This window comes from Argiope bruennichi, chromosome X2, assembly GCF_947563725.1.
Source record: "Argiope bruennichi chromosome X2, qqArgBrue1.1, whole genome shotgun sequence".
In the NCBI taxonomy this organism is placed as follows: domain Eukaryota; kingdom Metazoa; phylum Arthropoda; class Arachnida; order Araneae; family Araneidae; genus Argiope; species Argiope bruennichi.
The window spans coordinates 99,143,224-99,195,094 of record NC_079163.1 but is presented as its reverse complement, the minus strand read 5'-3'; the positions used below and the strand labels follow the sequence as shown (position 1 = coordinate 99,195,094).

At 28.0% G+C, this 51,871-nt stretch overlaps 1 protein-coding gene across 2 annotated transcripts; it reads left to right on the top strand.

Moving 5' to 3' along the window:
• Nucleotides 1-11,072: 11,072 nt before the first annotated feature.
• Nucleotides 11,073-47,561, top strand: LOC129960782 (uncharacterized). Of its 2 annotated transcripts, XM_056074421.1 has the most exons (11): nucleotides 11,073-11,138; nucleotides 22,131-22,222; nucleotides 24,142-24,349; nucleotides 24,836-25,009; nucleotides 25,406-25,469; nucleotides 29,173-29,260; nucleotides 38,045-40,430; nucleotides 42,121-42,253; nucleotides 43,116-43,278; nucleotides 43,361-43,478; nucleotides 45,218-47,561. In XM_056074421.1, the coding sequence occupies exons 3-11, from the start codon at nucleotides 24,158-24,160 to the stop codon at nucleotides 45,290-45,292; spliced, it is 3,393 nt and encodes a 1,130-aa protein (XP_055930396.1). In that variant the 5' UTR covers nucleotides 11,073-11,138; nucleotides 22,131-22,222; nucleotides 24,142-24,157; the 3' UTR covers nucleotides 45,293-47,561. The 2 variants fall into 2 exon arrangements, with proteins under 2 accessions (XP_055930396.1, XP_055930397.1); XM_056074422.1 differs by lacking the exons at nucleotides 11,073-11,138; nucleotides 22,131-22,222; nucleotides 24,142-24,349; nucleotides 29,173-29,260 and having other exon boundaries at nucleotides 24,994-25,009.
• The last annotated feature ends 4,310 nt before the right edge of the window (nucleotides 47,562-51,871 follow it).

Below are 51,871 nucleotides of genomic sequence, written 5' to 3'. Positions count from 1 at the left end.
TTCCTGCTCGTTTCTGCAAATATTTTAGGTAGGGAGAACTAACTACGCTGAAAAATTGATTTTTGGTGAAAACATGGAATATTTTTTATTTATTATTTTAGATTTCTGAAAAAGTTTCTTTTATAAAACCTTTTCTTTGAACATTTATTTTATATAGCTTCTGATATAAAATAAGAGCACCTGTTTATTTAGCATGACACTTTATTCTGGCGCAATCTGTGTTTCTATCTATATACTACAATCTAGAAAGGAATATAACGTATTTTTTCTAATTTTAGATCTCAGAGAAATGAAATCTCAACAGTCTGATAAAGAAATAGACTCAAATATTGACAGTTTTTTATGGTCATTAAAAGAAACTGAGAACATTTTTTTTTTTTTTTTTTTACAAATTCCTTTTTAAAGTTTTAACAATGAAAGAAAGGATCAGCATCTGAATAAAAAAAGAAGTTAAATAATATGTGATTTTCTTTAATTAAATGAAAAATTAATTATTATGAGTTATTTTGAAGCCAAATGAGAGATACTGTGCTTGCCCCCCTATCGGCTTTGTCTTGCCTCCCCGTCGGCAAATCACTGCCACCGCCTCTTTTCTTATTCCTTTAACTTCGGGAAAATATTTACTTTTACCTTATAAAACCACACACAACTTTTAATTGTTATTCACTTGCAAACTTTTGCGAATAAGCTCACATACTTTTACAATAAAACGGATTACTATTTACATATAATGTTATATTGTAGTTGTACACTGTATAGTAATTGTTGATAGACTTCATCGCTGAATTGCATGGTTTCACTGAAATCTCACCGGAGATACTTCAGACACGGGGATGAGAAGTCTCGGTTTCAGTGATGGAATTTCGCTGCCCTGGTGTTTATGAAAATGATGAAGGATCGAGTTACTTCCATTCCAATGATGGAAAGTTTTTTCTATGAAAAGGATTACACTATATCCAAAGAATACGGTTGAAATTTCAGTCTAAGTTTCTGTCAATGATAGCGCGATGACAATTTACCTCGGACACTAAATAGGACGGGAATGATTGAAATGCGATTTTAAGATTGATCTAGGGTAGAGTACTAAAAACATTTTTTTCTTTCGAAAAGAAAGCAAATATTTATATTTGTCTCCTTCCTGGTCTTTGTTCCTTTGATGCACATAATTTATTGCATTTTAAACCATGAACTATTATTTTCTGTCACTAATGTGAAATAATCCTCTTACATTGCAAAATAGAGAGATGCATTATGAAAAGACAAGCAGATGTTCAGATGCATAATTAACTATTGAGTCTTTGAAGGACATATGGAACTCAGAAGCTCTTTTACAGCACAATTCATCCGTGTTATTTTCCTAATAATGATATAACTCTGACTTTAACACTTATATCCAAAGTTATCAGAAATGTTATGGTTCTACCATGTTATCTGCTAAGATAAAGACAAGCTAGTTTCTATTTTAAAACATGTTCACAAAATAGAAGATAATTCTTCCCTTTTCCCCCACAGTCTCCTGTCCCATATCTAAAAAACCGAATGCTTGATATGCATTCACCTATCAGTCTGATAGCAATGAACGTAAATAAAGAATAAAAAATGTTTGAGAATGTCAATACAACAAAAGTTTTATTATATTCGTAAAACTAAGAAAAGCTAAAAATTGCTGTCAAATTTTCTTATTCTGAAATTATATCAAATTATACTGTCATTTAATTTTTCAAATCTAAATACATTTATTAAAATTATTTACATTATAAATTTTTCACTACAGTTTGAAAAGCTATTTCAATGTCTTTTGCAATCGGCCATAAAAAGCGACTTTCGGTAATTTTAGACATTTTATTCTTGGAGATTGTTTTTTTTTTTTTGTTTGTTTGTTTGTTTTTTGTTTCATTCTACATGTAAGATATTTTGCTGAATTTCGTGCAAAATACTTCCCTCTTTAAAATACTAACTTTTAAATGCTGTAATTTAGAAATTCTGTATGTTATTAAAATTCTAAACTGTCGCCTCAAAAGTCAAAACTTCACTTTCCGGAAAGTATTTAAAACTTTCTCACGTTATGAGTTTCTGTGCTTCTGAAGTTTCGTATTTTATTCCCGCTGAGAAAAGTTAATCTCATTAAAGAAATCCTTTGGCATAATCTTTTCAAGCGTATTCTGAAAATCAATGAACTTTAAAATCCATTCCTTAGCGAAAATTGCTCAACAAATGCGAACTTACATACCTAAGAATAAAATTATTTTTCGTCTTTTCTTGATACAAATTAAAGCTGCGATTATGTTTCTCGTGGTGGTCGGACATAGTTTGTATTCCACAATAAAGTAGGGAACTAAAAGGAAATTTTAAATCTGCGGTAAATTGTATTTGTAGTTGCACCGCGGTAGGAAAGAATAATCGAAAACTTTAATAAACGAAAATTTCTCATATTGGTTAACATTAAAAAAATTTATATTTAAACCGGCGATTTGTTTGGAATTAAATCTAAAGGGGAATTTCAGATGTAGAGAGTTTTATTAATATCGCTAAAATACAACATGTATGAAGTTTTTTTAACTGAATGAATGAAATTAAACGAATGAACTGGAAACAATTTACTGTCTCTTTTTCTTCTTCTTTTTATCATCGGCTTATTTTTCATTGATTATTTTATAAAACAGGTTGGTACTTTTTTTTCATCTGAAATACAGCTGCGCCTGGTTAATATGATTCGGAAGTTTAAAGATTACAAACATGATAAATAGTAATTTCTCTCTCAACAGTTATTATAGGAGGGACAAAAAACACCTAACAGCTTTAAGGATAAACAGAAGAAGAAAACACAGAAGGACGACAATCATCAGCTATCAAGGCCAAACTCAAGGATTCTAGGAAGGGCAGCAAGAAAGCGTAAAACAAAAGAAAAACTAAACTATCCTACTAAACTTTTTCGATGAACTCCTTTATGAAGAATAATTCTGCTTACGTCTACTAATATCACCCTTTTTCTCTGCTAGAATACTCTGTCAAACAAAGCGAAATGAAAGCAATAGTTTATCTGAAAGTTTTATCTGAATATAAACACGGCAAAGATGTAACAAATGTTTATACTATTTTGATTTTATTTACATATTGCCTTTGAGATTCATCTGCCGTTAAATTTATACTCTTCTATCAAAACTGAATTCGACGTGTTTGAAGAAATAAGGGTGGTGTCGTCGGCAAAATTTTCTCCCTTGTGAAAAGAATGTGAATCCATTCCATCAATACAAAGCACAGAAAACAAATGCATCAAATTCAAACAAAAGCATTTCGATACAAAACATATGCTTCGGAACCTCGAAAGGAATTTATTAACTTGTTGAGATATATCACCTTGATTGGAGTTTTTTATTCCTTTAATTCTTGTCATCGTTCTTCGAAAGTTAAAAAAATCGATAAAATATTTTCACATTTTAAGCAAAGTAACAAGATTCTGTGTACGTATCAAAAAGAAAAGAAATCTTCAAGTTTTTTTCGCCCATTTTTCAATGTTATACTTTCAAATAAATTTACGTAACTTTATAAATATATTCGTTACTCACTATCTCCAGCTACATATTTATTATTATATTGTAAGCAGTAAGTTCTATTATTACTACTTAAATAAAAATATTCTAGCTGTTAGTTTGATTCAAGCAAATCTCTAAAAATGTATGCCATATTTGTTGAGCATATACTACATTTCAAATAAAATTTCAAACTGCAGCCTTCATCTCTACCAATTTATTTTCACCATATTCAATACTGTGTGGAAAATATGATGAAAAAAATTCCATTCTGATATTCCTTTTTTTTTTGTTTTTTTGTTACTTATATAGGTTTTTAAATTCAGATCATTAAATACGCTTGCATATTGATTTTTGACAAAGAAAAATGAGATAAATGTTTAAAAAATATTTTTTGTTTCGTTAAGGGTAAAAATAAATTAATATCCTTATAATATAAATAACATTTATTACTCAATAAATGAAACAACTGAATGGAATCAATTCCTGTGACATCACATTTAAATGTGTATGTCATATAATATCTTCCTGCCCATCATCTCTTACCATGCTGCGATATCACGTCCTTATTATTTTTTTTTCCTGCAAAAGATGCGATGAATTCGAAAAATGAATTGGCGCGACACTTTTGAGAACATTCCTTAAGCAGGAATTGACTCCAAAGAAAGATGACAGCCTATAACACATTAAACTTTCAATGTTGCATTTATTGCATTTATTTGGTCAAAATCCACACTCTTATACTGACGATTTTTTATGTGTGAAAAATTAATGAGTTTATAAAAAATTGTTAATCCTTTCATTCAAGTGAAGAAATAACCCTTTTAATTCTCTGATACGTCATTGACTTTTCTGATAAAGATTTTTTTTTGTATCCAACGCTCTTTAATTCTTTATTTTAGTGAAGTATTAAAATATATATAAGGTAATCATATTTATTAAATTTGCATTCGTCTCCCTGTGTAACAATTTTATTGAGTCCCTTAAACTATCTACATGGACTTAGCTCATATTAATGATTATTTTAAAAATGACGGTTGTTCTTATTTTCTGTTTTTAGAGAAGAGATGAAGTAATGCCAGTTGTATCAGGAGAGAGCCATTAATTCGCCCACTTTCGAAAATGGAAAAAAAAATCGTCTAAATTTCAGAACATTAGCCCCTGTAACAAGCTAAAATTGCAAATGCCATTTTATTAATATCGTGGAAGAAACTGGCTGAAATTCTTTAAAAACAAAGATAAAACAATGTTTAAGCTCAATTTTTTATAGAAAAATATTTCTAAGAAAAGAAATTCAATGAACTTTCTTCTAGGAATATTCAATAAAACATCTTTACTACTAGATACTATATTTAACTATCATCACCAAGCAATAAAAATATAATACTACATCAGAAAAAAGGAAATTCAACTCAAAATCATAATCATAATTTGGAAATCTCATCTAAGTAATGAAAAAATAGCAAAGAAAAACAGTATATATCGTTTAAACAGTAAATCCTTCACTGTTTAAACGAGATATTTGCAACAATATAACGAAATTTGCTTCTGTTTTAAGCCTGAAGTTTCATTACGATTAAAATGAAAAAGCCTCTGCACAGCAGTGTTTTATTAAAAGTTTTATCTGAAGAGATTTAATCGCATTTGCATAATGAGTTTGCTTACATTCTTCCATTACTCTATCCTAAGCATAAGTTCATCTCCAATATTTGTGCAAAAAATGAGTAACTTCTGTAATCACGAAAAAAAATTTAAAAAATTATTACATTTACAAAAATACACTATAATTAAAGGTATCAATAGACTTTAATGATCTTGAGGTTGTTCTATTCATAGCACTGTTATGCTACCAGTAAAAATTTGAAGTGCTTAAACTTCTGAAAATATCGCCCTTTCAAATGATTTAACTTCTCATTTTGTTATTATTCTTATTATTTTGCAATAATTTAATTTTTAATTTTAATTTTTTGCAAATAAAGTGCATTGGTTTTACATTAATTTGTAATTTCAGTTCCACTATTTCTGTTAAACAAAATATTTTTACAGTCAAATGGTAAACGATAGATCAAATTATAGAGTATTTCAAATGATGCTCTTTGATTTACTTTTTAAAAATAATTATTGATTTATTTTATTTTAATAATTAATTTCTATAACCTAATAATTTTAATAATAAAACAGTCTTTTATGTTTTCATTGATTACGAAATTTCAATACAGAAAAGTGCTGTTATTTAAAATTTTCAAATTTTATCAATGAAAAATGGCAAATGGCAAAAAATAATCTTTTTAAGAACCAGCATGAGGTTTAAATCCTTCCAGAGTTAATTAAACCTCGATTTAAAATTTTTAATAATTAATTGAAGGAAGGCACTTTAAAGTAGACTAAATTGAGTATATCTCTTTGATTTTTTTTTTTTTTTTCAGCTTTGCAATCCTTATTTATTTCTTATATATCAAGACGAAGATTAGATTGAATATAAGAAGAAAAATAACGTCTGAACCAGTGATATTTTTATTTCAATAAATTTTCAAATGAAATTTAATCCCAGAGAGTAAATATATAGGGAAATAAGTGAGCAATCTTCCTCAAATATTTTCGACATAGAACTGTCCTTTAATTATGTTTTGTTTGGTTGTACTGCAAAGTAACATACCAAATTTCAATGATTTAAGTCATTTCGTTTATGAGTTCATGTTTACATGCATGCTTAAGTACAGACAGACGGTCAACCGTTCTCCGGATTTTTTCAAAATTGTGTATGTATCTATATTTTAGATGCTGGACCGGCGTACTAAACTCTATATATCTGTCTCTTTCCATTTTATAGCTATTGAGTTCACTTGTGCTGGAACAGCCAGATAAACAGATTTCTTCTAAATTGATTTCGCTCAAAATTTAAAAGAAATCTACACATTTTGTCTTACCAAATTTCGTATGTCTAGCTCAAGCGTTTTGGAAATATCATGTTCGCAGACTGACAGACAATAATGCCAAAAATGTGTTCTTCGGACTCAGAGAAATTGGAAGCGTGGAGATTCATTAAAAACTTGAGTTCGAATTTTTTGATAATTACAATACTTTCTTTATACTTCTTATAAAAATATAAAAATTAATCTTTTCTGCAACTTTTCATTTTATTTCATGCAATTAAAAAATCATAATAAAAAAGTAGTTGCAACCTTCCCGTCTAAATTGCTCTGCGAAGTATAACTTCCATACTCTGTTTTGTTTGTTTTGAATGAATTTTTTGTTTGTTTTGAAGTTTGTCTGTTTCGAATGAATTTTAAAATACCAATTATTTTCCTAATGAATGAATTATAATTTTTCTTTTTAAAATATATCCTTCATGCAAAGACTTTTTTCATTCAATACAGTACTCAAAAATTCGTTCAAAAAATCGAATTTTTTCTATTGGCTCATATGATAAATGGGATCTTCCAAAATGCGCCTGTAAACTTTTTGAACTCTACTTGTATTTTTTGTTAAGTTATTTAAGAAATTTTGAGGCATCACAAGAGTAAACAATGTTGCTACAACCACTTTTCAGATATTCTGCTGGAACCGGAAAAAAAATGATTTTTTTTTCTACCACTCGCAAATGTATAATTAAACAGAAATGAAGTAAATCACTTATTTTTGTCTAGATGCGGAATTTCCTCATAAGAATGAAAGTTTTAAATTAGAGATTTGTTTTAGCTTTTTTTTTTTTTTTTTTTTTTTTTTTTTTTTTACAATTTTTAGCACACTAAGGTTTTTAAAATAATGAAAATAAAATTGCTTCGACTTTCATATATTTTTTATTTATGCTTGAAGCAGAAATATGTATTTAATTAAACTCCTCATATATTTATTTTTTTATTGCGATGATTAAAATTTGTGAAATATTCATCATTTGGAGGGTTTTTTTATATATATATATTTACTACACAGGCATATTACTTCAGTTCAATAAATTTTTACATTTTTTTTTATTTTTGAACAGTTTAGAATAAATTAATTAATATTTTGTAAAAGTTTCAGGTAAATTGGGTGAATTTTACATCATGGTATTGATGAAAGAAAACTTTAAATTAATTTTTCCTCATGCATTTTCGCATATGCACTATTTTTCTAAAACCTAAGATTTTTTAAAATTGAAGTAGAGGTGTGAAATATTTTGCTACTGTTATATGTTTCCTGAAACTTGATATGGAATTAGCTATAAGACGTGTGGTAATTTTTTAAAAGGCTCAAAATCAAGATGCATTTTTCGGAATTTTTTTAATGTTTTACAATAAAAAAATATGAAAAAAAGTCCTGAACAGGAGGAAAATCAGAGCAGTTTTATATGGTATGTTAGTAACTATCTGGAAAATAGTTTTGTAGAAAAATCTGCGTACTTAAAAAAGCCTTAGAAATTAAAAAAAAACTCAGAATTTTTTAAATTAAATTTTACAAAAAATTTGTAAATAATTCAAAATTTTTTGTAGGAAACAGTTATAGAAAACTATTCTACATATAATACTATTGAAATATATTTCTGGTTGTAATTTCTGGTTTTCAACAAAGAAAATATATACTTTACATTTATGAAAACTTTCTTTTTTTATTTTCTACTTTATTTGATTTCCTTTGCATAGGTTTTGTCTTAAATGCTGGTTTAAAATTAATACCCAAACCGAATAGAAAAGGGCATTACAAACTGATGTGATTTTAATTTAAAAAGTAGATGGTACTCATGTAAATGGTTTTAAAACGAGTGAGATGTCAAGGAGTAACAAAAAAAAAAAAGATTTTTATTATTTGAAAAAATATCATTAAAAAATGAGAACATCCTCAATATAAGTTATTTATTATACGACACTGAATAAGAGGTCGCAAATTACCTCTAAACTTAAAAATAAACATATTTGTGGCTCTCCGAAGCATCTCGACCAAAAAGAAAGTAAATGTAACTCATTGAATGGAAAAAAATAAGACAATACTTTCGATTAAAGTTGTGACAATGTTAAGCAACATTTGAAAAGAAATTCGAGAAGGGAATTTATAGAAGGAAAAAATGTATGCATATCAATTTTAATACATTAGATATTACTCAAAATAGAATCATCGATAGAACATCAAATTATTTCAAAAAGTTTATAATTTTTTTTATATGAAGAAAACATTTTGACTGAAATTTAGTAAGAGTTACTACACATTCATTTGTAATAAGCTAACTATTGAGACAAGTTAGCAAATGTATCATACAATTAGTATCTTTTCAATAATGTAAGGAAAGAAAGAGAGAGAAATATTAAAAATCAATTCTCAGAAAAATCCCATCCCCTCAACTGCTTTTATGCAACATCTGTTAATTTTCTAAAAGCACCTACGCTTAATAGCGTAATAAAGGTGGATGTTTTAGTGACATAACCGAGTCGTAAATCTATTTTTTGTCTCCTTACAAAATTGGCTTTAAAAATGAAATAGAGATAATTACATTATGCCTTCGTTCCGTGTTTGATTGTCGCCATCACCTTTCCCCTAAGATTGACAACCTGGACCTATATATTTCCTCTTTACCCCTCATTGCACTAGAATACATAAATAATATTTTTACATGCATAAATGATATTATATTATTGGGTAATAAGAGTTATTGCAGTTCGAGACAGTTAAACATCACTGCAATTATAACACAGTACCACAGTTTCATGGGAATTAAACCAAATAGCGTGCTGTTTCTAAATATGAATCCAAAGAGCAGTAATAAATCGATTAACTTATTATCGCTAGGAATTGATGGTACGAATATTTTCCATAAATGTTTACTAACATAAATCACTGCTATCGCATTCATGACAAGCAAACAGAACAAAATAATATTTTGAATTAAGAAACAATTTTGTAATTTGAAATTCAATTTTGAAAATGAATAATTTAACGAATGTATCAATACAGTACACTCCCGAGTATCCGGTTCGCAACTATCCGGTTTCCACACTATCCGGACAAGATTTTTTAATCGTAATTAAATGAGAAAAGCAAGGTGTTGTATTGGTGACATAGATAAAGCATTGGAAGCCGGCGTCTGCTACGATTCTCCTGCATGTCATGTGCAAAATACAAGATGTGACAGCAAAAGAGCAGCCCTCTGCTCGTTGTTCATTGTTTCGTTAGTGTGTAATGGACCTTAATTGTTGCCACTATTTCTGATTATTACTGCATATTGAAACGTGCAGTGAAGTATTTAAATATATATAAACTTCCAGTAGACAGCCTTCTATTTTAACTCATCAGGTTACCGGCAACTGCCACTGCCACGTTTACATTTTGCGTAGCTTGAAATAAATGCAGGGCTTAGTACTCAAAAAGAAGTGAGAAATTATGTATTATAACAGTGAATTTTCGTATAAAAACTTCTGCCCTCAGGTATTGGTGTTCAAAGAAATTAGTTTATAGAATTCCGGCCTGCCTTTCTACCACAGTAGGCCGGATATTCGGGAGTGTACTGTATTTCTTTTGGATAGCGGGTTCTAAGGTAAATTCACTACGTTTCATTCACTCTGAAATATGGCATAATAGCAACAGATATATCGGCAGGATGGAACAAAATCAAATAAAAATATAAAAAATTAGATATGTTGAACTTTATAGACAGTGAAAAATTATTGATGATGGGCACTAAACAATATATATAAATTATTATTATTATTTCGGATCAGAAAGTTCGCATACAAAAAAAAATAATTATTAAAAACTACGCAAGTAGTTCTGCACAGGATAGTAAAATTCTCTCCTAGGTAATGCGTAGCGTGTTTTACTGTGCCTCCTTAAGGTTTTCAAAGTAGATACTTTTCTCTCCCAATTCAAAAGACTATTAAAATTTCTAACCGCGAGAATTATTTATATACTTATATATATATATATATATATATATATATATATATATATATATATATATATATATATATATATATATATATATATATATATATTCAAAAAAGTCCTCTTGAATTGAACGTAACTAATTTGCTAAATAAGCAAGTATTACTAATGAAAATATTGGCTGTATGTTAAAGCAATTTGAATTATTTTAAAATTTTCATTCAGGCTTGAGGATTCTGTTCTAGTGTCGTTGACAGTTGAATCTTGAATCATCGGCCCTTTGCCATCCTTATATCTAGAGCAATCAAGAAATCTAAGGCTATTTGGTTGAGATTCAAAATAGTTCATTAAAGTTTGAACTTCTCTTAAAGTTTTTTTTTTTTTCATTTTTTGAAAGATAGTATAATCTAGCCAGGAATTTTCTGATTCGGATTGTGGGTATAAGAATAGGAGCTGATTTAGAATTTTGGAATATAGCTCTAGTGCGATACCATTTAAAATCATATTCAATAGAATTTTCATAGGAAATACAAATATACTTCAGAACGGATTATCATTTCCTTACTCAAATAAATTAAGCCAAAATCCAAAATTTGGCATAATTCATTAATTCATTTGCGTCAAGTATCAAATATCGATTGCGAAACTTCAAATATTTTGATAACTGAGTGGCAATCAAAATTCATGGGAAACAAACTGAGCTTTGATATGACACTGACAGACCAGGTTGCTTAGATTTCCAGCCGTGGTGAATGAGTAAGTTCTTGTTTATTAGTTTAATCACCTCTTATATCAGCTTTGTTCATTTTTATTTATTATGCGCCAAATTTCCGCTGCAATAGTTAACTTATATACTTTCTCTGCATGTATCTAAATTTGCCATTTTTTCCTGAGGTTCCATGAATTTTGCATCTCAAAAGTATCTGACAGTTGAATTTCGCAACCTTGAAGATTTAAAGAAGTTATTGCTGAAAATTTAGTTGAAGCTTTTGAAATTCCTTTTAATTGTGTATGATTATGACAATCTAATTATTTTTGTTACATCTATCTTGATCTTTAAGTTATTCAAGGACGCTTGAATATTGGAACTTTTCTATGCAAAATATTACATGAGATTTCATTGCTTTATTTTGCTGTTATGATATTATCAGTATGCATTGGTTCCGATTCCTTTTTATAAAGAAAAATCAGTTCTTCCTTCCGTAAATACACTCAAAAACTCCAAAAATGAATTTTAAAACTCAGATGTTTAACCTTATCAATCATTGTTTAGTAAATTCTAATTCTCTCTAAAAAAATTCTAAAATTCTCTAATACAGGTTACAGACATTTTTTATTTTCCTGCAGACTGAAGTATATCTTAATGTAATAGAAGTAAATTTTAAAACAATTTTTATATCATTGATATAGTATGCATAAAAATTTTATTATATGCATTTTAAAATTCTAATCTTATAATGCATTTTGACAGCAATAAAGAGGATTTTTTGAATGAATAAATAAAGGATGTTATGATATAAATTGATATATTAAAGTTGACTTTATCATATCAATTTTAATATTGAAATTACCAAATTTATTGGTGAATAATATTCTGTATGTGATTATTTGAATCAGTAAGTGTTTTGCATCAAAACTTATCATGTCTGATTGCTGATATTTCTTGAAGCTCAGGGCATCTTTTTCTTTCTAAGCAAATGGAACATCTTAAATCACAAAGTATTATTCATCGTAAATTGATTGTGTGATAATATTTGAAATAAATTTAGTTGCTGATATAATCTAAGTGTTTTTATGAAATATTTAACATGTAAGTGGTTTTCTTTTTTTAATTTGTAGTAAAATTTTGAAGAATCTGTGAAAATGCTATTTTACTTTTTATCTAGTAAAATGTTTGAACTGGTTTATGATATGCTAAAATCCCATATAACATTGAAAAGAATAATTGCACTGGTATACTGTTATTGTATGTTTACAAATTATGTAAACTTTTTTAGAAAAATGAGAACTTACTTTCTAGTTAAACCTTCATAGGAAGGTTTCCCCCATCCACTGTTTAATAGAAATCTTATGCTATATAAATACTTCTAAATATAAATCTTCTCCTTTTTAAAGACTGAAATTTTTTGATAATCTTCAAATATTTATCTGATATAACATTTTATCATAAAGCTAAGAAGCCTTTTTTTATTTTAAAATTTTGTTGCATTTTTATGTAAGGAAAGCTTCCGAAATATTTGTAGAAGTTGTTTAGTAGTAAAAGCTGTTTTGTCGGAACTTCAGTTGTACTGAAAATTATGAAATGAAACAGTAAAAAGACTTTATAACAGATGAACAGAATTTTTTTTCTTTCTATACTATGAAATTGACAGTAGTGAAGCATTTTATTGGTTTCTGATGGTATTTAGATTTACTGTGGAAGCCTTTGTTTTTGGTGGTGTTTTCTTTTTTCTTTGCAGGAGAGTTGTGGACATAATGGTGTTTGGTTCCAAGTTGTAACATTTTTAAGATAGTAAATCGCCAAGTATATTGACCTTTAAAAAAAAAAAAAAAATAGTTTTCAAAAAAGAGAACTGGACATTTGGTGAGTTTTGATAAGTTTGGCTAGAATACTTTTTTCTGCCTTGGCAAGAAACCTACCACTGGATTCTCCAGTTTGGTGTGTGTGTGTGTATATATATAAACATGATTCTTTTAAGCAGAATCGCGGCCGAAGACAGAAGACAATTTGAATTTTTAACTTCGTTTTATTCCATCCTTGGAGGCATGATTTTTGTACAAGTTGAAGCAAGGAGCACATCAACACAGAATGACATAAGAGCGAAATGAGGAAAAGCTAATGAAAAATTTATCCTCATGATTATATACTGTGAGATTTTTATAGGGAATTCTTTACATGTGTTGATTTTGGTAAGGGAATTATAGGGATCTTTTAAAAGAAAGTATTAGCTCAACAAAATTTTGTCCCTTCACTTGTGAGTGTAGGAACTTGTCGATGTTAGCAATTTTATAGAGCTTCCATTGCATTAATTAAATAAACAAGGTGGAATTGGATCAGGAAATAAGAGAATATTGTGAAATGAAGTTTATATGGGCAGAATTAAGATAAAACTTTGGATATTAATACAATTAATTTTTTAAATATCAATATGTATATATATATATATTGGGGGGGGGGATATGTTCTCAAAGTTGAGGAAAGAAAACATAGTTTTTAAGCCATATTATAAAATATTTTTAACTTGATAACTGAGTAATTATTATCAATTATATATTTTTATATTTTTATATATATATATATATATATAGGTTGTACTTGTTTCATATTTGGCTTTGACAAATATCGTGCCAAGACATTTTTGTACAGATTTCTGTTTCAACATATTTGAGCCCATTGACTTGTGATTTCCTATATATACGATAGTTACATTTCACTTCCCTTTGTGAGATTCATTCTGATAAAGTAAACATATTCCAATATATTTTTGTTTTTATCTTAGAAGTCTGTATGTATGAAACTAAATCAGTATGTATCCTCAAACTCTTAAACAATTTTCAACTGGTATATATCATCCATTAGCCAAATGTTAAATTTGTAGTGTCTTTGATTTATTTTTAAGGTAATATGAAGAATTCAAAAGTAATCTCTATTTTTCGATATCTTAAAAATCTGTTATTATATATGCTACAGGCAATGTTTGAAATTTGTTTGTTCTATAAAATGCCTGATTATTTTTAAGGAGAGTTATTATATACTTTCTCTGCATTGTATAAAATGACAAATGCTTATTTATTTGAAGTAAGAAAAGGTCATAATAAGGCTGTTATTTAGAAAACATTCATTCTTTAGAAATAAAAATATTATTTCGTGAAAGTTATGAAACAGCATCATTAAAACAACTAATTTCCAAACTGTAAAATAAAATTTAAGTAGTATTAAACAATACTTATGTATTTCTTATTATAGAAAACCAAATAAAATATATATCTGCTTTTTGTACTAAGAAAAAAAGTTTTATTTTGAATTGTACTTAATTTTTTTAAGCCATTTTACTTTTTTAGACCAGCTAGTGCACCAAGATTCATAGTCATTAAAAGTTCCAATTAAATATTTTATGTGACATGGTCTTAATAGTTTCCTTAGCAAATATTTTTTTTTTTTAATTTCAACTAATACAAAGCTTTTTTTAAACATGTTTTTTTTAAATGTACAGAAAAGAGTTCAACATTGAAATCTTCTTATGTGCATTGCAGGATATTTTTTATAATTTATACAATATCTCAAAGTATTATTCTATAAAAAAAATTCTGATTTTTCATAAAATTTAGTTTAAAATTCAAAAGAATTTAAATGACATAAATAATGTTTGTTTCAAGCTGTAAATGTACTTTTGAAAAATTATGAAGTTTAAATTTTATATAATCCTTCGATGCTTCTTAGTCCTTGAATTATATTCAGTAAAATATTCTTGACACTCCAAATATTAAAAAATTGTTTCAATCTTATTATCATTTCAAGACAATCAACATTTCATTATTTTAGACAAATCAGCCTTAGCAAAACACCAGGCACTTTTTTTTTTTTAAATCCTTAGCATCTTCCGATTTTAATTTTTTGGTCTTAGTAAAATATTTTTCTTTCTCTAAGAACAGAACTTATTTTTAATTCTACATCTTTCATTTAGGGTAATGAGTTGGTGTATACGTACATGCAAATTAAAAAATTATTTTAGTGTGCTCGGGAAACCACACAGTTCATGATATGCTTATAAATATAATCCATTTAGGACAAAATATGAAAAGTTTCATAAAGGCTGTAAATATATGCAATATTGATTGTTAAATAAGTAGAATTAATCCTTTAATCCATATCTTTATTTCTTGGCTCCATCTTCAAGCAGGAGTTTGTATGTTTTAGATTATTTTAGTTTCTTTTAACAATGACCAAGAACCTGAAATTATGTGTTTATGTTATAGCAATGCAGAGGATGGGGAAAGAACACATAAGAATGTGTTCAGACTTTTTATATATTCAAAATATAAATTTTTTCTGAAAATTGGCTGCAACATCAATTCTTTTTGGCATGCGATTTTCACTTAATTCGGTAGCTTCGCATGAGATAGATAAATTTATAAAAATTAGACCTTTCAAGAAAAACCAAAAGCCCTCCAGTTGAGAATTTAAATGTAAAGGTATTTTTTATGTTTAAATGGTTAGAAAAGGAACTAAGATCTTGAATAAAATTAAGCTATTACATGTATTTGTTAAACTTCCATTTTATTATTCATAGATTCATTCCATTCAATTATTCAATCTTCTCGGTTTAATTCTTAAATTGGCTGGAAAATTCCGCATTGATCCTTGCAACCTTTAGTTTATATATTTAATTCTGTTTGCCTCTCTTGTAGCATTGCCAACAGATGGCAATAAAATGCAAGTCTAAATATCTTGAATACAACATAAGTTTATCTTGTGTTTATTTTGCAAGATGTTTATTGTTTGAACATAAAAATCTACAGTTGTATTTCTTGTCAAAATTGATTTTAATTGGAATTTTTGTTAATCGTTAGGATAATTATCACCAATTTTTCTGGACAATTTTCATTGAGAACTTCTAACTTTAATTTTAAATATATATTGAATTGTGAAAATAAAGTCATGAATTATTTTATGGGTAGTCTCTTCTATTTTAAAAAAAACTGTATAAATTAACAAAAATTCTTTTATTGCTTCTCATGTTTATTTTTTCAATACTTAACGTGGCATAACTTGTAATGTGACAATATCATACATCAATTATGTAAGTGATAAATTATTTGAGAAAAAGTAACTTCTCAATTCCTTTTGGCAACATGGTATTGTTGTTATGGGTAGTTTATGATCCTATTTGCAATGATGAATGCTCACCTTTTGGGGAGGTTTGATACACGAGATACTTGTTCACAGTTTTTTTGTATTATTGTTTACAACAGTTAATCATTCAAGTTTTTATTCTGTAACTAATCAGGGTAAAGATAGGATTATCCTTAAAATTATCTGATTAGTTTACAGGTAATTTTCATTAATTAGTTATCTTTTCATTATACCAGAATATTATTTTTGACTGCAATATCAAAATTTTATCTGACTTCTCATTGATATGTTAAAAACAAGATAGATTAAGAATGTTTTTGAAGCAGTACCGGCCAGTTCATCGGATGATTTTGAAAAGAATGGTTATTAACTTTTAAAAAAAACTGATATTTAAGAGAATTATTTCCATGTAATATGATACCTGTTTAAATTTTAATTCATCAAGCAGAATATCTGTGGGTATCCTACTATTGATAATATAATACCTAAACATAATATGTACTTTATTTCAACCCCTGAAAATAAACTCAGTCTTTTTGGTTTTTATTAGATTTTAAAACTAGTCGGAAATCTTTTTAAATGCTTGGTATAATTTGTCTTTCACTACTGTCTGAAGAACTGTCAATATATAATTAAATATATGTATAAGTCTATATACATTAACAGCTAATGCTTCCTTCTTCATTTGTGTTCAATTTTTTTTAACTATTTTGATTTTAAAAAGTCAAGTAAAAGTGTAATTTTTATCAAAATTAAAAGAAAATTTTTCTAAAAATTTTACATAATGTGTACATTTCATATGTACAGTTATTGCTTCCCAGTATAGTTCAGTAACCTGCGTTAAATTGTTAATCATTCTGTTAATGTATATTATTTTTTGTAAAATTAGCTCTGGTATACTTTAACAAGCTGTCAAATTTAATTTTTATTTATTTTTTGAATTTGCCTTTTTATATGTTAATTGCATTATTCTTGGATAATTGTTTTTGCCTGTTTTTGAATAATATTGATCATATAATAAGTGTAGTTTGGAAAATAAATGAAGCAACATATCAAATACATTCTCCAATTGCTTGAGCAGTAATAATCAGTGTTTGAATTTCTTCTGCTTGTTTTTGCTGATTTAAAAAAATATGTATATATATTCTTATAATTTAAAATTTATTCTTATAATAAATGAGTAGCGAGTTTCATGCATTCTAATTTTTCGTATATGAATATTTTCTTTATATATATATATTTATTTTTAAACCTCATACATATAATAGTGACTGAAAGTGCTGATACTTCTTGATGTTGAATGTTTTTTACATTTGAATATTTATAAAAAAAAATGTTGCATTTCACATAAAGTAAATTAATTATATATCTTTTTAAAGGAAATGTAATGTTAAACAGAAAAGGAAAAACAGATGTAAAATGATTGTATGACAAAGGAAAATTAGCAGGTTAGAATAACAGTTATGATGAAATTTATCATTGATCGTACTCATGTTTGCAGCTCGTCTTTTATATTATGTGGCATGAGGCAATTATAGCTTTATGATATTCTTTGTGTTTACATATCAGTGCTGTGTAGCAAGAACACTGAATAAAAATACATGAATACTAATGGTAATAAAGTAATGATAATGGTGCATCATATAGAAACAAATGCCTGGTGGAAGATAGAATTATGCTGAAGTACTTTATAGCATTTAGTGTGCTATCAGTGATATGAAGGTAACTTTTAGCATTTGTTGACATAACATCCCCAGATCTTATTTGTAAGATTCTTTGTTTACATTTTAATGCAATCCAAATATCCTACTTGATGTCTTGCATGTTTCTTTCCATCACTGTCAAATATTGATACCTTTGTGTTATCACTCTGTATAGCTTTTCCCACTGACCATCTGTCCATTCATTGTGTTGTTCCCTTGCTGATGTGTGCTCATCTGAGATGAGATTCCCCCCCCCCTTTTATAATTATACTTTTCAATCTAAGCTTGAATAGTTCTTCTCTGTATTTTTCCAATATTGATGAAGATATCACTTACATTCATTTTGAACCTAATGATTTCGAATGACTCTCTACTATACGTCATGCACATTCTTGTATTCAACAGCTTTTGTGTACTTTTTTCAATTTTTTTACTAATTTGTTTTGTGTAGATTGATTTGTGATTGCAAAATTACAGCTTATACTTTTTATGTAATCACATTCATGTTAACTTCCCTCATAATTTGTTCATAAAAATACTATTTCCATGCAATAAAAAATTAATCCTGGTCTTTTTATAAAAGATCTATTACCACTTTTCCAGGTGTTATATATATTTCTTATAATGTCAATAATATTAAACAATATTTTACATCAATAAAAACTGTAAATGCACAGCCCTAATGTCTGAACAAACCTTAATCTATCAAATTGACTTTTTCCTAACTTTGAGCATGAAAAGTTTCTGCAGAATGCTTAGTGTCATTAAAAGTCCTTAAAAACTGCTTATTTTTGATGATCCTTATATAAGGGCCTTAAAAGTGCTTTTTTTTTTTTTATCCGGGTTTCTTCCGATGGGAAAAAATTCATTTCATCATACTAAATCTGGTTTTTTATAGGCTGTGTTTTCTTTGCAGTGTCGGATCTTTCAGTGTTTAATGAATCCAGAGGTCAGTGAAAAAGTTTTTTTTTAATCTCAGTTTAGGGATAAAGTGATAGAATGGGGAAAATATATTCTTTTCACTTACTTGATTCTTCTTTCACCTCCTTTTGCTTGTGTAGCTAAGGGAAAAATCCTTTCTTTTTAGAAATAATTTTATATATTCATTTTACGTTTTCAGCAGTAACTTCAGCTCATCCTTGCTTTTTTTCATGTGATTACTTGTTTGTAGAGCATTTTTTTTAACATCATTTAGCAACTTTCCATTAATGATTTATTTAAGTATTTTTATTTCAATTAATTTCTGTGAAAAATTTAAAAGCTTCTTAATAGTGTGTTGGAAAATGTGCATTTCATTCATTATAGATTTTTAAAAGTGGGTACACTAAATGATTCAAGGCATCCAAAAATAAAAATAAATGAAAATGTTCATGGTAATCAAATGTTACTTATTGGTCATTTGTGACTGTTGCAAAAAGATATAAAAAAGAAATTAATACTAATAAAATTATTTTTTTACTTTCTCATATATGAGCTATTAAAAGAGAATAGTAATTGCCAAAAAATTCATTCTCGAAATTTTACCCTGACTCCATGATTCAAACCTCTGAATAACACATTTTTAGTATCATGTTTATCAGTGAACATGATAACTTAAAGCACTTTGAGCTGGAATTTTTTAATACTAAATTTTCTGATTTCAACCAAATTTTGAACAAAATCCAATCCCATTGTTTTTTGTTTATTTATCCAACTACAAGTGAACAGAGTAACTTCAAAAATGCAAAGTGCTACATTGGTAAAATATGGTTTTCCCATATTTTACCAGTGCTACAGTTAAAGTATTTAAAAGTATAGATCAGTATTAAAATTTTGAACCTATGTTCATAGGCATGCAAGTACTGTAACAACAACAAAAAAAAAAAAAAAAAAAAAAAACATACACAACTTAGATTAATGAAATTTTTCAGTTATCTTGTTTCTAAAACTGTAGCTCTGTCAGAAATTTTGGATTTAATTGGCCGCCCAAGAAGTTACGGAGCATACATGCCCCCCCCCCTTTCCCCCCTATGTATTGGGATTCTGGAAATAAAAATATCTGTACTTGTAACATTCATGGCCTTGTTTAAGGTCTCTAATTTTTATGACAGATAGAGGGGCGATGAACTTCATTAGAAAATATGCAATGAAGCAGTGGTGAGACATTCTCAGCTGATTTCACTTGCATTTGTGGCAGACCATGTTGAGGCATTTCTTCAGATGTATCAGTAATGATCCAGTTTTGCCTTTTTACGTATATGATATACATAAGTTAGTAAAGCAACAATTGTGCATTTTAAAGTTTTAAAAGAAAATTTCTCTGTTGAAATTATTTCTTCAGTAAATTGTCAATGCCAGTATGATTTTTCTAACAATGTATCTTGTTCTGCAATTGATGAAGTGAGTGCAGGCATAAGAAGGAACAAATTATTGAAAGACATGCATTCCACAAAAGTAATATCCAATAACTCTATACGCTTTTAAATATGAATTGTCAATAACATGTTTTAAAAATGGTGGAATGCATTATGAATTCAGTAAATTTTGTATCAGTAAGAAATATTGTTTTGGCAGAGAACAAGTAAGTGTGAAAAATGAATTGTGTTCTGTGTTGTGCTTTCATCAGAAAGAGTAAAAGATGGTATGAAGATGCTATTCTCATGGAGTTTATAGATTTCCTAGTCAAAACACCTTTACTTGATTTCAATAATCTTCATGTCACGAAAATGAGATTGGATAAGGTTTTAATTCTTTCTTTGATATCATAAATTTAAAACTGTGGCGAGTTTTGAAAATTTTCATTGTTTCTTTTGAACAAGCATCTATTGAATAAGGATTCAGCATTAATTAAAATATTGAAGTGGTAAATTTGAATGAAAAATATCATGTTTCACAACATGTAGTCTAAGACTACATAAAGAGACCTAGCAGAATCCACTCGATAATCATTATTAAAGAATTGAAAAAGTTAGCAATAGGAGTCCATTCAAAATATCGCCTACTTTTTGGGAAACAAATGGCAAAAGAAATAGTTGTCAATGTCGTAAAGAAAATTACACTCTGATTTCTTAATGTCTTTACGGAAAAAGAAGTTTCTCTTGCAAAAGGATGTTGCTGAAATTGAATATAAAGCTAATGCACTTAATTGTTCGAGAAACCAGGAAATTTTCATTACTAACAAAATTAATTAGTTAAAAAGTTATAAGGGGAAAGAATTGAAAGTGTTTTGAAAAATCTCTGAAGAGAAATAATCTTTTATTTACATATTTAATAAAATAGCATGAATTTTATATTCTTAATTTATTTACTTATGTTTTAATCTTTTTTGAGCAATTGGATTATTAATAAAGCAGCAATATAACGCCCCCCCCCCTACAATAATTAAGATATATGCAATGAAAAGTGATTTAATAAGGTTTTTCAAATAGAACTGGTATGGAGAGAAAAAAATTTAATAAATTATTTCAATGTTGATGAAAAATATTTATTCATTCCTTGTAGTATTTTATGTATATATTTGTATAAAATTGGACACTTACTTAGTTAATACCCAATTTAATTTATTTCATTCAAACTTATAGTTTTATAATAATGGAAAAAAAATATCAGATTAAGTTTGGTTCTTATTTTTCTCTTAAGGTACTGATAAAGGGCTTATTGTTTAAGATAAAATCAGCCTACACAACCTGGTTATTATAAAATAGAAAACATCCTTTGCTTTAAAAAATGCAGATTTATGTATGTGCAAAGGTGTTTATTTTTTATTTATTTTTACGAAGGTGCTTAAAGGTACTTAATTTTTGCAGCAGTTTCTCACTACGCACCCTGTTCTGCTATTTCATTAAACCTCAGGACAATTGATTAATCAACTCCTTCACTTTCTTATATCTGTGTTACTTTGACTAAAACTTAGCATAACTTACTTTATAATGCAAATATTTAATTTAGTATAATTTTTTGAAATTACCTTAAAATATATAATTCTGTGCTTTGTATTTTGGAAAACATTTTATGAGCATTCATATTTCAAAAAGTGCTCCACAGTTTTATCCACCACTATAAATTAAACACTATCTCATTATTTCAAATTTTTACAACAGTATATTTATTTAATGGTTGTCTAAATTTTAGTAATTTTCATGTATGTCTATAAAATAAATTATTTTTGAATTAATTTTTAATCTTTTCTAAATGCATGCATTAACTTTACAGGTAAAAATGGAATAGATACAGATGTGCAAGATGTTTTGTAAGAAGGTGCTGTGGCTGGGGGAACTGTCTGGATGCTTGTTTTTATAAGTTTGGTAAGATATTTAAAACTATTGTACCACTCTCATGCAATTCAATTTTTTTTATCACCAGTATCTTTTTAATTCATTGCTATTTGTAAAGTTTTCCCATTTGTGTCGTGTAACTTGGTTTAAATTGTTGCTCTGTGTTTTCTGTGTTAGGGTTAGGATAGTTTTTTTTATGAGACTTATATTGAACCTTGTCGATTTAAGGAAGATATGAACTAAAAAAATAAAGAAAAGTTTTGTCATTCCCAATCTTATCCTTTAAAAAAAAATCATTTTCTGGTAAAACTTAGATACTTTTAATATAGAACTTGGAATATTGGTTGGAGAATATGGCAACAATATTCATTGTGGTATGTGTGACAGAGTGAAGAAGCATCCCATTTAAATTGTCCAACTTCTGATTCCAAGAAAGTTCTGGCATTGGAATCGGCATTCCCTTTTAAGAGCATGTTTAGACCTTGCCTATCTATTGGGGTTTTAACTCACATTTGATATTGAGATGCAGCAATTTTTCTGGCAGTTTCTGAAGCTTTAGAGCTCTATTCTTTAAAATTGCATTTTAATTTGCAGCATAATATTTTATTATTTTAAAGCTTAATTGTTTGTTAATTGCTTATTTTTATTAAGATCTGATTCATTATGGGAGACATCATCTGGTCATGAATTGGGAGAATGATTATATTATTCTTTAATAATTATGATCATGAATTATGGAATGTTGATGATTAAAAGGTAAAAAATAACAGAAATCTTAAAAAGCATGGTTTTATTAGTGTACTTAATGCAGAATCTTTAAAAATCTAGAATTTGGAGGTCAAAACGAAATGTTACAAAGAATATCAAAAGAAAAATTCTTAAATTTTCCTTGAAAATAAATATGAGTATAAAATGAGTCATTAAAATTCCTCGTAGAATGTTTACATCGGTGCTAATGTTATGACTTTCCTGACTTTTGATTGTGGCTTTATTTACAATTTAGAACAGTAATCAGTGTTGACTTAAAAAAAAAATATTTTTATTATTTAGCTTTCCATATCGAGCTACAAAGGCATTTTTCTCAAGTGTGTCTTATTATACTTTGCGTGTTAATAATTCCTGAAGTTTCAAGATTATGTATACTGATTCCATACCGAAATCAATTTCTCCATGTGTAAACAGCATGTGCTGTTGTGGATTATTCTTTTTTGAATTTTTTTCTACTTTAATGGTTAGAGATGTTACATAATCTACCAACAATTGTTCAATCTTGTATGTAGATTCTTTTTCTTGAAATGCCTTTTCTTGTCATAATGTTGATATACTATAATTTAGAAGATCAGAGCTCTATCATCATACTCCTGACATATCTAGCATTGTTTGTTTGATTTGTTCTTTTCTTTTAATTAATAAACTTGATATAGATTTATCATTCATTGTTTCCAAACAAATCACAAACAGTGGATGATTAGTAGTTTCATGGTGGCTGTAGTAGTAAGACTTTTGCAATCTATAATAATGGAGTTGTATATAGAACTTTTAGTGGGTTGAATTATGAACTAGTTACACATTGTATATCTTAGTTTTCTCAGGTCCTTTGATTTCTAAACAAAGTTTTATACTGTATTTTAAAATTGACATATTTTGTGAAAATTCCCCATTAATCCTAAAGAAAATTTTGTTAAAATAATAATCCACATTTGTTAATTACTGTTAGATTGAAATATGCGATTAAGTTTAAAAGTAATTTACTGTCTATATTAATGCAGCCCACTGATGTATTTATTTTTATTTTAGTATTATTTATCCTGCCAAAAAAACATTAATGTGTTAATCTCACTATACTAAAGCTATATTTTGCATATCATGATTTCTCAATTTCTTTAAATTTATTAGTGCACAAATGTTATTTCTTTGATAATAATACCCTTAATTAAATTCTTTTTCAGTTTTTCATTTTTAGATATGAATCGTCAGAGACTGGTTTCTAATTTTACACCTGCTTTGCAAGAATGGCTAGAAGAGGAACTTGAAAATCGTGGTATTGATAGTGTTTATGCGCGATCCATCTTAAGCCTGCTTCAGCAAGATTATGTAGATGTGGAACCACATGAATGTCAAGACACAAGAAATCGCCAGCAGAGAGTTTTTAATAAGGTTTTGAAAATTACAATTTACCTTAGCAATAATTCATTAAAAATTCTTTCTTATAGCTCTGAAGAATGGAAACATTTTCCCTCATCTAGTGTACAGTAATGCTAATATATGAATATGAATGAAATTCAATATATAATCAACATTTTTTGTTACTCAATTATTTTTAATGGTTATAGATTAGATTTATTTTATGACAAAAAGAGTATTGTTTAAATTTATTCTGTACTTTCTGTGTTTCTTTGTTATAATGGTTTTTCAATTTAGAAATGCCTCATAGTTTTGAATAAGACAATTTCTTTTTAAATAAAAGTACCTTATGTTTTTAATATTGACTTGATTAATGTAGATATGTTTGTAATATTTTATAATTATTTTCCTTTTTTTTAGACACAAAGGTTTTATTTTATATTGCATTTGTTGTAATATTTTCTGTGTATCTTGCATCTTTTTATTTCACTGTTTCAATGTAGTTTCCTATGATTTTAGTACGGAGGACCAGAAAATTTATGTCATCCTACAAAATCTAAACATCAAAAGTGGAAAACTTGGGGTAAAAACATTTTAATATCTACATCTACATGTTGTAAAGCAACATATTATGATCTGGAAAGAATATTGAAAAAGACTGCTGTTGATTGTTTAAAATCTGCATCTGATTATGTAAGTCTTTACTTTGTATGATTTTTCTTTTTCTCTCTCTCTTCAAATTTTATACCCTTTTACACTTAATTAGTGAATTGATCATTTAAAAGTAGATGATTTGAAGATAATAAAAATTTTTGGATATTAATTTGACACTCAAAGCAAAGTCAGCTTTATTAAATTGTTACTAAGCATAGATTTGATGATGAATGTGCTTCCCTCCTTAATTTTTAATTTGTATGCTGGATTTTGACCTTTTACATATTACTCAGAATCTATTATTTTTTTCTCAGCCTATCTTGTTTTTCATCATAGGAATTTTGACTTTAGCGATGCAATTATGAAATAAGTATTAATGATTAAATTTCTTGTATATTGCCTTATTTTTTAAAATTGTACATTTATGCTTTGAAGGTTGATGATATTGAAGAACTTATTGATGAAGTGTGGAAAAAATTAAAAAGCAAAAACCTGAAAGGTAAGATTTCTGACAAAGGAGATATAATTAATATTTTTAATTAAATATGTGTGTGGACTTATTTTTTGTGCCCATTTATGCTTTCTCGAGATTATGTAATATGACATCCTTGTTAATTTATATTGCTTTGGTATCATAAATATGTCACAATGTTTCTTCCCTTATCTAATACATATGAATAACTATCAAAAATGAAATTGACTTATCGTTTTCAAATTGCGAAACATAATTTCAAAAATTATTTTAAGACAAAACTCATAAGAACCATTTTAATTGTAAAATATTTGATGGCAAAATTAAGTAAAAGACAAATGATTTGATTAGTGAATGATTGGTCTGAAATTTTTAATGAAATATTTTGCTGCCATATTTTAAAAACTTTTATTATAAGATGGATAGCCCTATTTTTACTATTTTTCAATATTCTGAAATGCTGCAATCAATTAGAGACTATTTACCAAAGGGTTTAAAAATAACAAAAATACTTCTTATACTTGTTTCAAGAGTAAATTTAATGAATAAGCTATTATAAAATACCATTATTTTGCAGAAATATCACTATATGCTGTTATATTCTTCTCCCTTTCATTGCATGAGGCTTCATAGCAATCTCAAATAGTTTAAGAGGATCTCTGGCTTAAAATCTAAATTTAACAACAATCCGTAATATTGTATATGGGGTTAATGCCTTTTATATGTTTTGTTGAAATCGTCTTAAAGGAAATTAAAACGTATTTTATGCATTAAACTGCTCTGATCATCAACATTTAAATGAAATCTATTTAGGCACAACTTTTGTAATTCTGAAAAATATGAAATGATTGAACTCATCCTGCTTGTTAAATATAGTAGCCACTTCTTGCAGTGTTCACGGATACAGTGATCATTTATTTGTACTTATTAAAATAGCGTGAAACGATCTGCCGTGTCTAAATGCCTATAAAATCCCATGATTCTTGTAAGCAACGATTCGCATGTAGTAGTTGATTTCGATAGTCTGAGGGAAAGTGAGGCTTTTGGTAGGGTCAAAGACAAAAACCTCTCACTCTACCCTCTGCAGTGTTTTACTTCCTTCCTTACAGTAAGCAAACGCGTGTTGAGCATGAAAGAAAAAGGCGATTTTCTGAAAGAGTATGATCGGTTTCCCTGACTAAATCAATAGGAAGCTGTGGATATGTTGGAAGATTTCCCAACTTTTACATAATTCATTATTGAAATGTAGGACTGACACTCATTCTAGTCCAAAAGAATGATTTTTTTACCCATGGACGAAAGCTAAGTGGTAAGGGTGGGATGTGGAATATACATTTCTCAAAGTGAGAGAAAAAGGTCGGACGAGTTGAATGGACCATTGCTTCATCAGAAGACTGAGGACTTTAAGATCATTCCCGTAGTATGCTGAATCTTTTGATTAAAATTATTCGAGTAAACGGTATGTAGCATAATTTTGGTAGATATGTGGTAAAAGAAACACTTTTGGAATAAGCATCAATTTACTTTTCTTATATCACAGCAAATTCCTGTGTTTCTTTTACCTTTACATTAATATAGAAATCATTTTCAACAACGGGATTAGAATATAAAAAGATAATAGAGAGATATACTTGTAAAAATACTATGTAAACCTAGATGATCAACAACAATAATAAAAATAAAATAAAAGGTATAGGGTAGGGATGTGTGTTCCGGCCAATTTTCCATTAAAAACTCAACTGATAGTCTTTTCTTGGGGAGGCTAGTCTATAGTGTATTTGCGTACAATATCAGGAAATCTGAATCACCAAAATTATCGACTTAGTAATGAAATATTCAATACAGATATACTTAATTTATTTAATTGAAATCATAACTATAAATATAGGTATTTCATATTAAAACACTTCGAAATGAAAATAATAAACACAAGATTCAAAATACTCTTATAATAAACGTTAGTTTTATAATAAATGATGTAAGACTGTTTTTATAGGTTTGAAAACATAATATCTCTGTTCTTAAACGTGAGTCTTCTGGCCCAAGAGATAACATAGGATAATTTAATTACAATCAGAGGTATAAAAAAAACTCCTCAGAGTTATTCACTGCCCTCTTCTGATTATCATCAGTATCATTAGAAAGTATTAGAAGCTTAGTTTATTATTATTATTTATAACATTTACAAGGTTATTATGAGTTTTAGCTTTAGTACCTTCAGTTTTATGTATTTATTTTTTTAACTTAAAACTCTGACGATTAGATAAATGTAATTTAGTAGAGTTAATCGTCTTCCCTAATCTTAATAATATTCAGATAATTTTCAGTTACAGCAAATTTTAAAATTAGGCATAAAATCTGAATTATGGATTTGTTAAGAGATTTACAAGCTCACAGTACTTTAAAAATAAATACTTTAAAATATTATTTACCATTTATAGCATAGTTTAGATATGCAACTCAAAATATAATCAATAAAACACAATATAAATCTTAAATTGCAGCAAGAAATAATGATATTATTTATGAATTCACTTATTTTTTTCATTTATTGATTATGCTGGAAATATGCGCTATTTATATTTGAGAAGTTTTTGAGACATTTATGTGATTAGTACCGTAAATGTGACAAACATTTTCGTTCCTGCATCAACATGTGTCAAAGAAATCCCTATCAGAATAACTTAGTTAAACCACTAAACGGAAGAATTTCTATCTCTTATCTTGTATAGCTATCTAAACAGATGTGTCATTTAACACTTCTCCCCATTTACACATTACGTCTCACGTGGTAAAATAAATGGCATTCAAAATTTGTCTTCTTTTCAACATGTACCTGCAAAATTATGCTGCATATATATATATATATATAATATGTTAGTCTCAGCAACTTTTTTATGAAAAATTTAAAAAATTAAAATTGCCTGAATTATTTGTGATTCTGTACATTGTGTCGATTGTTCTAATTTTAAACAAATGAATAATATGAATGGCATTGCATGGTCTGCTTTTTCAAGCGTCCTTATATTCCTACATAATTGTATTGTTTTGGGGGCATTTTTGATGTACTGGTCACCACTACAAATGGTGTCCATTGTTGTAATTTATTAAAATTAAATGGAAGATTAGAGAATCAAAAACTTATAATTGTATGTGCCTCTTAATAAAATCATTTATGTAATGAATTGTTGTTAATATTATACAATTCTTGTGCCCATGATTCATCATAATGTTATTCGTATCAAGAATTTATTTGTTGTCAGTATCTGAGTACATGAAGGAGATGCAATAATGAATAATAATAAAAAATAATAATGCTTGCATAGCCTTCCATCGTCATATGATTGAAATACTGGTTGTATTTAAGTAGTGACTTCTAGAAAATTATCTTTACACATTTTTCTGTAATTAGTTTGTTACATTTAAATAAGAATTTTTACTTACTTTTGTTTTAAGAGACAATATAAGTTTTAAATAATTGTCACTGTAGCTTGAAATCTGAGATAAAATATAAAATTCAAGACATAGTATTGCACATTCATTCCTTCACCATTCTGAGTATATTAGTTAAGTATTGTATATATTCATTTCTTTAGTTAATTTAAAATTTTAAGAAAAATTTAAAAAAACAAATATTATTTGTTTTATTTTATTTTCAATTTGCCATGTGTGATTTTTTCCCCTAACGTTCTGCAGTTGATTGCAAACTGGGCTTTTTTTTTTAACTCAGGAGAACAAGAAGATATAGCTTTGAGAAATCGTAATCCATTGGGACATTCTTTCTTTATTCCGCCATCTCCAACTGATGAAATTGAAAAGTTTGTTTCTCTTGATTTTTTTGTATATTTGTACTGCTTTAGTTTAATTTATTTTTGCTTTGTTTATTTCAGTTTTAGTGCATCAGTTTAATTCACTTCTCAGTCAGTACAATTCATGAGTTTAAATCAGATTTGCTTATAGAACCTAACACTTACTATTCACGTTTTTAAGTTTTTATTGAATTAGTATTTTCTAAGAAACGCAACATACTAAATGCATGGCTACGGTTATGATTGTTTGACATAGCTGTCAAGATTTTTTTAAATGATGGAATGTTTAGTAAAACCTTTATTTCGTAGGAACTTATTCATCGTGCGTTGCTGCTTCCGGTTTATGTCTTGTATAGTTCGGTTATAAATTATAGCTATCTTTAAAGAAATAGTTTTTATTGGAGCTGAATTTTTTATTATTTGCTTTTTCTTTTATATTTATTGCTCAATATATAGCTGAAAATATAAAGATTCTTAATGTGTCCCATTTTGTAATTATTTTCTGATAACCATATGTGTATTTTTGATATTTATGTAAAAAGACTATTTGGAGAAAACTTTTATTTATATTTCTAATACAAAACTTCTGTTATTAGCCATTTAATTGTAGCTGAAATGGAATTTTAAATCTCTATTTAAACTCTATTAGCTTTTTAATTTAGGAATAAAGAAAGTTGTAAATTTTAAATAAGCTGTATTTCTCTTGGATGCAGTTATCGAAATTTACTAAGTTTAGTTTACATTATGTTAAATTCCTTTAGAAGTTCTAATACTGTATTACTGATAGATAATATTAATTTGAAGAGAATTAGTTCTTTTTCTAAGCTCTAAATATATTGATAAACTTGATGTGAGATGAAATTTGCCTTAAAATGAATAAAGGTATTCATTTTTAGGCAATGTAATCTGAAGCTTAAAAGTGCTCATATGATCGATTCAGGCTACAAATTACTTTGCATGGAACTCAATGTAATTTCTTAAAACAACTAAGATGTATTCACTGACTTTTTTCTTTTCATTAGTCGAATGAAATAATGTTGACAACCATGAAAATCAATCGTTTACAGGCAGTCAAAAACGACCATCCACGTTTCTGCGCAAATTCTGAACGGCGGGATGTTTACGTTTAATTTTATGAGGGTCTGAAATTTCAGTTATATTATCGTCATCAACGTATTTGAGAAAATCCTTTAGTTCTAAAGTAGAGTTGTTATGCATCTAGTTTGATGGATTTCGCTTCAAATTCCCCTAACTATTTTGTATGAACTAACCAGTCCATTATTTGATTTATATTATATACGCTTACCAGTGTATATTATTTACTCCTTCGTGCCGATTTCTTGCATAATTAATAGTATTAAATTAATAATCGATATTATAATTTGTCAATACATCGATTTTTTATCAAGTTGTGTAATATGTCAATTCATTGTTTTAATCAAGCTATGTTAGAAGCTGCGTTTTGCATTCAATTCGTATTGGTAGTCAAAACAATTTGGAAACAGTAAAGTTCATTATATTAATGTTTGGAATCGTAATGAAGAAAAAAGATCAATCGCTATATGTTTTCTTTTTGTTCTATTGTATTACAGTTGGAGACAATAAATACACTTGGTCAGTCCCAAGAAGTTTATTACGATAAGGATGGCAAATTAATGGGATACAGCACAAACACACATAGTACACTTAAATAAGAAGTATTATTACTTAGGGTATTAGAAGTATTATCATTATGCTAATAAAACTATGATTATCATTAAATGGTAGATAACTCACAGTTTTATACACAATTTCATAGGTCAATATCGGTTATCTTACTCTACTACTTAGAGATTACTTCTTACTATCTCCAGACTCGTACTCGTTCTGCTTGTTTGTTTATGTTGACTCGGATGTCTTTTGGCCGCCTCCTAGCGGCTGGTTCCAACACTCGGCCTTCCTGATTCAACAATCGTCTCAATTGTTGATTAAGACATCCAGCTTAATTATCTCAATTTTTCTGTAAATAGTTTTAAATTATAACTTTCAAATTTGCAATGAAATAGTCACCACAAAATGTTTATAGATGCAATGGAAATTTGAACATAATATACAATTCTTTATGGGAAACACATATAACTATTCAATTATAGAGAAGTAAATAAAAATTTTAATAAAGTATACTTTTAGCCTTTTTTTTTCCCAATTAAACACTAATACTTCTAATACATAAGTAAACAAGTTCTTTAAAGATATTTATATATTCACTGGAAGACGTGAGATATCAAAATATATTTAACTAAAGTGCAGAAGTAATATAATAAATAAGAATAAAGCAAAGGATAGTTCTTCAATGTGCGAGAGCTAAAATGTTCATTATAAAAAGTCTTTAAAATGAAGAAATATTGGAAAGAGCATAGACACATCTGTGTTCTTTATTAATTCTTACGAAATCGTCTCGGAATAAAGTCATCAGACGTCACTGTCGTCATCAGATGTAGAGTCACACTTCCATGTTTTCAGCTTACTCACATAAGCTGTTGTGGAGTAGTGCGAGCCTCTCTCCTTTCTTTCTAGTTCTGTCACTCTAACAGGGTGCTTAGCGTCATAAAAAGTGCTTATATTTGAGAATCATTTTTAAACACATTAAAAGTTCTTAATGTTGAAATAAGGTCCTTAAAAGTGCTTAATTTCCTCGTGAAATGTATAGACAACTTTTTGTTTCCCCACACGTTGAATACGATAATTCTAAAGCATAGTCGTAAAGGCTTTTTTATCAGATATACCAAGGAAAAAAATTAAGAAAATTGAATTCCCACAAGAATTCCACGGGTTCCAACTCATTAATATAATGCTTAATGGGCTTTTTTTTCCGCTCTCTCTTTCTTCAACAACGTGCATTGCCATTTATTGAAATACTAGAATAGTTATCTGGAAGGGGCTGTACGAAAAGCGTACTGTTCCATACTTATTGCGACTCGAAAAATGTTCGTTTTTTTTTTTTTTTTTTTTTAATTTCTCAAACATTTGAGACGTTGAAGAATTTATTTAAATTATGCCTGGTAAGTGTATGTTTAACCTTTTATATGCTGTTAACAGAAAATAAGAATATAAGATAATGCATTTGGTGCCCCAAACAGATATACCGAACATGGTAGAAGCTGCTGTAAAGGCACTTGCAGTGAAACCTTTTTAGTACATTACATATTCGACCATATTCTCATTCATATGTCGTTTTGGAGCAATCCCCTTAACGACTTATTAACGACTAGAGGGATTTTAATGTACTATACTGAATCGTGATTAATTGTGCTGTGTAAATATGTTATTCGATCGCATAAACTGTAATATGATGAGATTTTTAACTTGAAGCCTTAAGTTTTCAATATTCGTGATTTCTTTCTCTGTGCACTTTTCAAATGTCTCCATCCATTTGAAAATTATTATTTGTTGGATCGACTCGCCAAATTTTAGTTTTTACCAGGAAAAAAAATAACTGTTAGTTCTGGCACTTAAAATGTTTTAAAAAGAAATTCCTTCAGAATTTAAATTTTATCATTTTATAACGATCCCCCTTTTTATAACTCTTATAGAATCTCCCCACCTCCACCGCCAATGAAATCTCTCTACATATTAAAGTTCATAGAGCAATGCCTAGCATAAACCATTAAAGTTAGGAGCATGAAATTTGCGAAGTTATTTCTTGGGTATTGGGGTCCACTGAGAACAAATATCTCAAAACTTTAGTTAGAAATTTAATTTAAAAAATAATAAAAAAATTTTATCATGTTGAAGCCGTAGCATCAAAGCATCATTGCGCGAAAATTATTTTTATATCCTTTAAAAAAAATTTTAAATAGTTTTTCAGTTATACCAATTTGGTTCGAATGAATGCGTTTCTTTTTTTCTCTAGTTTTAGTAATTTTTGAAAAATTAGCTTCCAATATAATTTGTAAGAATGATTTTAATTATAATGAAATCCAAAGCAATATCATTGAATCGTTGAGTCGCTTTATTTAAAAATAGAAAAAAAAAAAAAAAAAAAATGCTTTCTTTGCTTTAATTTAAGCTTAAAAGTTTTTTAAACAGTTCATTGAATACAATTCTTCATTTGATGAATTTTGTTAAATTTTGAAGCATTGCAATATGTTATCTCGTGCAGGCTTCAAAAAATGCTCTTAAAATACTTCGACTAGCATTTTTTATTTTTGTTTTGTTTCTAATTACAGAACTGGTTATTTTTAACTTCACGACTTTGTTCCCGTTATTTATAGAAACTGGCAGTTGTTAAAGCATCTTTATTTCTTCATAAAATATATTATCACATTTGTCTGTTATTTTTTAAACCTAAAATAATTATTATATGAGTTAAAAAGCAGGTTTTTATTTAATTTTCGGAATGCTAAACGTTTAAAAAAAAAGGCTTTCACTAAACTTAGAAGCAATAAAACTTTTTTACAGTTTGACCATTTCTGAATGCTGCTATTCTTTTCTACTAAAAATAATTTTAACAACTTACGTAGAACATGGCATTGTTCTATCGTCAATTTCATGGCAGTTTTGCCCATTTTATTGTTGGTAGCTATTTCGGGATGCCTAGGGTTTTTTAGATTTGAGCTTTATAAGAATGCAACTAAAATTTCTAAATATAGAGAGTTAGTGTTGGAGGCAATTTACACTTTCCATTTCAACTATGTCGAAGTTTATTTGTTGTTGCATATATAAAAATCAAATATAAACTCTTTGGTCATGCACTATTCTTCTACATCAATTTCGTCATTTTCAGAACTGATGTATCCATCTAAATAAGCTTTAGTTTGTTAATTTTAAAAAATGTTGAAGAATATCACAGATCTGTATGGTTAATCTTATAAAAGTTGATTTGTCAAAATCAAAAAGATATTTGTTTTACGATAGAAAACGTTGTGTAAATACAGAAATAAATATTAAAATTTAAAAAAACACACATTAAAAATTAATTTTTAAAAGTTTTTTCAATAAAATCTATATATTATTATAAAACAGAAAATATCCTATTCTTAGAAACTATGCAGGATTACGTATGCATACGTGTATAAAAATGTACTTAGTTTTTTTTTTTTTTTTTTTTTTTTTTTTTTGCTAAGGTGCTTAAAGATATTTAATTTTTGCTGCAATTTTTCACTACGCACCTGTGTAAGTGTCACTTGGAAAGACTTCGGTGATTATCAGTGGATCTCTGTACTTAGGTTGCGTTTTGGTAGGATGACCTGTAGCTTTTGGTGCATATCTCATTATGAGAATTTCTCCTGGTTCGTAAACAGCTGTGCGATATCTTTTCTTGTCGAATCGCTCTTACATTTTAAATTGTTGTTCTTCTCTGCTACTACTACATCTTGAATTTCTACCGGAATCCTCCATAATTATGTGTCTTCATCAGCCAATACTCTAATAATACCGTCACTAAACTTTGAAGAATATCCATGTAGCATCTCGAAAGATGTTTTATTTATAGCATTGTTAAGATTCCTGTCTACTTCTTTCAAATGGAAGTTGAATGAAGTATTTCAGTTTAGAATTTCTATCTCTGTAATTTCCACTGGTTATACTTGTAGTAATGGTGCTTAAAGTAGTTTTATTCGTTCTTTCTGCCAGTTATTTTGTGCATCTCTCTATCTTCCAGCCGCCCTCTAGCGGCTGGTTCTAACGTATCTAATTTATTGCCTACCTTTATATACATTTACCAAAAACCATTATGCACTTTGTTTTTCAGTTCGTCAGCATAATTAAGAAATAATTTTGCTGTTACTTTTTTGAAAAAGGTAATATAGTTTAACCCCCATTGCTGTAACGATTTTCAGCTTCAATTGCCCTCTTTTTTTCAAAAGGAAAATGTGTCGCATAGTATCGCCTGTTATGAAAACGAAAATATGATTTGTTGTTGTTATTAATATTCTAAGTTATTTTAAACTTGATGTAAAATATTAGTTCAATTTAATAAACCAGAACTATTTATTGTAAATAAATGTTGTCCCAGAATTTATTTTTAATCCTTCGGAGATCTTTTTGTTGAATTGTGAAGTATTCGTCTCTGTTGCGAATGTTTTCTTTAAGCATTTTTTTAAAATTTATTTATTTTATGTACAATTTTTTTCCTTTGTGTACTGGGAAACATAAACATGTATTTTTTACTAAATTGTGGAAACTTCCAAGTGTCGGACAGGAGCTATTGCTTAATACTGGTCTCTCAGCGGCTTCCCCCTCCCTTAATTTTGATCTTTTACTCTGTGTATCTTTAAAATTCTCCCTGTGTTAAATAGAATGCTTCTGAATTGAAAAATTATATTAAATACATTAAATTTATATCAATTTGTTATTTTATACATTAGAGGCACTTATTTTTCGTTATTTTTCTCAAAAAGGAAAATTCGAAATTTAGCTTTTATACTATACATTTTGATGTATATGTATTAAGTTGAGAAAAAATTTACAATTACAATTTTCGTTCATGCCATTTCTTAAAGTTTATACTTCCAATTTTTTTTTCTTTTTATGCAATTAAAAAATGATGCTAAGATCCATATTTGTACTTATCTCTGCATGCCAGAAGCCCGTCTATGCAACCATATATCTTTTTAGTATTGTATATATTGATTGCAGAGTTGCCACGGCACCGAGAGAACTGAGAAAATATAGGGAATTTAAAAATAACTATAAAACAGGCAAAATGCAAGAAATTTTAAATTTCTCAGGGTTTTTTTTTTTTTTTTTTTTTTCCCCTTCCCATTAATGTCGATCTTTTTAAACATGGCAAAAACTAAAGATCCTAGTAATAGTTTTAAAAACACTGTTCGAGACTTTCAAACCTTGAGATTCTCATCTCTCTTCTATTTTCTCCTCTTTTATCATGCATAGATTAATCCAGTTACCAAGATTAAGAAAAATACTGAAATAGTGGCTACAATCTACTTTAATACTAGTGAAACTGAAAATATATACTTTTCAACAAAATGTTTTGTATATGTTGGGAATACTGCAAAAATGAAAGCAGGAATATTATGTGTTTTATTTCACTAAAGTACTTAATTTTACGTGACTTTAGAAAGCATGAGATTAGTGATCAATTTTCCTCCTTAATATGTGGATTTTGTCTTGCTAAATACTATGCAATAAATAAAGAAAAAAAATTTCTGTACGTAAATATAAACATCGCATTTAATATACTATTAATTCGGGTAATGTTATATTGTTGTTTACTCCCCCTGAATTTTTCCACTGATAAAAACTGGTTAGAGGGATATTTTTATTCTGTTTGCATGTTTTGTCTATATTGAGTATACCTACTGGAAAAATACAAAGAATTTTTCCTCCCAGATTTGAGTTGTTATCCTGGATTTGCTGAAATGCTTATTTGAAATCTAAGAAATGAAAATAGTTCGTTTTCTGAGCATAAAATTTTATTTATTTTAAACTGATATAAGCTAGACTAAAACTGTTTCTTACTTACTATTAAGAGCGTAACTTGCCTTAAATAAGGGGAAGATTAATGAAATAATCATTCTAAAGATTTTAGATGCTTCTGAAAAATTTCAGAGAAGTATTTTATAAAACCTGAAAATAGCAGCGAAAGGCAAGCAGAAAAAACGATGACAACCTTTTCGGACTTTTTGAACAGTTGCTGTTTTTTCGATAAAATGTGTTTTGGCAACAGAACTTTGTAATAAAAGAATAGAATAGCATTATTAAGCTGTATATTTTTTAACTTAACACATAATTTTCTTTTTTATTTCCAATCTAATGTTTACACTTGAGCTTCTAATCTCAAAGTGTATAATTTTATATGAATATGTGTGTTTTCCTTTAAACTTGCTTCGTTAAGAAGTGTGTAATTCAATTTAGATTGATTTGACAAAACCTGAGAAATATAGTTTGTCATAGTTTAAAAATTGTCGTAGAAAATTATATTTTCATGCCTTCGTTAAATTATACCGATGGTTAAATCCGGCAAATTCTGCTCTCTCTCTTCTTTTTTTCAGTAGGGTTTTTTCATAATTTCTGTAAGCTGTGAAATGCATGAAGTACTTCAATAAAAAGTTTTTAGAAACTGTGCAAAATTAACTTCTTTGGAATGATATTCAACTATAATTGTAGTGTTGAGTGTGAGGTACTACTATATCTTTTTGGAAAATATAGTTAATTTTAATAAAGGTATGTTAAATGTTCCATTTTGAAAAATATTGATCGCTTAATTTACAAATTATTGTTGACATACGTTTTGTAACTGAAAGGTTCCTGTTTTGCATTTTAGCACCCTATTTAGTATATTTTGATGGGTTTTATTATTATTTTACTAATTGTGATATTATTTTTGCTGCACAAATATCTGTTTTCACAAAGACATTAAAATTTTATTTGAATATTTAAGTAAAATGTAGAATAGGTTCTGCATTATATTTAAACAATTTTAAAAGATATAAACAGTTATGAATTTAGATAAAGGAAACCTGTAAATTTTGAAATACTCTTATTTACCTTTTTCATGGTTTTGAAAATATTGCTCCACACTTTTATGAATTGGGTTGCTTTTCTTTGTTCTATTGATTTAGTATTTTTTAAGATAAAAATATCCTGAAAGTTGCAGTTTTCATAGAATGTTTGCATTTATTTAACTATATTATATTATTTTTTATATGCATATAATTCTTAGTGCTTGCAGTAAAATGAATGGCTTAATAATAATATGTAGTGCACTGAAATATTTATATAGTAATTATAAAATAATAATTTGCTTATAGTAAGATGTAAATAAAATGATCTGCTTTCTTTTTTATTTAGGTACTTTGCAGCATTTCCACCTTTGAGTAGCAAAACTGAATGTGCTGTAGAAGTTGCTCAACATAAAATGTTAAAAAATGCCTGGTGTAAAAAGTGTAATTTGAAAAGGAAATCTAATGTTCCAAATGAAATGGCACATAATGCTGGAAATCAAAATTTTCACTCTATTAAGAACATACAACCTATCATTCCTTATAGATCTTTAAAGACCATTAAAAATATTTTTAAAAATTCCGGTTTTATATGTCCCTGGAAAGTATCTTGCGCACAATATCATACAGTATCTAAAAGGTGTGGCACTCATAGAGCTAAAAATTTCATAATCACGCCCGTGGTTAGAGATCCATTATTGCCATTTATTAATTTGTCTTCTGTGAACATCTGCAAAATATCCTTAAATAAAATGGATTTGTTGAATCTTTTGAAAGGTGCTGAAGGTCAGAATCTTTTACATTTTTTAAATGAACTAAATATTTCCCAAGCAACTTTAGTTGTAAAATCCTCTGTTACAAAATTAAATGAACTCTCTCTCCATATGTTGCAAGAATCGTCCGATTCAATTCCTTTTCACGAAACAATTAATTCAGAAAATAATCTGGAAGGATATGCAACAGCCCTTGTTAATTCTTCTCAAGCAGTTTCTGAGGAAAATTCTCTGAATGATACAGAAAGTTTGTCTGATTGTTATGGCATAGATGTTCATTTTAGAATGCCTGCTTTAGCTGATCATCTTGATAATCAAAGTCCGTGTCTTGAACCGAGTGATGGTAGTTCTTCATTTCTTCAAAACAACGGTTATGTTGATGCATTGAAGTATTACTTCTCTAAAAAGGCCAATTTGTGTGATGTCAACAATTCTGAGCTTTGTACAGAAACTGATGCTGCATCCAGTTGTTTAGAAACTAAAATTCCTATTGTTCAAAAAGAGAATGCATTTATTCATCACAAATTAAATAGTTATTTTGCTGATGAAGGTGAAAGGCCTTGCCTTAATTCTAATAGAGCCTTGGATATGGAGAGACATCATTACTACCAGAATGAAAGCTTCACCATTAGCCAATCCTTTAACCCTTTGGATACTCTTGAAACATCTCATGTTGAGACCAGCCTTCTCTTTCCTGATGTGAAGTCAGACAAACATGTAGAAAGTATTACGTCCAGTAACATTGAAAGTTGCTCTAGTGACGATGAAATATATTATTCCGATGAAGAAACGAACGAAATTTTTCTGTCTGGAAACTATGAAAAATTCAATTTTTCTAGAAGTCCTTTGGAAGAGACGGAGCAAAGCTGTTTATCGAGCGAATTCTCTGAAAACACTTCTGCTAATTCGGAAATGAAGCGTTCAGAAATGTCTGACATTAATCAGTGCAATCTTATTTGTAGGCTTGATTCCGAAGAAAAGGCTATCATACATAGGAATGAATTTAAATATGAACATGAAATAGAACAGAAATTGCTGAAAGTTTCAAACAATGAAAATGATAATATAAATTTTATAAATGTCAGAAGACCACATAATGAATTGCCTTTCATATCGTATCATCATTTAGAATCTACCGATGAAAACTATGTTTCTGAGCAGAAGGAAAATTATCAGCATTTCCCAAAGTTTTTAAATGAAAGTAAGTCGGGATTGCTTATTAAACCTTATAGCCTCGCTGAACATAATACCTCTGTTAAAGTTACTTCAAGTGTGGCAGAGTGTACTGAAAAAGCTGAGGAGACAAGCAGTGAAATTTATGATAAAAAATGGCTTTTTTACTGGGGCGATAACCATAATTTTATTGCTCGTACATGGCAAAAGGATTTTGTTCCTGTTGAGAAAAAGGAAAATCATGAACAATATTTTTATGATGCTAAAGTTAGTACAGCCCTCTGTAAAGAAATCAAGGAGGAGGAAGATGAGTTATTGAAAGGCCTATGTTCTGTACCTGCTATTAGCAATTCTATATTTGGTAATGAGTTATGTAAACCTATGCAAAATGATTTACATTCCAGTTACTTGACTTCGCAGATTGAAAGTTTTGCTAATTGCTTCGAAGAAAACACTTCATTATATGTTCAAGCTCCTGAAAGTCAGAGAATGGTTGTCAATCAAATTGAAAACTATGTTCCGATGATGAATAACAATTTTACTTTTGATAACTTTGGTAATAAAGTACCTCATATGCAGCATACAAGTGATCATTCTATTTCTTTTGAGAACAATCCTTTTAAGGCAGCTAATTTTTCTGGTTTAAGTGCCTTTTCAAATGCAAGTGGTGGTAATAATTCATATAAAGATTATTATATGGAAGGCGGAGGATGGAGTCTTGCATCTGATAGTTTTACAGATTATAACTGTGATAACCCTTATGAAAGATCTTGTTCTTTGAGTGAACTGGTTAGTATAATTTACATTACACTATTGTATTTTTAAAGTGTTTCACATAATATGCCAAATTGAGATTGTCTCAAAATTATTGGAAGCAATAATAACAAACATATCTAAATTTTCTATTTCAAAAATTGTATTCATAAATAATTACCTGGTTTCTGCTGCCATTGAAGTATTTTAATTTTAGCTTGCAGTTTTAATTCAGAAAAAACAAAACTTGAATTTACTTTAGGAATTTCAAAAATGAATATCATTTCATTTCATAAATTTTAATAAATGTATTTAAAGAATGTCTATATTCAGTTTGAGGATGATAAGTGTTATTAAGGTAAATAGTGAATCATGCTCATCCATCTGTTTCTATGTGCTTAACATGTATAACTATTGGTTCTACATCTAATTTAAAAAGTCATTACATTTGTAATATATGTACATTTTTATTAATTCATGACTGCCTTCTCTGATTAAGTTAGCCTTAAATAAAATTTATCAGAGTGTCTGTTTAATGTGGGCCCAATAGCTAATTTCTAATCTCTTGGAGGTAGGTATCGATCTAATTGGGAAAAAGTTTTAAATTATAGAAAAAAAGGTATTCTGTGTTGTTTGTACCAAGGAATATATTTCTCAAAAAGATACGAATTCTTTTATAAGTCCTTTCAATCATATTTAGGAAATTGTTGTTACCCTAAAAATGGATAATGAAAAAGCACATTGTTTTATGTCTAAAATTGACTGGGTTATACTGTTTAACCTAAATGAATATCATTTACAAATTTTTTTAAGCAATTTGAAAAGTAACATAACACATAATTTTCAGTTTGCTACAATCCCATAAGACCTCTCTAAAGACTTAGCTTTAAGCTAAATGCTTTAGCTTAAAGCTAAGCTAAATGCTTAGCTTTAAGCTAAAGCATTTAGCTTAAAATTAACCTAAAACATTGGCTTTCAACATTTCTTAACTTGATCACTTTTGGTTACAAAAAAAATTGTTTCTGTTTGTTTAAAATATTTTAGTGTTAATAATATTTTACTAATTATAATTGGTAAGACAAAAGGACCAGAAGTATGTAAAAATTTAGATTTTTGTGGATTTTTAAAACCTATATTGGTTCTAACAACATAAAAAATGTAATCATTTTTGTCAAATAAACTGCATTTCCAATTGGAATTTAATGTCTATCTCTAATTGTAAAAAAAAAAAAAAAAAAAAAAAAAAATCGCTTTTATCATGACACAATAGCTGACACCCTATGTACTTCTTAGGGAAACTATAAAATAATTGAAACTGATTATTTTTTTTCTCTTAATATCATGTAAAAAATATTAGAAAATTATATCATGAATAAGAATTCCTTGTTAAATAATGGATGCTGACTTTAGAATTAAAAAGAAAAACGATCATCCAGTTCTCACGAGAACATATATTTTTAATAAAGTGCATTGTTTCCTATGTGACAACTGAAAGATGAACAATTATTAATCCATTAGCTTCAAATGTCCTAGAAGGAAAAATAGTCATTCCTCTTGTATGTGGAGTGTTAATTCAAAATTATGAAATGGGGGAAAAAATAAATTTTTTATTCACTTCTGAGACAAAGTAAAAGAGCATTCATAGTAAATAAATGCTTATTTTCTGTTATTATAATTTGTAATTATTACTTGTAGATGTAAATTTATGTATATATATATTTATTAGGAGTTGGAAAAGCCAAATAATGACTGTGTGGAGTATTTATACCAGAAGAGGCAACGTTGTACTTCAGAAACAGTTGATGTGCAAATGGCAAGTTGTAACGAAGCTTCAAATCTGTACAAAAACGTGAAACAAAGTATGAATGACTCTTTTATTTTAAAGTTCGGAAACTGTTTTGTAGATGATATGTTCTTTAATTTTAAATTCGACCTTTCTAAATCTTCTGCTAAAATTTATACTTTTTAAAAAAATTTGTTTCTCTAAAGATTATATATATTTTTTAAATTTGCAATTTAATGTTTAAATATTGTGTTCGAAAAATTAGTTATGTGTTTTAATAGCGATAAGCCGATACATTCTTGCATAAGTATGCTCTCTGCTATCAGTATTTGCAGTTGAGATGCTTCTCTGTGTTGAATAAAGATTTGCAAGTTTATGTCTTAAGAGAAGTTAATTTGGTAGTGAAACGTATTTCTAATATGGGCTACCATTCATGGCGTCCTTCAAAAAACGCTGCTATCTGGTCGGACCATTATTAGATGGTAGCCAGTATATTAAATGACATTGAAGCTCCAGCATATAAAAATTTGCAACATCTAAATTATTGTTCTTTCTTGAATATTAAAATTAATAGGGTAAATGTTATTTTTATCTATGATCTATGCTCTTTTTTTTTTTTTTTTTTTTTTTTCAAATCAGTTTTAGAATCCTTACATTAGGAGTTTGTTTATTTGATGACTGAGTAAGTAATGCAGTTATCAAATAGAATCTTAGATTTGCATCATGTCACGATTTTTTTTCGCATAAATAATTTTACTCGCATCTTTTTATCTTTTTCTGCACTGAGATTTCTAGAATTTTAATAAAACTCATTACAAACTCCTTGTCTATATTGACTATTTGTTACAATTTGCCTTGTTTAACCTTAATTTGGATGTGTACATATATATGTATATATATTAAATGTTTCATGAAGTATGTTTACTCTTCTGTTTTAGAACTTATACCTCGGAAACGGCCATGTTGTTTCTTTTTACAAGGGACTTGTACACGCAGCGATTGTAGATTTTCTCATGACCTCTCAACTACAACTTGTCGCTTCTGGAGGGATGGATCATGCTTCAAAGGGGAGACATGCCCTTTTCTCCATGGCTATGTAAAGTAAGTTGGATATATTATTATAATGGTATATTTATTAAAATTTCTACATTTGGTTGAAGTACTTTCATTCATTACTTTTTAGAGAGAATGATACAGGGTGCTTCAGAGATAACACTGGCTTGAGAGCTCGCTGTCCTGAACTCAGTTTTTCTTTGGAATCGGAGACTGATTTTCCTTCTCTTTCGTCAGTCAAAACAGAAGTAAGACATAACACTTCGTCACATATAAATTTTGTGCAAATTGTTACTAAGAATTTCTGCTTAATTCCGGTAAATGAAGTACAGCTTCTGTCCTTGAATAATGCATGTCCTCAGGTTAGTGGGAATCCTGAGGGATTGATTCCTTCCTTCCAGACTACGAATGTTATTTGAAACAAACTGTTTTTAAAATGCCAAGAATTAGAAAACTTAATTCATAATTTTAACTTTTTCATAAAAAATGAAGAATTAAGCATGAAATTTTTAAAAAATTTAGGAAATTAAATAAAAATTTTCGTAAAACCATTATGAGATACGTTCTAATACAATATTTGTTTAATTTTTATTTACTAAGAACATCGTAAAAACTATTTTTCATGCGGCCTACTTTAGCTTGTTTTCTAATTCCAGCTCTAGATCTTGCTTTGAATAATGCTACATACGATTGACCATGTGAAAATATTGCAATTTGATCTTTAATAATCAGACCAGTTTTTCTAAAACTCTGACCTTGTGACTTATTGGTGGTCATGGCAAAAATTAGTCTCGCTGGAAATTGCAACCTTTTCAATATAAATGACATATCTGCATCATTCTTTGAATCATTAATGATATATGGTATAAGAAGAATTGCGCCTTTGTTGTGACCCGTCAACAACTCAACATGCAAAATGTAGTACTCAATCGTTCTGACTACAAATCAAGAACCATCGCTCGACACTCCATTACTATTTTTTAAAAAATTTTTAAAAGCAATGCATGGTTAATACATGCATTGCTTAGGTATACAAATGATTGCTGGTCGAGAGACGAAAAATTGCCGTTACAGAAAAAGGTAATCAAAACGGGAAGCTTTTCAATAGTATTGCCACAAACAGCGTGTCTAAAAGTACGATTAACAAATAATATTGTTTTAAACTCATTTGCTTTTAATGTGATATTAATTAAAGCTTTACTTTTCCGTTTTTGTCACCATTTCACCGTCAAGTGAATATAAATACCTCCTACGACATAATAATCTTTAAATAGTTCAAACAGTACCGGCAAAACAAAACGTCAAATGTCATGGGTCAAGTGGCTCGCTATTTACCTATCACAAAGCGAATAAAAGGCACTTTTTTACGTAAAAAGTTTTATATAATATGGAGAAATCATTTTAAAAAATAAAATACAATATCGTTTAGTAAAAGTAATTAAAAAAAGCTGATCGATGTGTGAAATAAACTATAGGTAGGAAAGTAGAATCTTGTATATGAATAATGTAAAAATAAGAATTTTTAAGTTTTCTTCAGGCAGAATGCAAATGTTTTCTTATTCATCCAGATATGAAATTAATATTTTCCACAGATTTTGTAGTCAGAAAATATAATGAATGTTTATATCTTTACAAAATTTTTGCTTAAAAATAGAATATTTATATAACTTCTTCATTTGATAAATATTGCTTTGTAGCTGTTGATATTTCCAATTTATGTTTCTTAAATAATGAATGATAAATGCCATAATGATAATTTTGTGCGTTAATGTGTATGCCCTTTGAATCTGTATGTATAACATGTATTTATCTGATATTTGATATTTCTAGAGTTCATTTTAATTATGTATTAATAAACCATATTTATTTAAACGATTTCATTTGCTTGTGCTACTATTTATTTTATTTTATTATTGCAATTATTTTTATGTTTTAATATAAGCGTGCATATTTGTGAGAGTATAATATTTGTTTTCATATTTTTCAGGGGCCAAAGGCAAAAACTGAAGCCATTAACATAACACAAGTGAAAGACTTTCAAAGGAAACAGAGGGAAAAGTAATTCAACTTTGTTTTCCGAATGTGTAATTCTTTTAACTGTTGCACAAACTCAGCATAAAAATGTCATTACTATTTACTTTGTTCAAATTTTTAAAAAAGAAAAAGAAAATGTTTGTTCTTTATGTATTTGAGATGGGAAAATTCTAAAGTCATCAGCTCTCACTGTATTATTATTTATGCAAGAAGTGTCTTTGTGTGTCTTGTTCATGTGTCTTAGCGATCTTTGAATGTGTATTCAATTTGACCTATTGTTTTCCAAAGTGTAAAGCAGTACAAAATGCCAACATTTTATGCTCAAGTGTGTTGTCTGATAAATGTTTGAAGATAGTTAACAAACATATCCTCTGTAAATGCTTTATACTTTTTTTTTTGTAGTAACACATCTTTTTGCAAGCTATATTTCTCCCTCCCTTTTTCATATATCATGATATCTGTTGTATATTTTAAAATACATTAAAAGTATGCTTTCTTTCCCATTCTGCTTCTTTAATATTCAAAAATATTTTCAAATTTGAAAAAAAAATTAACAGCTGTATAGTCTTTTCAAAGTTTGGCTTTAATTTGATTTTGCACTTTAGGGATTTCCAGGAAAAGTACACTAAATTATAATTTATTTTTTTTCTATAAAACTTGATTTCATCTATTAGGAACTTGCATTGTGGTGTTCTTTCGAACAAGAAATTGGCAATAATACTTTAAGTGTTTTCAACTCGTATTTTTTTTTAAAAAAAATAGCTATTTTTAAAATAAAATGCAGTTTTTTTATGCAGTAGCATTATTTATTTTTGGGTTGGTTTTTTTTTTTCCCATTATTTCTTTATATATTTTAAAGATATACTGTCATTTATTTATATTCAGATATAAAATCCCCCACCCTCCCTGTTTGATTAGTTTTGATATTTAGAAATTCCCTCAGCTAAAGAAAAAATATTGAACCCCAGATAGTTTTAAAAAATTTTCCGGCAATTGTTTTAATTTGATAGTTTTAAAGAATACTTTCTTGTGTAATAACTTACGTTTGAATACTCTATGTAGTGGAATTGAAGTTACATAAATAGCATTTAAAAGGAAAGAAATTCTATGTTTGTGATGTATCCGAAGTATTAGGAGTGAATGACTCCTTTTATCAAATAATTTTTTAATGTCATTTTTCAATATTATATGCCCATAGAATGGATTAGGAGAAAATATTTCCATGTGTTTTGATAACTTGTTAGTGTTTAACTTAACCCTTTATCTGTGTCAAATGAATGTCCAAGAAAGCATGCTAAAAGGCTAGAGGCCTTTCCTTAAGAATTGTTAAACCTGCACTGTACGAAATACTCTTTCTTTGGATAGTTGTATGGTCTCTCTTCTAAAATAATGGATGTCTCAGATGAAGTATTTATTTATTTAATGTTTTTATTGTAGTGATAGTTTTAGTCCATTTTTCTCTGATTATATGACTTTATTTGTTTCTTCAAATAGTAATATAAATATGTAAGCAACAATTCTTTTGATCATTTTCTCACAAAAGGCAACGATTGCTTATGAGAGAATCGTAAAAATTGTTAATTAGAAACTTATTTAAACCATTATTGTTTTGCAAATATGCAGTACAATAATGGTATGTCTTGTGAGTCAACAATAAAAAAAAAAAGAGGTTGAAATATGTTCATGCTAATTTGTAATTTTGTGATAAGATTTATGTGCATAGCTGTGTACATAAAAAAGTAATTAAAGAACTCATTGCGGATGTTAATTTGATGTTCAGGTTGGTTATGTTCAACTTATAGAAATCCATATATGAAACACTTGAGCATTAATTAATATGGCCATACAATATTAGATTTAGTTATGTCATTTAATTCCATTTAGTTATTTTAAGTGGTTCGTTCCGCATTCCAGTTTCAGATTGTATTGAATTATCAATGAAAATTCTTCCTTTACTCATTTATTATGTTAAACTCTTTTATGTTCTCTCTTTATTATGTTAAATTCGTTTTATTTGGATTTATTTCTTTGCAAATACTCTATAATTTCTAGTCAATAAAAGTTTTTTTTATCTATTTATTTTAAAACATCAGTATAAAGAAACTTACTTTAACTGTTTCAACTAAGTAATGAATTTATATAGTGAATAAACTCACATTTGATTGAAAAATTCTTAGCATTCAAAACTCAGTATAGTGAATGAATTAATTTCAGTTCTATAATATATTTATAATATATATTTTCATTGCATTTGGCTTTGAGAAAGTAATTGTTATGAAATAGAACCAAGTTTTAATTGGTCATACATATCTATTAAAAATGAACAATTCCATGTACATTGAGAATACAATTTTTTTTTTTTTTTTTTTTTTGCTTAGATTTTGATTTTATTTCTTTATTAAGTTTTGATAATTTGTTTATAGATTATTTATTGTTATATTCTGATATTACGTATCTGACATATATTATCATCAGTGTATTAAGATTATTTATTTAAAATTCCAGCTAATTTATTTTAACTTCAAAAGATTTTATGCAGTTTGTTTTATAAATTTTAGTGCTTGGATATTGTTGTCATTCACTAGAGTTATTCTAAAGTTCTATTGTATTTCTAGTCATTGCGAGGCATTATTTTTTAGTCTAGTGTCATTTTTATCAGACAAACTTTGTTTTTAAGATTTCACAAGCAAATGCATTAACGCCATTAAGTGAGCAAAAGGAATTGTGATGTGTTTTTAATAATTTGAGCGCAATTTTGTATTTTTGTTTCTATCTCATGCAACTGTTGAAATGTTGTATATTGAAAGAAATAATTATCTAAAATTGGTGCTTGGAGGAACAAAATATTTAAAATAATACTTCACATTTGTTTTCTAGTTCTCAAATACTTATGTTGTAAATGTTTCAATTGTGGTATTAAACACTTTGTACGAATTACATGTGAAAAATGTAGCTGTAAGTTCTTGAAAGTGTCATTTATTGTATAAAAATTGTAGCTGTAAGTTTTTGAAAAGTGTCAGTTTTTGTATTTATGTGAAATGTTCTTGCTGGACTTTATTGATCTGTCATATGTTTTAAGAATGTTAAATTCGGAGATTAAGAGCTGATGCAGCATTTGTGTATCAAGAGCAGTTTATGTGTAATAAATGTTTGATGTTTTTAACCCTGCTCTTTTATGTCGACCGCTTTTATTTCTTATTAAATGTGTACGTCACTTCATGTGCTTAGTCTACTATATTCGTGTATTGTTCGCCATACTGAGCCGAAGTACAACTTTAAATAATAAGATCTTTTTTAGAATCTCTAAATTACTCATTAGAATATCAAGCTCTATTTCATTTCCCTTTTTTTTTTTTTTTAAGGACTGCATGTATAATATTGTTGATTTATAAGCAAATTAAAAGTTTTACATGCGGTCTCTTAACATAAATTTTGGCCTTAATTATTTTTAATTAACTTCATTATGCTTATTTCGAAAATCTCAGAAGGGATTTGGTGCAATAATATCCAATAGAGGCTACTGCAAACTTCTCTCGTAAAGACTTTTCACCCTGTGAATACTATCTACCAATGAAAAGTCAACTTTAATTATTTTACTATCTAGGTGATGGGAAATCTAAGAGCACCTTATAAAGAATTTACAATTACTGAGGAAATATCTCTCCTATATTGTTTGATGCCAATATTGTTTTTAAATATGAGAACATTAATGAATGAGAATTTTCTAACTGGAATTATCACTCAGATTTTTCGTTTCTAATATTTTATTGGCATATTAATATGGTGTGTGCTAATGATCTAGATATTCCATTGCCCTGTAGTACCAAAGAATTTTCCATTTGTTCCTTTTGAGGGGAAAAAAAAACTTTGGCATCTATAAAGTTTGATTTGGAAACAATTCACCAATTTCTCTACAACAAATAAATCGAGTTTGCAGACCTCTACTATTTTGGCATTTGCATATATTTGAATACAGTTTGTTTTATGTTAACCCTTTCTAGGGCCATGGGAAGTATGCTTCCCACCAAATTTATCAATCTTTGTATGAAATTATGTAGGCTGGCATAAATTTTGACAAATTTTTTTTAGTAAGTCAGAAACTTAGATGCTTCAGTTCTTTCTCACAGACAAAATTATGTGTCTTGATTTGTTACTTAATTATTAATTAACCAAATTAATTAATTAAATTTATCTAATAAGCTAAATGAATCCTTTTTCTTATTCTAATTTCAAGCCTAAAAATATTTTAACATAATATGACTAGAAAAAAAAATGGCCCTTTAAAGGGTTAAATAATGTTATAATCTGCTGGAAAGCTTAAAAATTTTTAAATATTGAGGTATAAAAAAGCTAACTTATTTGATGATTGAACATTTCATATCTATGTAACCATTTGAAATGTATTAATGCAGACATTTGGGCTTCCTGTGCAAATTTGTGCTGCATGCATTGTATTTTAATTGTTTGAATAAATAGTCTGCTTTATAAGATTCAGTGTGTAACAGTACCTCTTAAGTTCATTGTGATAATCATGTTCTATATTTTTCATTGTACTTTATTCATTTGGAAGGAAAATATTGGAATAATACACGATTTAAATTTATTATTAAATGCTTTAGTTTTATCATTAATTTATCTGTTTTGTTTGTTAAAGTATTATTTCTCTCATTGAAATAAAGATCTTTCATGTATTAATAGTTGGGCTATTTTTTGCGTTATTTTAGTTTTACTATATTATTGTCATGAAGGTTAGTATTTGAAACTCAAATACTCTTTTCAATCAAATAAAATCGCAGGTATTATTCTAGACCTATGTCGTTTTGAGGTTTATTTGATTTAGATTTTGTATGCCCTACATCCTGTAAGGTATGTCTAGGACGGTCTTCGTAGGTTAGGTAGGTAGCTACCAAATTAGGTTTCGTTAATTTTTATAATCTGGATTTATGGTTGCAAAAATTTATTTAGCTTGCTCTTGGTCGCTTGCTCAAAAGAGTATATTCAAACTTCAAATTGGATAGATATGCAACACTTATCACTATTTTAAAAACCTTATACCGTTCCGTTTGTACAATGCGTCTCCCTAATTTTAGGTAATCTCAACTAAAATGGAAACTTTAATTTGAAAAATGGAAGTGTTTAAACTTCAACTAATGCTAAAACTTCCTTACAGAAAAGAAAAGGAAATCGTGTAGGATTGTTTACGTGCATTATAGAATATATTCTTATCAAATATTAATTAATTTTATTGGCATTAATTTTTATCTTGTACATCTTATTCTAATATATACTTATACATCCAATAATTTATTACGTTAAGGAGAAACAGGATTCAAAAATGGACACAATTTATAAAAAATTCAATATTGGATATTTATGAAGTTAAACCTTAATTGTAAGTATGAGTTTCAAAAAGTATATTAAAAGCCTATTTTAAGTAGAAATCTACTCATTATGCAAAAATAAACCGTTTCATCATCAACAACGGAAAAAAAGCCAAGATGAAATATTAGTAACTACAAGGAAAGCGATATGTGTTTCAGTTCAACAATTAAATATATTGTTGTAAAATACGTTAAAAATATTTTTCAGCAATAGATTAAAAATAAAAAAAAAAATTATGAGGGCAAAAGCGAAATTATTAAAAAGATAATTCCTTGGATTTAAAGATGATGTAAAAAATTTTGTGTCGTAATATTTTCAGAAATTATCCCATAAAACAACAAAATTTCACTTAATTTTTAATTAATTCAAATGAAAATTTGTAAATCTGTTGGAAGTGTGAATTCTCACTCCTCAAAGAATATACGTGCCAAGTTTGGTAGCTCTAGGTTAAAATTGCCTTTTCAAAATTAACTTTCAATGGTGTATTAGGTTAATGTGTAATTATGGTCTGGTCTGTAAAGCACCAACACAAACACTCTCATATTTTCTCTTTTATTATTAGTAGAGATGGAGATAGAAAAGCCAGCGAAAGTGCTCTACAAAAACTTTCTTGCATACTCTCTAATAAAAGTGAAGTTCTGATTTAGACGTGCTTTTTCCCAACCAATTGAAATCGACATTTGACAAAGAATTGCAAATGTAGTCACATAATCACATACAAAGTTTGATATATTTAAATCAATGTGTTTTTTGAATTATCGCATTTACATGCTTCTCAAAGTACATTCCGACAGACAGTCAACCCACTTTTGAATCTGGTTCAAAATTTGATAGATGGACATTATAGATTTTAAATATATGTGCCGAATTTTATCTATCTTGCTCTATTCGTTTTGTAGTTATTGTGTTAACTTATATTCAAACTTCCTGTGAATAGATTGTGTTCAGAAGTTGATAGAAAGCTATAAATTTGATGCAAAGACCATATACCAAATTTCATCAGTCCAAATTTCTTTCCAGCGTTTTCGAAATATCTTTGTCATAGACAGGTATAATTCCAAAAATGTGTATTTGGAACTCAGGGATGTCTAAAATGTGGAGATTCTTCAAAATTTCGAATTCGAATTTTTTGACGATTACAATACTTTTTCTATACTTCATATTCGAAAAGTAATCATATTCGTTTATTATAAGATATAGAAATTCGATAGATACATAAGCCTAT

What these genes read in the sequence shown, in the direction of transcription:
- LOC129960782 (XM_056074421.1), top strand. Translation starts at nt 24,158, where the DNA reads ATGAATCGTCAGAGACTGGTTTCTAATTTTACACCTGCTTTGCAAGAA. An exon ending in AGCAGAGAGTTTTTAATAAG is followed by an intron (nt 24,350 to 24,835) that starts GTTTTGAAAATT and finishes CTATGATTTTAG; the next exon opens with TACGGAGGACCAGAAAATTT. An exon ending in TTTCGTCAGTCAAAACAGAA is followed by an intron (nt 43,479 to 45,217) that starts GTAAGACATAAC and finishes CATATTTTTCAG; the next exon opens with GGGCCAAAGGCAAAAACTGA.